The 65130-nt window shown below is 44.0% G+C and overlaps 1 protein-coding gene across 1 annotated transcript; it reads left to right on the forward strand.

The window, feature by feature from the left end:
* The first annotated feature begins 7226 nt into the window (after positions 1-7226).
* KDSR (3-ketodihydrosphingosine reductase) lies at positions 7227-53418 on the forward strand. The gene is made up of 10 exons (XM_006122887.4): positions 7227-7473; positions 14550-14639; positions 19102-19158; positions 24017-24082; positions 24200-24295; positions 26928-27119; positions 32381-32464; positions 45405-45488; positions 49341-49442; positions 49855-53418. The coding sequence occupies exons 1-10, from the start codon at positions 7363-7365 to the stop codon at positions 49972-49974; spliced, it is 1002 nt and encodes a 333-aa protein (XP_006122949.1). The 5' UTR covers positions 7227-7362; the 3' UTR covers positions 49975-53418.
* The last annotated feature ends 11712 nt before the right edge of the window (positions 53419-65130 follow it).

Genomic DNA, 65130 nt, shown 5'->3' on the forward strand with positions numbered 1-65130 from the left:
TGACTCATTTTCATTTTTGCAATTATTTTTGGCAAATTTGTTCAACACATGCCAAGCTCTTACTACGAGTTGGCAGAAGAGTGGGTGCTAACAGCAAAGAAGTAGATGTAGTAAATAAGGGAAGCCCTAGAGGATTCAAGGATACACATTTAATATAGCTGGGATATCACAACATATCCCATGATGATTTACTAGGATCTTCAGTTCAGAGATGTATAGTCCAAAGAACAAAAATGTTGGTTTCCACACCAGTCAGGTTTCTTAAATTAAATACAATTAGCCCTAAAGTAGTTTCAAAGTAGCTACATGTGAGGAAACTTGTTGTGATGTAACCACTGCATATCATGCAGACCAGTATCTTTTTTCATTGTTCACTCTCCTCCCTCCCAGTATACATCCTATCACAAGTGGAATATGATGTTCACTTTTGGAAAATAAACTGTTAGCATCCTGCCCTCATACTACTAAAGTCATATCATACCATCCCCGACTGTCAGCTAAGAGGGAGGGAAGAAGATACTTAAATAAAACCCAAGGATAAAGTTTCTAGCCCTACATGGTTGTGAAGGAAAGCTTCTACATGTAAAGGATCATAGGCATGAAGGAAAATAAAAACAAGCCAACATTTATTATCATTTTCTTTTTTAATCTTGTTATTTTGAAACAATTTTATGCTTTTTGATGCCTGCCATATGATTTTTGGATCACAGGACTGAGAATTCTGCCCTGACCTCTATCCCAGATGCATCTAGCTGTGTATTTTATTATTGGCTGCATTAATCTGTGTTGGCTGTTTCTGGTTGATATGGTATCTGCCTACCTCCTGCAACAGCGGAGACTGACTGTTCTTCTCAAGAAGGTGAAGAAGCAGAAAATCAACCTCCAGACTGCACAGTCAGTATATCTGAAGGTTTTCCCATCATTACAAGACTGATTCTATTGGAAGCCAAAATCCCATAGTAGGCCTGGGACCCAAGTTATGGGTAATCTTAATCTGCGGGACTGGAACCAGGAAACAAACATCATTATCATACCAGTTCTCGTGTGTGTCACACACTAGTAATTACAACAGAAAGGATGTTTAGACGGGGGAAGGAAGTTCATAGGCCCAGATCCTCAAAAGAATGTAGGCATCTAACTTGTTTTGAAATGTGAGGTTCAGTGCTTTGATACCTTTGACGATCTCACCCTTAATCTTTTTGAAAAACAGAACAAGGCTCAGATTCTCAAAGATATTGAAACATCTAATCCCACTCATTTCAATTAGGGATGTAAAGTCCTGGTTCATCAAGTAACTTGTTAAACATTATGTTTAAACAGTTAACCAATTAAATGGGGGGAGGGGATTCCAACCCAGCATGGGCAGGTTTGCTTCAGCCAGACCAGGCCCACCAGCTAACTGTAACTGGTAAGCATCACCCAGTACAGGTGATATTTACTGGTTAACCATTCACATCCCTAATTTCAATAGAAGTTAGATGCCTAAATATCTGTAAGGTTCTGGGCCTAAGAACTGCTGGCCAGCTCTGAGACCCCCAAAAAATGGTCACTCTCCACCTCCAGCCGACCAATAAAATGTCCTTCCGCAGACTATAGCTAATATTTTCGAGAACCATTTAAAAAAAATCCACAATATGTGTATTTTTATTTTATCTTTTTTCTTTCCCCAGTATTCTGCCACAGTTCAGTTTATGGGGTATGTGAATGGTAAAGCCCTCAAATAGGTCCCAAGCGGAGAAAAAACCCCAACCTCAGCACATCTTTTAACCACAGAAGGAAATACAAAAACTGTCCAGGAGGCAACCAGAGCTGATGTTGTTTCTTATTTTCTTACCCACAGTGAGCCTTGGCTAGATCCAGGTCACACCAAGGACTTTCACCACAATGCAGTCCACTGAAGGGGGAGAAGAGCTATTGCTCCAGTTATCTGGTCCCTGTTTGTTATAATTTGCTGGTCAGTGCCGTATTGAGGAATGGGAGATAGGCAGACATACTAGCACTATTTCTAGAGCAGTGGTTCCCAAACTTTTCGGCATCACGCCCCCTTTCTGATTTTTGAGAAACCCTCACATCCCCCCCAAAAAAGTAGCAGCAAAACTTGGGGTGGGATTGACTGGGTCGCCTCGTGCCCCTTCCCCCCCCCCCAGAATTTCTTCATGCCCCCCAGTTTGGGAACCCATGTTCTAGAATCTGCAACCTGCCTACCTGCACTTTTCCCTTCAGCTGGTGGATATGAAATTGCATCATAGACTTCTAGGGTTGGTAGAGGCCTCAGGAGGTCACCATATCCAACCCCCTGCCCAAGGCAGGACCAATCCTAACTAAATCATCACAGCCAGGGTTTTGTCAAGCTGGGACTTAAAAACCTTTAGGGATGGAGATTCTTCGACCTTCTTAGATAACCCATTCCAGTGCTTAACCACCCTCTTAGTAAAATAGTTTTTCCTAATATCCAACCTAGACCTCCTCCCACTGCAACTTGAGACCTTTGCTCCTCATTCTGTCATCTGTCACCACTGAGAACAGCCTCTCTCCATCTTCTTTGGAAGCCCCCTTCAGGAAGTTAAAGGCTGCTATCAAATCCCCCCTCACTCTTCTCTTCTGTAGACTAAATAAACCCAAATCCCTCAGCCTCTCCTCATAAGCCATGTGCCCCACCCCCTAATCATTTTTGTTGCCCTCTGCTGGACTTTCTCCAATGTGTCCACATCCTTTCTGTAATGGAGGGCCCAGAATTGGATGCAATATTCCAGATGTGGCCTCAGCAGTGTCAAATAAAGGGGCATAATCACTTCTCTAGATCTGCTGGCAATGCTCCTCCCTAATATGCCGTTAGCCTTCTTGGCTACAAGGGCACACTGTTGACTCATACCCAGCTTCTCTTCCTCTGTAAACCTCAGGTCTTTTTCTGCCAAACTGCTGCCTAGTCAGTCAGTCCCCAGAATGTAACAGTGCCTGGGATTTTTCCATCTCAAGTGCAGGACTCTGAACTTGTCGTTGTTTAACCTCACCAGATTTCTTTTGGCCCAATCCTCCAATGTGTCTAGGTAACTCTGGATGCTATCCCTATCCTCCAATATAACTACCTCTTCCCTTATCTTACTGTCATCTGTGAACTTGATGAGGGTGCACTCCATCCTCTCATCCAGGTCATTAATAAAGATATTGAACAAAACCGGACCCAAAACCAACCTCTGGGCACTCCACTTGACACCAACCACCAACCAGACATCAAGCCATTGATCACTACATGGGTTGATCTTCCCACAGGTATTGGTTGTATTTTGGGGATATTTTCTTACTAAGAAAGCGGTAAAAAGGACACTTTTAGTGGTAGCCATTTTGAGCGGAACATCATTTATATGCTACACCATCCCATTAAGTTACTTTGATACTAAATTACCAGCAGCCCTTGGTCACTACAAATAACACATCTTTTTCCATATTCTTCAACCTGTAACATAATTTGTTATTACTAGATTTTGGTTGAGATGTTAAATGCACAAAATTAAGGGCATATGCAATTATGGTTGTTACAACAGCTTTAATTAGGTCACGTTAATCTAGATATTATATATGTATGACCTTTTCCCTTGAAGTGTATGTGCTATACACACATTTCAGTTTATTCAGGCCGGGGATGATGATTACCTCATCAACTACATCCTCAAATTACCATACTACTACTAATTAATGTTATGCCTTTTCTTAAATGCATACCACACATCACACAGCAAATAACTGAATGTTTCTGGGGCTATGTCTACACTGCAGAGCTTTTCTGGGATACCACATCCAAAGAACACAACCAAGAAACACACGTCCAAGGAATAAGTCTGCTTTTTCAGAACAATTTCTGAAAAACTGGACATGTTCTTTCACCATCCCTGTAATCCTCATTCTATGAGAAAGAAGGGATGTGTCGAAAGAGGTTTTTCTGAAATTTGGCCCCATGTAGATGGGTCAAATTCCGGAAAAGCCTCTTCTGAAAGAAAAGCAGAAAAAGATACGCAAATTGAGGTTTGCAATTTGCGTATCTTTTTCAACTTTTCTTTGCAGTCTAGACATAGCCTGGGTCATATATACAAGAATTTTTGAGGAAGCCTGGAAGATTTACAAAACAGAGAAGAAACTAATATATAGTAAACTAATCTGATCATGGAGATATCTTTGACACTAGGTGTGATCAGATGTTGACCGAATGTGTACACCCATGCACACATACATACACACACACACACACACACACACACACATCGTTGCAGGGTATTTCTATAGTGCAATTATAAACCAATGGCTGGCTCATGCCAACTGACTCCAACTCACAGGGCGCAAGCTAAGATGCTGTTTATTCTGTATAGATGTTTGTCTGTGGCTGCAGCCCTACCTCTGGGAGCCTTCCACCTCTCAGGGTCCTAGGGTGTGTCTAGACTACATGCCTCCTTCGACGGAGGCATGTAGATTAGCCAGATCGGAAGAGGGAAATGAAGCCGCGATTAAAATAATCGCGGCTTCATTTAAATTTAAATGGCTGCCCCGATCTGCCGATCAGCTGTTTGTCGGCAGATCGGGGCAGTCTGGACGCGATGCCCCGACAAAGAAGCCTTTCTTCATCGGCACAGGTAAGCCTCGTGAAACCAGGTTTACCTGTGCCGATGAAGAAAGGCTTCTTTGTCGGGGCATCGCGTCCAGACTGCCCCGATCTGCCGACAAACAGCTGATCGGCAGATCGGGGCAGCCATTTAAATTTAAATGAAGCCGCGATTATTTTAATCGCGGCTTCATTTCCCTCTTCCGATCTGGCTAATCTACATGCCTCCGTCGAAGGAGGCATGTAGTCTAGACACACCCCTAGAGTCCAGGCAACAGCCCAATTCAAATATCTAAACCACAAACAGTCCCTTAGCCCAGGCATCATGAGCCTGAGCCAGTGGGTATTAATTGCAGTGTAGGAATAGGCGTAGTGGCTACATATAAATACCGAATAGATATATGGACAGAATTCAACCTGAGACCACTTGGGACTCTAGTTATAGTACCTTTATTTTTGTAGATGTTTCTGTTTAACACAGTACTGTATTTTCCCTATTTTTTCCCTTCTGCTGCTGACTGATTGCATACGGTTCCAAATGAGAAGTGCAGTTGACAGGTCAATTCATAATTCTGGTGTTTGTAACAGTCAGCTTTTACTGTGCCTCCCTATGACGGAACAATGGTATCTTTGGGCTGACCGTGTTAAATACTGTGGAGATGTCCAGAGAATGGATTTTTGTCCTCCATTAAATCATTAATTCCATCCATGTAGTGTCCAAACTATTTCCTGTTCTGAATCGAGATAGCAAAGGGGCCCAATGTTATATGTGGCTAGATGACCTTGGACAGCTTTTGGCTGGTCTCTCTGGGTACGTCTACACTGCAACGCTATTTTGAAATAACTAGCACTATTTCGAAATAACTTAGTCTGCGTCTACACAACAGGCAGTTATTTTGAAAGAGTATCAAAATAGTCAAGCTGGAGGACTTCTTACTCTGACTCTTGTAATCCTCATTGTATGAGGAATAAGGGAAGTCGGAGGAAGAGTGCTCTATTTCGAAATAAGTGCTGTGTAGACGCTCCCTATTTTGAAATAAGCTACGCAACTGACGTAGCTCAATTTGAATTGCTTATTTCAAGCTAAGGCCTGCTGTGTAGATGCACCCTGTTTCTCCCACATTCTCACTAAGCCTCCCTTACCATCAATCATTATTTACTTTACATTCCTACTGCTAAAATACTTATCATGTTGGTAGCCTCCCAACAAATATAATTCATCCTCCCTTGGTTCCTCAGATTTCTATTCAGAACAATTAAGCTAAAATCATTTTTCTTTTCTCACTTCATGCCAACTCCCACCCAAATCTCTGGAGTTCTGCGCAGATACAAAATGGCTACATCTACATTGCAGGCTTCTTGTGCAAGAACTGTTTTGTGCAAGAGTTCTTGCACAAGAGCGCGTCCACACAGCCATGTACTTTTGCGCAAGAGATGTGCTTTTGTGCAAGAGCGTCCATGACAGTGTGGACGCTCTCTTGTGCAAGAAAGCTCTGATGGCCATTTTAGCCATAGGAGTTTCTTGTGCAAAAAAACCCGTTGCCCATTCACACTGCCTTCTTACGCAAGAGCTCTTGCAGAAGAGGGCCTATTCCTCGTGGGGAGAGGTCTAACTCTTGCGCAAGAAGCCCTCTGTTCTGACGCTTTACTGTAAATGTACTTGCACAAGAACGCACATGCAGTGTAGATGCTCTGCAAGTTTGTGCGCAAGAACCGCCATCTTGTGCAACAAGCCTGCAATGTAGACGTAGCCCCTGAGTATCCTCATCCCATCTGCAAATATGATAGATATCTGTCGATTTACAGGGCCCTACAAATCTCATCAGTGGCATCCTACCTTTCACTGCATCAAATTCAGGCTCTTTGCCCTCCTCTTCAAAACTGTGCCTGGACCTTGCCAACATCTCAGCTCCAGTTCTCCTCCCACTCGCTACCTCTAGTCTCATTTTTCACACCCTTCTTCTTTTTCTGTCTTGGTTAATCCCTTTGGGGCTGCGTAACAACTATTATTAGTAATATAATCTGTGGGTGCTTCTTATTGAGAAGACCAGTCATTATTTCCTAGGCTGAGAAAACCCAAGGAGCCCATATGCTTAACCCCCTCCCCATTGGTTACAGCGGGGAGTAACCGTGGCCAGCAGCTCTCTGAGGGCCTATCCCATTGTTCTTTCTTGGTTGCCCACTTGCCACGGGCTCAAATCCCTGCGTCCCGCCCAGCGACGGGCGCGCGGCACCGGCTAATCAGAGCCCGGCGGTGCCCAAATTTCCTGCCAGGGCGGAGGAGGAGGGGGACACAAAGTACCAACCGCCAGCAGGGGGCGGGGCGGGGCGGGAGCCATGAGGGACGAGGCATCCGCAGGCGCAGCGGCGGCTTCTTCCCCGCGCGCGTCAGGCAGCCGTTAGACCGCTAGGGCCAAGCCGGCCAGGAGCGCGCGCAGGCTCCTCCTTCGCACACACCCCTCCCCTCGCCTCTAACGAACTGTGACCCAGGACGCACCGACAGGGGGCCAATCCCCGAGCACCTTCCGCCCTGCTGACCAATCCTAGGGCAGGCTCCCGCCCCACTTTGCTCCGACCCAATCCCCTCTCTGCTCAGCCTCCCCGCGGGCCAATCACGGAGCGGAGCCTCTGCCCGCCCTTTCCCCCCGCCCGCCCCTCCGTGTCAGTGGCAGCCTAGGGGCCGTGGCTGCAGCGGCCGCCGCTGCGGAGCAACCTGGCCCCTGGCGGTGTCGGTCGCGGCCCCCCCGGAGCAGCCCCGCCCGCCCCGAGCCATGCTGCTGCTGCTGGCGGCCGCCTGCGTCGTGGCCTTGGTGCTGCTGCTCTACATGGTGTCGCCGCTCATCAGCCCCAAGCCCCTCAAGCTGCCCGGCGCCCACGTCGTGGTGAGTGGGGGGAGGGGCGCCCGCCTGCCTCCGTCCTGCCCCTTCGCCCTGCGGGGCGGGCGGCCCCGGGGCCAGGCTGGGGTGGTGGCGAAATTGCCTCCTTGCCGTGGTTTATGGTGGGCGCGGGGAGGGGCACCTGGGAGGACATTGCTCTGTGTGTGTGTGTGTGTGTGTATGCGCGCGCACCCGTATGGTTTGTACCGGGGGTGTAGTGGGATGGTGTATAGGGTATATATGTGTGTGTGTGTGTGTGTGTGTGTATATATATATATATATGCACAAGGGAAGGGGGTGTATGGTGTGTATGATAAATTTGTATATGCATCTATAGTCATATGCTTAGTGTGAGAAATAAATAGGTGTGTGTATACCATGTACCTATATACTTGAACAAAGTGTGTGGGTTGGGAGTATAACACACATGAACATAGTATGAAATTATATGTATGTTTGTGTGTGTGACAGTTTGCTGTAAGAGCAAGATTCCTTGACCCTTAGTTGCCTGCCCTCCCTCCTCCCTTGATAGGGAGACCTAGCAAAAGAAGTTTGTTTCAGCCTCTGCCTTTGGCTTAAAAGGGATTGGAGGATCAGTTTAAAAATCACTCCCATGGTACAATTAGATGGTGGCGATGATGATAACCATATAACTGATTGTCCTGTTCAGTCAGCATTAAGTGATAGCATAGTTTAATTGGGGATGGAGGTAATCACATCTCTTACTCCAAGGGATTTATATTTGTTACCCTCATTGTAGTAGCTGAGTACTTAGGTATCTCTTAACTGTGGAGCTGCTATCTGTGCCCTAGATGATATTTGGGATGTTAGATTTAATCAACTAATGGACTAGTTGATGGATTTTCCATCCACTAGTTGATTAGTTGATAAGCAGGGGAGCTGCAGCGGGGTTAGCTTCCGGCCCAGGAGCTAATGCCGCTGCAGCTCTGCCCTGTAAATATATTACAGCTAAAGCGCAGCAGGGGGGACCCAGCGTGAGCTAGGGCAGCTGATTCCCAGCTCACACTGGGTCCCCCCTGCTGCACTTCTGATTTTTAAATGTATTAAGAACCGTCAGGCTCTTAATACATTTAAAAATCAGAGGCACAGTGTCTGGTACTGGACGCAAGCTGGGAATCAGCTGGTTCCTGGCTCGCGCCTGGTCCCCACTATCCTCCTGCCTTTCCTGCTCACCATGGGTGCTGGCGGGGGAGAACCAGCTTTTAAGCAGGTTCCCCCCAGCATCAGCACCTGCTCCCCACCCTTGCTGCCTCTGATAGAGGCAGTAAGGGGAGGAGGGGTAAGTGACTAGTCGCTTACATCCCTAGATGATAGACATCCCCAATGCACACAATACTATCTTAAATATGTCTAAGCCATGAGAGAGAGATTCTTTCTTTGTCAGCTGATGGTCACCTAGACATGACAGAAGGCATGCATCTGACTCACTAGAAATGTATACAACCTTCAGGATCTTATATTGCTAAATTGAATTTTAGTCTTTAATGACATTTATAACCCTGGATTTACTGGATATTTCATATTTATTGTTTCCAGTAGCATCTGCATAGAGGTACAGTTTGCACAAACACAAAAACACATATAGTCTTAAGATTTATTCTCGTCAAGTTAAATCAGAGTGTGGAGGAAAATGGATACAACATACAAATAAAGTGGTCAGGTAGCATGTCCTTCTTTTAAAAAAAATTAAAAATACCTCTCATCTCCATAAGCAGCTTGTTAGTATCATGGTAGGGTAGTGAGTTTTTAGAAGGTGTGAGGGAGTATGGTGGAAGCCTGTGCTCAGATAAATAGGGAATGTTGGGGAAAAGTTGGACCTTGATGGCAGGGATAGGAAGCTATAGGTTGCTTTAAATGCATAAAATAAACTATGTTCTTTTATAGGGAAGTTACAGTTTAATTACATTTGCCAGAGCATCCATGATTCTATAGATTTCTACGGGCATTTCGCTCAGCATCTCTTGAGGTCAAACCTTTAAATACAAGTGGACTAAAGCCACTGGGGGGTAGTTTGCATTGTATCTCTAATGGGCACAGTAGAGAACTCCTAGGCCTGGGAGCTACCTTTTCACCCTCACAATCTGGAGTATTCTGCAAACTTCCCTAGCCACCAGCCCTGGAGACCTGCCTAAGTTACAGCAGCAAACCCAATACTGAGGGATATAGTGCTACTTAAAATCTTTGCCCAGACTTCTCCAGTCCCTGCGAAATCCCCTCCTTGCCTCCTGTGGGCTAGGGCATACAATAAAGTCATCCAAAGGCAAACTAAACAGCTGTTTTCACATTGCTAGTAGCATAGAAGCCCCTCCCTAAGTACAGTCAGAGGTTTTTAAGGTTTCATTGTGCTTTTCTGATCCTCTCTCACAACATAAAGGGGCTATAACAAGGGTGAGATTCTTGCCCTATCACTGTACTTATGTTGATTGAGCTCGGTATAATATTGAACAGATAACTAGGATGTCCCTGAATTTTATAAAGCCACATAATAATTTTGTATTGCCATTTCTCATACATACAGTACCTACATCCTTAGGTTTATCTATTGTTGTTAAAGTATTTACCTTTTCTAAAAGCTACTCTTATGTTTCAGAATTCTTAAATGGGAAAAATCTAAGCCTTTTTAAAAAGAAAAAGCCCCACAAACTTTAAGTGACTCCATTTTAAAGTGTTCTTTTAATGAGTTTAGTCATACTTTTTCCAAAAACATAACACATTACTAAGTGGGATGACTAACAGAACTTTACAGCAAAACTTTCTAAGGCTAAGGATGTTAGGTATCATGTAATTGACTAATCGAATTGTCGGTGCATTTTTGCATCGACTATTCAATTAGTTGATAGAGGCAGCAAGAGGGAGGGAGCAGAGAGAGGTACTTCAAAGCGGCAGCACCACATGGAGCCCGGGGTCAGCTGCTCCATGCAGTACTGCCCCTTTGAAACACTGCAGCGGTGTTTCAGTGTGGCAGCACCACACTTAGCCCAGGTTAGCTGGGGAGTCCCCAGCTGATCCTGAGCTCCAAGCAGTGCTGCTACTTTGAAATGCCATGAGGAGCCTGCCGCTGGGCTCCCCATAGCATTCAAAGCGGCAGCAGCACACGGAGCAGCTGACCCTGGGCTCCGTGTGGCGCTGCCGCTTTGAAGTACCTCTCACTTCTCCCTCCCTCTTTCTGCCTCTATCTGATAAAGGCAGTGGAGAGGGAGGGGAAGTGGCTAGTCACCCATCCTTTTGACTATCTGATTAAGCATTTGCTTATCGGATAGTAGACTAGTCAAGTAGTCCTTAACATCCCTATTTTAAGGCATCTCCGTTTATAGGCATTTCAGTCTTGATAATGGCCATTTCAAATCTAAAATTAGGAAATGTAATGTGTACCATGTGGTACATTAGGTTAAAAAACCCTTTGGTGACTGTGTCATAAGGAGAAGGTTCTGGGATCCTGTTTATATTACCATTCCGCACACAGAAACATAGAACTTTTATACTGTTGTTATTAAAGGAATTGCATGACAAAAATAATTCATAAGATGTAACTGCATAATTAAAAATTAATTATTGAAGAACATTTGCTCCAGCATGATTTTGTGGATTCTAAAATTGTTCATGTAAATATTTTTTAACTGGTGTTTCATCATAAAGTATTATTTTTTTAACAGATACATTTGTAGACCTACCTGTGTTCAGGAAAATTTTTACTGTAATGGCTTAATTTAGAAATTAATTTTGGCTGGCTTGAACTGAACATAGTTTTCAAATTTATGAAGTTGTTTGGGAATCCTGGTCATGCTGTGGTGTTTAAATGCAATTTAATGTTAATCCATGTAAACTGCATTAATCGATCCGTACAGGAGTTTCCTGTTTTCATATTTCGCACAGAAATAAGGAATACTGTTGCAAATTAGACACCTTCACATGTCTTTTTCATAAATTACCAGAACAGAGCCCAGGAATTCTGACATTTAATTCCCTCCTGCTTCTGGGAATGAAACACAAGTTAGGGATAGCCTTTTTATAAAATCATGCAATTGTAGGTACTGGTAGAGGCAGGCGAGGAGGCCGTATGGTTTAACGGGTAGAGTGCCAGGTTGGATATCAGGAGACCTAACTGTTCAGCATCTTTTTGCTGCCTCAGCTCTGTGTTAAGTTTGGGAAAATGTGTTGCTACTGTTTGCTATAAGAACATGCATTTACAACTGATTGCAAGAAATGAAGAAATGTTTTATATATATGTTAAATTAGTTAGTAATGTCCTAAAGTGTTGTAAAATAGAGATGTAGTTTAAAATAGGGATGTAATTGCCTCATATGCATTATGGAGAAAGTAACTTTCTCTTGGAAGAGTTTTGAAATCCTTCTATGAAAAGAATGATGTAAGAGCCAGTTTTAATATTTCTTAATTTTAAGTCTTTTTGGAGAGGAGTGTGGTAGGAAAATGGCTTCTGCTTTAGTCGACAAAACAATCACAAAGTTATTTCCGTAATCCCTTTAAAACAAATTAAAAGAATCATGAAAAGGAAATTATACTAGCTATTTTGAAATATTAGACTTTTGTTAATTATATTGCTCAGCTACTGCATTTAAAAGTTAAATAATATTAAAGTATAAGAGCAGCTGAATTTTACTCAATTATTTAACTTATTGGATTTCTTGTTTTTAAAGTAGGAGAAAAATTTAGTTTTAAAATACCAATTTTTTTTAAAATTAGTAAAATACCCAAGTGATTTTTGACATCCATTTTCAATATGTCTAACCATAAGAGCCACCATACATATCTTACAATTTGAATGAAATAGAAAACAAATAGAAAAAACAAGCACAAAAGAGGAATGAATATTCAGTAGCTATATTCAATTTTATAATTTAGTTGAACTGACTGTTTAACAAAGAAGGTACTTTAAATCATGGGCTATAAATGTGAACTTTGGCTGTTTTTCAAGATTGTCTTCACTGGCAAAGTTGTGCTATGTTATTTTTACACAACTGATTTCTATTGCTACTACATATGTGCAACATTGGATTTAGTCTTTGACGCTGTAGTTAATACTACAGATTGAACCTCTCTAATCTGTTCCCTCGGGGCCTGACAGGTCCCAAACCATGAGAGGTCAATATTTTCTAGCAAAGTGTTTCTTAAACTGTATTCCGAGGTACGCTGGTGTGCTGCAGAGAACAACAGTTAAAAATGGCCACCCTTAAAGGGGCAGGCAAACCTTTTTCTGCTCAATAACTTTCCCCCCAACTTTTTTTTTTGGTGCAACCAAAAATACTCAGTGTTACTCATAAAAGATTTAAGAAACACTGCTCTAGCAGCGTTAACAACACTTTCACTGCTTACTGGGATCTAAGATGACAATTAAGGATAAATTAGAGCTATATTGCAGTACAGAACACTGAGAGCCAGGACTCATGGTTGTAAACAAACTTTCTGGGATTGTGGAAGACTCATCCACACCAATGATAAGTGAACATCCATATAACTAAAATCATGTTGGACCACAGATGTTGCCAAAGCAGAGAGTGCCAGACTAGAGAGGTTCACCCTGTATAGATTAAAGCAGTGGTCATCAATCAGTAGATCAGGATCTACTGATAGATCTTGGAGGTTTGGCTGGGAAGCTAAGTGCCAGCACTTCATCTGCCCCTCTCAACATTGCCGTGCTGCTCCTGCCCTCTGCCTTAGAGCTGTCCCACACCCCCGGAATCCTCCTGCTTGCTGTGCAGGGCACAGGAAGAAGAGGAAGGGGGGTGCAGATATCGGGGTACCCCACCCTATACCCCATCTCCACAGAGAAGATGGGGGCAGGGATGAAGAGAGTTTACTGGATGCTTTTGGGAGTGGTGCAGGAACCTGCCTTAATCCCCTGCATAACCACCCACCTGTGGTAAGTGGTGCCCAGCTGGAGCCTGAATTATGAACCCCAGCCCCAATCCTGAACCCTCAACACCTGCCCTAGCCCTGAGTCTCCCTGCACCTCCCAGAGCCTACACTCCTGAACCCCCTCCTGCACCTCAACTCTGTGCCCCAGGTACAGAATCCCTCCCACACTCCAAATCCTTTAGTCCAGGATCAGTGTCTACATCCCCTGCCCTGCACTCAAGCCCTCTGCCCCCGTCTTGATAAAAGTGGGTGAGGATAGGAGAGAGAGGATGGAGTGAGCATGGGCAGGGCTTTGGAGAAGGGGTGGGAAGGAGTTAGGGCAAGGTTGTTTGGGTTTGAAGTAGATCCTGGATTACACTTAAATTAAAGTGATCTCATGCTTAAAAGGGTTGGAGACCACTGGATTAAAGGTTTGGGGAATTCAGCATTCGCTTTGATTGGAACTTTGCTATGAAGTGTCTTGCTTTACTACAGAAATCTTTGTATGAGTTGTTTACAGAGCTCAGTATGTTACAATTGAGTTGGATAAATAAAATTTGCATGAAGTAGATAAGAACTTTAGGTCATATGGAAGTGACGTCTAGGGTTCGGACTAAAGATACATTCAGATTCCAGATCATGCGGCTCTTCACTCCTGAAAGTACGGTTCACAAAGCCTCCCGGTGGCTTGTGAAGCCACTCCTGCACCCGTACAGATGGCCCCCGGGTGCAGGGGAGGCATCCGGCACAGTGATTCAAAATGGTGTCGGCATGATCATGGAGCCTGATGTGGCCAAAAGTCTAACATTTTTAAAGGGTTAGGGTTTTTTTTTGTTTGTTTGTTTGTTTTTAACTCAACAACTCTGGCTGGTGCGGCTCTTCGCATTTTTTCCACCGCTGTTTCGGCTCGCTTCGTTTAATGGGTTGGCCACCCCCGTTCTAGATGAAAGGCTTCAGTAGGACAAACATTACACATTAATATCAAATTGTATATACGCTTACTGGGGGGGTGACATTCACTTTTCTACAATATATCTTTGCTAGGTTGTCATCATTGAGGTATATCAGAGAATGCTTAAGAATTCTGAGAATCCGGTTGTGATTGCAGGGCTAGGGAGATGAGTACGATGGATTATTGGTAAAGCTACAAGTAGTAATTAAATTATGGGTTTTTTTTTAAATTTAATTTAATTTTTTGTTTTTTTTAGGTAACTGGGGGTTCCAGTGGAATTGGAAAATGTGTTGCTATTGAATGCTATAAACAGGGTGCATTTATAACTCTGATTGCAAGAAATGAGGTAACTTTTTAATATGCATGTTTACAAACTAAATTATGTCTTAACATGTTTAAAATAGAGGTACAGTTTAAAATAGGGATGTGTTTAAAATAATGTAGGGTTGGCTGTAATTGTTCGTATTGTGTTTCTGAGGAATATTTTAATTGAAGTAATCTCCTACGTTTGTCACTGTCCGAACACAGTGAATGAAACACTGGCTTATTACTAAAACACATTCTGAACTTCTCTTCTCTTAGAAATGTAGTGACTTGAAAAGTTTATATTTACATAGGCTATTCTGTTTCCTGTAACTGTTACTTTCAAGAACACGTAACTTTTTTCCTCCTTAGCAGTTTTTCTTTCATTTGGAAAAGATTAGTTTCTACTGTCTTTATTTCTTAGGGAACACAAAATTTATGTTATCATAGGTTGTTCAGTTTAGTAGGGCCCTATGATATTTATGGCAATGAAAATGTGTCACAGTGAAATTTAGCCTGTTATGTAATTTTACCTTATATTTTAAAAGAACCCTATGCTATAGGGTAAAAGTACACCGTGTACTTTTGTATATCTCAAACTGGGCTCCCAATCCAAAAGGAGGTCACAAGGCTATTGTAGAGTTCATAGTATTGCCGCCCTTACTGCTGCTGTCTTCAGAGCTGGGCACTTGGCCAGCTGCTGCTGCTCTCCAGCCACCCACCTCTGAAAGCAGTGCCAAAGTAAGAGTGCTAATAGTCTTATGACCCCTCCTTTGGGTTAGGACCTGGAGTTCTAGAAATGCTGAATCTTAAGGGCTTTACATGTTTATATTTTTGCTGTTTTCAAATGCATGTTCATGTTTTGTTACAATGCTGAAATTTAAGATTTAAATATCTGAAACCATGAAATTAAAGATTTTTTTAAATACAGTGGATGTGAAATTTGTGACTCTAGGCAACTAATTTAGTAGTGATCATTAGTGATTGTATGCACACAGCCTTGGGAATAGCAATTATCTTATTTACTCTAATATTATACTGAAATTCAGTGGTGACACGATTACATAATTAAATGCATTTTAACATATTTAGTAGCAAACTTTTAGGTACTTGAAAACTGTTGTCTTGTCCCTTCTCAATCTTCTCTTTTGCAGACACACAAGCCCAACTTTTTAAATCTTCCCTCATAGGTCATATTTTCTAAACCTTAAATCTCCCCCCCCCCCCCCACTTCTTACCTGAAATGTGGTGCCCAGAAATGGACACACTTTCTCTAGTTGAGGCCTAATCAGTATGGAATATAGTGGAAGAATTGCTTCTTGTGTCCTGCTTACAACAATCCTGCTAATACATCCCAGAATGATGTTGTGTTGTTTTATGTTATATTGGCAACAGTGTTAGTACTGTTGACACATAATTAGCTTATGGTCCACTATGACCCCTTAGATTTCTCTCTTCATTACTCATTCCTAAGTATTAATTTCCTATTTTGTATGTGTGCAACTGATTATTCCTTCCTAAGTAGAGTACTTTGTATTTGTCCTTATTGAATTTAATCATGTTTACATCAGACCATTTCTCTTGTATGTCGAGAACATTTTGCATTTTCATCCTAGCCTCCAAAGCATTTGCAGTTCCTCCCAGCTTGGTGTCATTCACAAAGTGTACTCTCCATACCATTACTTAAATGATTTATGAAGATATTGAACAGGACCCAGAACTGAACCGTAGGAACTCAACTCATTATGCTCTTCCAGTATAATTGTGAAGTATTGATAATGGTTATCCTACCAATTACATACCCATCTAATAGTACCTCCATTTAGGTTGTATTTCCCTATTTTATTAATGAGGTCGTGCAAGACTGTATTAAACACCACTGAAGTCTATATTTACTACATCTGCCATTGCCTCCTCATCCACAAGGCTAGTTACCCTGTCAAAGAATGCTGTCAGATTGACTTTACATGATTTGTTCTTAACAGATCCATGCAGACTGTTACTTGTCATCTTATTATCTTCTAGATGTTTGCAAATTGATTTTCTTTCCGGATACAGAAGTTAAGTTGAGGGGTTTGTAATTCTCTGGATTGTTCTTTTTATAGACAGGCATTAAATTTGCCCTTTTCCATTCTTCTGGGAAGTTTCTCATCTTCCATGATTTTTCAAAGAAAATCACTAATGGCTCAGATAGCTCCTCAGTTAGCTCCTTGAGTATTCATGGATGCATTTCATTAGGCTCTTGTGACTTAAAGACATGTAACTTGTCCAAGTAGTTTTTAAATTTTTTCCTGTTTTAACGTCTGTCACATTTTCACTGGCATTCATAATGATAGCTGTCCAACCACTACCAATATTGTCTTGCTGAAAACCAAAACAACAAATCATTAAGTACTTCTGCTATTTCCACATTTTCTGTTACTGTTTTTCCCTCTTTATTTAGTAATGGGCCTACCCTGTCTTGGTCTTCCTCTTGCTTCTAATGTATTTGTAAATGTTTTCTTGTTACCTTTTATGTCTCTAGCTAGTTTGAGCTCATTTTGCGCCTTGGCCTTTTAATATTTGTTCCTTCGTAATTGTGTTATTTATTTATATTCATCCTTTGCAAGTTGGTTTAGTTTCCACTTTTAGTAAGACTCTCTTTGATTACAGTCTCCCAGCCTGAGTGGTCTCTTGCCATATATCACATCTTTCCTACATAGTGGAATGGTTTGCTTTTTGCCCTTCATAATGTCTCTCTGAAAAACTGACAATTGTCTTCAATTGTTTTTCCTCTTATTGTTCTCTCTCCTACCATTCTTTAGAATCATGAATTCTATCCTTTTTATGATCACTTTCACCCAAGCTGCCTTTCAAATTCTCACCCAGTTCATCCCTGTCAAAATCACAGCTAGAAAAACCTCTCTCCTAGTAGCTTCCTTCATCTTCTGAAATAAAAAACTGTTCTAGTACTGTACATTCCAAGAATTTGTTGGTTAATTTGTGCCCTGCTGTGTTATTTTTCCCAACAGATGATTGGATAATTGAAGTCCCCCCCCCCATAAATAAAGAATAGGTGTGAATCCTACAATTATAGTGTATCATATACTGCAGAATTGTCGGTCCTGTGCTACTGCCTTTCAAATTTATTGTCAACCAAGAGGTGGATTTCACAAATAACTACTTAGAATTCAGAAAACACTTTTTTGGGGCCACTAATAATTTTAAGATATAAACAAAAAAACAAAACAAACAAACAAACAAAAAAACCCTGAACCTGATTTAATGATATCTTTTCTCTTGATTTGGTTTATCTATTGCTATTGACGCTCATCTAATTTTTAACGCTTTTTTATTAAAAATTTTAACCAACTGTAAAAATTCTTCAGTTTTTCCATTGGGGAAAAAAATAGATATTTTCTGAACTGACAACTTTCAGATTTCAGATATTTCTCAATAAATTTGACAGGGGAAGGAGAAAAGAAATTGAGAAACTTGTAGCAAGCTTTGAAATTAAACATCAAAACAATTAGCATTTTTATAGGTTAGATCTAATTGTTTTAATTTACATATTTAAACACGTCTTTTGCATAATTTTGACCACTCTAATACATTTAAAATTACCCTCAAGTGAAAAAGTGAAATTTCAAACTCTTCTTATCAGTTTCCAATTTTGGAATAAATAATTGGTGGGTTTGGTATGTTGTTGTTCCACATGTTCTTTGGTAGGTTTTGAACAGTCATATAAATAAACAATAACCTATGAAGCAGTTAGGGATGTAAAAAGTTACCAGTTGCCTGGTAAGCATTAGGCTTACCGGAATGCTTACCGTCAGCTGTATGACCAACCACACCAGCAAGGAGTAGCCCTGTGTTGGGGCAGCAAACAGGGCCATGTCTGTGGTGGGCTGGGGGGACCTTGGCTGTGTGGAAGCGGCAGACAGGGCTATGCCTGAGTTGAGTCGGTGGGACCCCAACCCTGGCCAGGTAGGAGCAGCCCAAGCAGGGGACCCCAACCCTGGCCACGCTCGGCCAACAGAAAGGGCTCCAGCCACACCGGTGCAGACTGGCTGGAAAGGACTCTGGCTCTGGCTTCCATCCACCAGCCCTCCAAAAGTTAGTTAAATGATGTAATTTTAATTAATCCAGTTAACTATTTTAATGATTATTTACATCCCTAGAAGCAATAACATATACATTCCTAATCCTTTCATGTAATTAAAAATAACTAAGTGTACAATCTCAGCCTTAACATTATCATCATTGTAGAGGTTTTTTTTCTGATGTTAACCTCATAGCTAGGAGAAAGGAAAGTGTTTAAAAAAACCAAAAAACTTCAGTTTTGAAAGTTTAATGAAAATAGCAATTTTGAGATCATTTACATTTATCAATTGCAGAATTGTTTTTACCAAACTAAAATAACAGTCGTTAGCCTTCTGAAATGTTTTTAACTTCAGAGAAATATTGGAAAGTAGTAAATTCTCATGATTGCAGTGCCTTAACTGTGCTTTATATATAAACTTTAGAGCAAGCTGCTGCAGACAAAGAAGGAAATTGAAAAATACTCTGTTAATGATAAACAGGTAAGATGTTGCCTCCACTGTGTACTGAATACTAAGCGATTGTGCTGCATAACTGTAGAAAAGAAAAAAAGGACCCCTGAATCCTACTGTATGAGTTCGGTAGTCTTGCTTTTAAAATAATTATGTCCTGAAATAAAGTTTACAAATTAATATTTGGTGCATTTTACTTGCCTTAATGCAATACAAAATTCTGATTTCTCTGCTGCTGTTGATATTGCTAACATGAAATAATACTCAGACCTGCTTTCAAACTGTTATGTTAGTGAGGTCATCGGCTGCAATGTTGCGTGTGTGTGTGTGTGTGGATATGTATAATACAACTATAGTTGATGTCTTATATAAAACCCTGACTCGATACAGCTAATTTTAAAGGAGGAACTATTTTTTTAATCCTTTTCAAATTCTTCAATAATTAAGTCAAAATAAGAGCTATCATTGATTTGGGAACTCAAATAGTTTTCTGAACCCCGGAACTGAGAACAGGGAGACTGTCAGGCTAAGAGAGCTGCCTGATGGATTGCAGTGAGGAAGAGATGCAGTCCTGTGGCCTGGGCAAGAAGCTTGAGACCAGGAACGAAGAGGAGAGGGAGAAGGACTGGAATTGGAGGCTGGTTGATGGAGGGAAACTTGGAGGAGAGGAAGGGAGTGATTTGTTTGTAGCTGGGCAATGAAACTGAGACTGATAACAAGTGGGATAGTGATAAAGAGGAGAAGGGGAGACAAATCAAATAGAACTAGGATGCAGGAGGAGAGCTGGGACTAGTTTGGAACAAAGGAGACTAGGGAGAAACACCCAGCAGGGATTGGAGGTTAGAACTAGAAATGGTTTGGCAAATAGATTAGGACATGAAGGAAAAAATAGTACATAATCATATAATTAAAGATTATATCATAATCAGTGCTGGTCCTAGATCAGTGCCATGTGCCAGGAGCATCTTCAAAACACATACACGCACGTTAAACTTTTAATTTTTTTTTTTTTTGCATTTGTAGTAGGGATATAAAAGGCTACCCAGTGAGCATTAGCCTATTTGCATAATTACAGGGTAACCGGAAGTGCAGACCAGGGAGCAGCTTGCCTGCCCAAGGCACGGTGGGGCTGAAGCAGTACACTTCTGCTCAGGGTGCAATAGGGCCGGCAGGACCCCTCCCTGGAGCAGCCTCACTGAAGATTAATCGGTTAAACAATTAAAATTAAATTTAATCAGTTAACATTTTTCATGGGTACTTACATTCTTAATTTGTAGCCCATGTCTTGACTTTGATGCATGTTTTATTCCTAGCATATATTACAAATTAGCACCTTTAGGATCTGTAAATCTATATTTATTCATCTAATATACAGTACACTTCCAATAATGCGGCACCTTTAAGACCCAGTGGGTGCCAGATTATCAAATATGCTGGACCATCATCAGGGGGGGCTATGAGGGATCTGGGGTGGAGTGGGGGGGATGCACCCCTCGGCGCTGTGGGACCAACCCGGCAGCACCCCACCTGCTCTACCCCAGACTTCCCCAAGTCAGCCGCTACTGAAACTGACCAGCGGCTGAATCAGGGAAGCCTGGGTCAGAGCAGCTCCAATTGTCCGGCTGCCCGCAGCACTTCCGGGTTCCAGATGGTGCCGGACCATCAGGAGTGCCGGACCACTGGATGCTGGTCCACTGGAGTTTTACTGTACAAGCCCATAGAAAAAATTGCTTTTAGAAACTTTTTAATTTTTAAGAATAACTGAATTGTACTAATATCAAGAAACTGTACCGTTCACCAACACAGGGTGGAGTAATATTAAATAATGCTACAGTAGGTAACATTAGAATGTTAACCGAAGTCCTTTAGTTCTGTAGTGCTGCCTTTCAATTTTGGGAGCAACTGTGATTTATTTTTGGTTGAAGACCCTCAACAACCAGAGCCTACAAGGTGAAATATGGGGACCATGAAATACTAATTTTTTGGGGAGTTATTGGTTGACTAACTTTTCAGAGTAGTTTCTTTTAATGCTCTTTACTAGCTATATTTTTTTTTCCTGGCCCAAGATTCTTCTTCACTGTTTTCTGTCTCCCAGACTAGTTGTAGACTTCATGGACCCCAAAGAAAAGTGTTATCAGGGAGTATACAAATATAAAATTGTGTAATCCGATGCTGTTTCACATCCCTTTACTTGGGGGTTCCCTTTCTGTGGAGAACTGGGAAACTTTTTTTTATTTTTTTATTTTTAATGAAAAATAGGTTTCTTCTCTGGTCTTATGATGTTACCTGCTGAACTGGAAAGGGGTAAATCTTGGAACAGGAAAACCAATGCATTTGTGGTAAGGAGTGATGAGTAGAAACACCAAAAGTGTGAATAAACAATTAGGAACTAATAAATATGGTGGGAAGTGTGGTGAATCGCTGCACCAGTAAACGAGTCTTCAGAGATAGCATCCCCTGATGGAATTTGCATATACTATTTTTGACCAGGTTCTACAGGTCAAGCAAACACAAAAGTAAGAACTTATGTAAAATGACTGACTTTTAATATAGGCTGTGTTTACTCTACAAGCTAGGGATGTGATTACCCTGGTTGTGTGTATATACTTGTTCCAGCTCTCATTGAGCTAATGTGACTATAAATAAAAATGTAGCTGTGGTAGCAGAGGCCTGGCTGAATCTGGTTCCAGTCTGGCTTTTACTCAGCCACTACCTGTTGTGATGGGGTCAGGCCAGATGGCTACAAAAAAAGTAACAGCAAGTCTATTAGGAGTGATGGGAGGAAGACTCACTGCTGGAGAGCAGGAACTGTAGAGACACTGTCAGATACCTGGAAGGAACCCTACAGGTATAAAGGTGAGGAGAAGGGAGAGCCCTGCCCAAATAACATTCCCTTTTAGGCCCCAGAAATTGGAGGGTGATAAGTCCCTGGTAGCGTGGGAGGAGAGTGAGTTAAGAAATCTAGACTGTTGTCTCCACATCCAAAAAGGCTACCACAGATTAAGGGATTTTTTTTTCCCTTTTCCTCCCCGCTATGTCAATGATGAGAGTAGCTAAATTGGATTACATCTTGCCCCTGAAGTAAAAGGTTTAGACTCAGAGCTGAGAGCCACTGAGGTGAGCAGCTAGACCAGGAGTTGCTGTTTTCCTCAGATGGAGAAAGATAATTCTCAGTCTAGTGCTTACCAGAAGCGCAGGATCAAGTGTGAAATTAGGAGCTTCATCATACTGTGGTATTGTGGCCACACTGCTATTGATTATCAAGCTAGTGTGCATATGTGTGTGTGTAAGCAGGGAAATCGTACTCCTTGCTTGTAGTTCACACACAGCTATAGAAGAAGGGTCAGTTTTATGTTGAAATGATACTGCGACCAAGAGAGTTTTGAAGGGCTTTGAAATTTACCAGGGTCTCCATTCATAACATGGTGACACCTGTAAGACAGGTGTGCATGTAAGCTATTTGTTGTCTGTCAAGATACATTTTCTTTGTGATGCTTTCCTTCTGAATAAATACTTTGGTTTATAAAGGTTGGCTGGTCCCTGGTTAACCCTGTCATTGCTCCCATAGAGAACAGGATGACAGTGCTGAATAGAGATGTAAGCAACTAGTCAACTATCCCATTAGCTTTTGCTGGACTAGTCTCTGCCCACCTCCCATCAGAGGCAGCAAGGTGGGAGCTGGAGCTGGTAAAAGATGGTTTCCCCCCATATCCCACCCAGCACCATCTCTGTGGAAGTCAGGGTGGTAATGGGGACTGGGCACGAGCTGAGAATCGGCAGTTAATCCATTTAAAAGGCAGAGCTGCAGTGGGGTTAGCTCCCGGGCCGGGAGCTAACCCCACTGTGGCTCCCCGCTTATTGACTGATCGACTAGTTGATGAAAAATCTCTAGTGCTGAAGTAAACTCAGTAAAATTTAATATCCTGAGTACTAAAGTAAACTGAGACTTGCTAAAGTGATCAAAGTGAGCTGCAGGAGAAGGATTTAGGAGACCATAAATTCCTAATTTGGAGGGAGAGAAAGATGATGGCTAGAGGCATGACAGAAGTACCTTCAAGGAGACCACATGAGACCATTTCTCATCATAAATATTTGCCACAATTGTGTATGATTAACAAATTACTCATTGAAATGTTTTCCATGGAATCTTTTCCTGGCATCTGTCCCAGTTAAGAAGCATGCCAACATTGTGTGTGTGTGTGTGTGTGTGTGTGTGTGTGTGTGTGTGTGTGTGTGTGTGTGTGTGTGTGTGTGTGTGTGTGTGTGTGTGTGTGTGTGTGTGTGTGTTTTGATTTGGTTTTTTTGGTTTTTTTAAGAACAACCTTGTTCTACAAGCTTACTATCCCATTGATAAATGACTTGTAGAAAAGAAAAACATGTTTTTAGAGACTGCCCCATTAGCATGAAATTAAGTAAAAGAATGCTGTTTCTCTTGTGCTTTATATTGTATTTTTAAAATCAGTGTTAATCCTGAATTTCCAAAGAACTCCGTAAAACAAACCAGTGACTTTTGTGACTTGCAGAAACTACCTAAATGAGTTTGCTTGCAATTTTTAACATGTCAGTGAACCATATTATCAGTCCATTAAATCGACACTGCTGAAATTGAATTACACTGTTTGAAACCATTAGACTTGATTGTCCTCTCTTAGCAGGTTAACTCATAAGTGATTTTTCTCAGACTTAATGATTACACAGACAGTACTATTTATAAGTCTAATTGAAGCATTAATATCCTGCACTTCAGTAACTCCTTCTTATTGATTTTTGCCAAACCATATTTTGATTTTTCAGAAAAACATTTGACTTTTATAACATTTTAAAAGAGATAACATATTTATTCTGTTTGTTTCATTGTTAAATCTTTTGTTTCCTTTCTCTTTATTAGGTTGTGCTTTGTATATCTGTTGATGTGTCTAAAGACTATGGACATGTGGAAAATGTCCTTAAACAAGTAAGAAAATAGTGTTTGTTTTCAGTATTTTTTTTCCTTATGTGTAACACTTTGAGCTGCTGCAATGTACAAAAAATATTTTCCCTGTTACCAGTATGCATACTAACTTTTGTATAGGCTCAAGAAAAGTTGGGTCCCGTTGACATGCTTATAAACTGTGCAGGAACAGCAATTACGGGGAAATTTGAAGATCTTGAAGTGAGCTGTTTTGAAGTGAGTATGCGTGATTTTTTTTTTCTTCTAACAGATAATTCAGTATAATTTCTTACGAATGCCTAACTGTTTAAATCTAGAAAACTGTCTGTTCTGTGGTCTTGGATGCTGAAAATATATGTACTCAAGTCACAATTTGAAACTTTGAATGTTGATCGTTTTTGTTTTTATGTATAGATACATAGAGGGACAGGGAGACAGGTGGACAGTAGACACTAATTTGTGGTGGTTTTTAAGTATCTTCCTCCCCCAAAAAATGAAAACACACTTTGTGTGTGTGCTTTTTTTAAAACAAGGACAATTCCAATGAACTCCGTTAGGAGTTTGATAATTGAAGATCATTAGCTCTAAACAAGAAACATCCAATGAATGGAAATAATTACAAGCACGTTCTTCACATGATATAATAAATTTAAGAGATTTGAGAAATTTAGGACAGATTTATGGTCAGTTTTTTCACGAGGCATAAAGGATCTGACAACAAAGGGTTCTAGGCTACCGCGCTGTGCCAACAATCAGCTGATCAGCACAGTGCGGTGGCCATTTTGATGTAAATGAAGTGGCGATTATTTAAATCGCTGCTTCATTTCCCTTTGCCGAGTACACTCATCTACATGGCTCCGTGAACGGAGCCATTTAGTCTAGACACACCCTAGGGGACTGGTAGTGCAGATTATACAATGTAGTAGACAAAGATCTATGTTTAGGTTTTATTCAGAATTAATACATAAGTGATAGCATTTTAAACACTGTACGCTTGAAGAGTCCTAAGCTGTGTCTTCACCCTGCGGGAGGTAGAGGAGCAGGTGGTACACGTGGGAAGCAGCTTTCAGACTGGCTCCCCGCACATATTGGCTCTCGTGGCACCACCTCCCCCCCCGCATGCAAACATGGAACCACTAGAATTTCAAAAGGTCCCATGTTTACATAAATAGTCAATAGTTAATATCACTAAGTGTTGATCCTTGTCCCATTGTGGATTGTGAAGTGTGGCTCTCTGGCATCTCTTGAGTTACCATTTTTGTGTGGAACATGGACAATGGATTCACTTTAAGAAAACACAAGTTAAAATTTGAGCAACACCCTGATACTGCTCTAGCAGCTCTGGAGCTCGATGGCTAAGTGGGAGGATTTCATTCTTGATCCACATGGAGGTCTTCCCATGCAAAATTTGTAGGAGTCAGGATTTGGTCCTTTCTTTGAATATTAGCCCTCTAGCAGGTCAGAATATTGAATTATTCTACAGTTTAGTTGTTGCCTGATTGTAGTCTGGACACATGATCTGATCTTGTAAGAAATCTTGTGACTAGGGATGTTCAATTTAATTTTTTCAACAAATGGACTAGTCGATTAGTCGGCAAGTGGGGAAGCTGCAGCAAGGTTAGCTCCCAGCCCCTGGAGCTAACCCTGCTGCCGTTCTGCCTTTTAAAATATATTCAGAGCATGCAGGCTCTTATAACATTTTAAAAAGCTGAAGCACCGTGGAGGCGGAGGGACCCGATGCAAGGACATCTGATTCCCAGCTTGCGCCCGGTCCCCGCTACCCTCCCCTACCCTCGCATAGACAGTGCTGGGGAGAACCAGCTTTTCAATCAGCTCTCCCCAAGCACCGTCTCCTGTCCCCCTCCTGCCCCTCTTTGTGCCTCTAATAGAGGCAGCCAGGTGGGAAAGCGATTAGTCAAGTGACTAGTTGCTTACATCCCTACTTGTGACTCAAAAAGATTGGCTAAGTTTTGTTGTTGTTGTTGAAGTGTTAATTGAAGTAAAGTTAATTCTGTCTTTCTGGTCCCCATATATAATGCGTATTTTTTTTTCTGTACTCTAAAGTGAAACACTACAAAGATGTTTAAGCATAAGTTGTAAAATTATATTTAACATGATAATTCAGTATCTTCCACTGTCTTCTGTCAGTTAATTGCAATACCACTGTGCAGGAGGCACAATTCAGCATGTTTTTCTCTCCTTTTACTACCCTGCTAGTCATTGGATAATACCCAAAATCTAATGGTTTTTTTACCACAAACCACCTTCTTCCTACCTATCTTTGAAACAATTGAGCACTATCTAAAGTTTGTAGTAACTTTTATTCTTCATGATATATTTTCATATGCCTATATATCAGTGTTTCTTAAACTGTGTTCTGCAGCACTCCAGTGTCCCACAAAGCAGTCACCCCCCCCCCCTTTGGTGTTCCTCATTAAAAACAATTGTTTGGTGTTCCTTGGTCTTAAAAAGTTTAAGAAACACTGCTAGACATTATGTTCTTGACAGGTGAAAAATGCCTTCTCCATCTTCAGATTCCAGTAGTTGAAAGTTGCTAAGCATATTTTATTTACATGAAGCCCAGCATGTAGTCTGAAGACATTATTATATACACTAGATGGCATTGGGCTATATAGATACCTTTTTTTAAAGGTACATGTGTGTGTAGTCAAGTTTCTCCTCTCAAACATGTATAATACTCTAAACTTGGGATATAACTATCTTTCCTATACTAACTGACCCAACTAATTATAATCCTTTTATTATTGCTGTGTTATGACTGATATAAATAGTATTGATTGCTGAAAAATGTTGAGCAATACAAATTGTGCATCTCTACAATTCAAATATGATATTGATGTTTGCACAGAGGTTAATGGCAGTCAACTATCTGGGTAGTGTTTACCCCAGCTATGCAGTAATTGCTACCATGAAGGAACGAAGAATGGGAAGGATTGTGTTTGTATCATCTCAGGCTGGACAACTGGGATTATTTGGTTACACAGCTTATTCTCCAACAAAGTTTGCTCTTCGAGGATTTGCTGAAGCCCTGCAAATGGAGGTATGATTGATTATTTCTCAGCTACTTGTTGCATCTCTTGCATTCTTATGTACAGTTTGAGCTACCGTTGTACTAAAATGTTTCTGCACATTAAGCCCAATTAAGAAGATGGCAGCCTTTATCTATCTGTTAGAGTGCATTTGTCTGTCTGAGTCCATCTGTCTGCATCTGTTTGTTCAAGAACTCCTCCTAAACTGTAAGAGCTAAGACTACCAAATTTGGTATGCAGTTTCCTCTTATCCTAATTTAAACCAAGGTCAAGGTTTGGTTGTGCCTGAAAAATGAGAAGTGCCAGGAATGGGACTGTTTTCCATAACATGGAAAGGGAGGAGGCAAAGAGGGGGGGAAACACAAAAGGGAGGGGCACAGAGAGGAGGAATGCAATACAGAGTGTGTCCACGGAGGCAGCTGCAGCTCCAAGAAAGTGGCCAGTGGGGCCCCACTGTCTTGCCTGTCTCCAGACCAGGTAAATAGCCCCCCTGCTCCAAACCAGGAGCCCCACTCTAGCCCCTATGGAGAGCCTGCCAGCCACAGGGTGTATGTGGCCTCTGGAGCTGGGAGCAGCCCCCACAGCCTGGCCCCTCCCCAGACAGCCTGCAGGCTATGTTGGGAAGGAGGGTGCTGGAGGCTGACAACAGCCTCTGGACCCTCGCAGCCTCCCCTCCCCAACAGCCTGCAGGCCACTTGGGGGGCACTGGAGAGGGAAGCAGTCTCTGGAGACTGGCTGCTCCCCAGACTGCTAGCAGACTGAGAGCGAGGGGTAACCCCCGGAGCCTATTCCTCTCCCTCGACAACCTGTAGGCTGCGGGGGGCCAATTGGGGGTTGCACTACCCACTCCCCTGGGAGGAGTCGCCGCCAGAGCAGCACCACCCTTATTGCCATGGGAGGCCTTGGTAGGCCCCCCCACCTCCCAGTTCTGTCCTGAGCCCCCTGCCTGGAGCCCTGCACCTCCCATTTGCCTTTATTTTCTCTTCCTGTGCCTTGAGCCCCCCCCCCCAAACCGCTCAGCCCTAAGCCACCCATCTCTTGACCCTCCTCACCCCTGAACTCTCACTCATTTTTGAAAAATCCAATAATTAAAATAAAATAAATTAAAATAAAATAAAAATTTACTACAAAAAAATTGTTCAGGTCTGAAGTAACTCTGGGTACATCTGCTAGTAGATTATATAAATGAAACTTGACTGGTTCTAATAGATTATATACACCCTGTTAAAAGTGCAGTTCCAATCTGAAAGGGATTAGGAAAAAACAAAGTCATGTTTGTCTATACATTTTATATGAAATATATTTAGTTTATAATTAAAGATTTTTCTAACTGTTAGGCCTGTTTTCACAGTCAAGCTTTGTGCATTCTTAATGACAAATAGTTGCATACTACATGAAGCCTTCAGCAACAGCTGTGTAACCCCCTTATTGTTTATAAAGTTGCACAAATATAACTGAATTAAGCTCAGTAAATAATTCTGATGCTTGAGAAGGCTTTAGAATCAGCTCTTTTAGTTACAATAGAAGGATAAAACAGTGAAAATCATTTTAAACTTAAGTAAGATGCCATAATTCTGAATAATACACACACGCAGCCCCCTCCCCCCCCCCCCCCCCATCTGTTGTTTAAAAACGTGACTTTTTTTTCTCGATTCTAAGAGCAGAGCAGTACAGGCAGTCCCCGGGTTACGTACAAGATAGGGACTGTAGGTTTGTTCTTAAGTTGAATCTGTATGTAAGTCGGAACTGGTGTCCAGATTCAGCCACTGCTGAAACTGACCGCCAGTTCTGACTTACATACAGAATCAACTTAAGAACCCCAAGCTTCCCCAAGTCAGCTGCTGCTGAAACTGATCAGCAACTGATTCCAGGAAGCCCGGGGCAGAGCAACTCTGCCTCGGGCTTCCAGTAGTCAGCGCTGGTCAGTTTCAGCAGCAGCTAAATCAGGACGCCTGGGGCAGAGCAGCTGGGGTGCTGCTGGGTTGGACCAGTAGCGCCCAAAGCGGCGCTGCGGGACCAACCGGCAGCACCCCAGCTGCTCTGCCACAGGCGTCCGGAGAAAAGCCTAGTCTGCTGGGGGGGGGGCCGGGGGCATACTAGCTGCGCCCCCCCCAACCCCAGCAGACCAGGAAGACACGGGCGGCGGACCGAGACACACCGCGGTCACGCTGCCTGGGTCCTCCGCGGCTTTGCTCTCCGTCTCCCTGGTCTGCTGGAGACCAGCAGACCAGGGGGACGGGGAGCAAAGCCTCTGAGGACGCCGGCAGCGGGACAGCCGCGGGGCGTCTGGGCTGTCCCGCTGCCGGCTTCCCCTGCGGCTTTGCAAAGCCTCGGGGAAGCCGACAGCGGAGCAGTCCAGGCGGCTTGGGCTGCCTCGCTGCCCGAGCCCCCCCGCAGCTTTGCAAAGCCGCGGGAAAGCCGGCGGTGGAGCAGTCCAGGCGCGCCTGGGCTGCCCCACTGCCCGAGCCCCTCCGTGGCTTTGCTCTGCGTCTCCCTGGTCTGCAGACCAGGAAGACGCAGAGCAAAGCCCCAGAGTACACGGGCGGCAGGACCGCGAGGTCCCGCAGTCCGTGTACTCTGGGGCAGCCCCGTTCGTAACTGCGGATCCGACATAAGTCGGATCCGCGTAAGTCGGGGACTGCCTGTACTTAAGTAAACTTACAGACTTTCAGGTCAGAAGGGACTGTCGTGACCTCTTACACATTGCAGGGCACTCCTGTAACAAAACAAAAAAACCCACTAACCTCTGAGTTACTGAAATCCTCAAATTGTGGTTTAATGCAGGGGTCAACAACCTTTTCAAACCAAAGAGCCAAACTACATCAAAATTCAGAACAAGTGGTCAATAAAGAGCTATATAAGAAAGTCCATTTGCATGACTGAAAATATACAATTTAATATTATCAGTAATTGACATAATGATCAATAATAGCATAAGTGAAACATTGTACTCACAGACTTCATTTAATGGGACTTCTGCTATTGCATCATTTTGCACATTTCTTTTGAAGTTTACATCATAACTGGTCAAATCCAGCTTTATGCACTGTTCAGGTTGTCTTCCATCAGTGTTATGGCTGGGGATGTGGGAGTGCAGGATTCTGGGTTTGGGTGTATGGGGGGCTCGAGGCAGGAGGGTTTGGGCGTGTGATGGGCACGGGCTTGGGGTGCAGGAGTGTTATGATGGGGCTTCAGGTGTGGGGGTGCAGGAGTCTGGGTTGAAGTGCATGAGGGGCTCAGGGCAGGGGGTTCAGGTGTATGATAGGCTTAAGGATGAAGTGTGGGGTGGTGCAGGCATGTCACAATGTTGCGGCCAGATGGGGGCTGAGTCCCAATTGGGGACTTTTTGGCCAGGCCTTTTTAAATAAAGTAAAATACTATGTCCAACACAAAAGGTTTCAACATTGTCTTTCTTTTGTGCGTCACTGACCCACAGAAAAATCTGTTGGAGACCACAAAATTAAGAAGACTCTTCTCCCCCCACCCCCCCCAAAAAAAAACCCCTCCAAAAATCTCCAACCCTCACTGATCTGACACCCAACTGAGATGTCTCACTCCCTTGGCTCTCCAAGTGTGTGTGTGGGGACACACCTGTCAGTGAGTGGGATAGGCATTGAGGTGCAGGATCTGGGTGGGAAGTAAGATGCAGGAGCAGGCTTGGAGTAGGATGTCTGGCCAAGGGGGAGAGTGCAGGAGCAAGCTTGGGGGAAGTGTCTGGCCAGGGGTAGAGGGCAGGAGCAGGGTGTGGGTGGGTGTCTGGGCTGGGGGTTGGTGTCTGGCCAGGAAGGAGGGGACAGGAGCAGGCTGGGGGTGCAGGATCTTGGTGCAGAGGGAAGGGGATGCAGGGTCAAGGCCGCACTTACTTTTCCCCCCAGTGTCATTGTAAGAGATGCAAGTCATTCCCAAGTGACAGCCAGCCATTGTTCCACAAGAGAGAGAGAATAAGTTAGTGGCCCAAGGGCAAGTGTGAAATGGAGGCCATGCCTCACCAGGCACACAGGGAGTCCAGCCAGCAGGTTCGGGCACAGATGGGATCCAGGAAGAAGGTGCTCAGGCTGATGACAGACTCCAGTGGCCTCCCAGGGCTCTTCGGCGGGTGCAAGTGCACGACATGAGGCGGGGGCATAGGAGTGCGCGGAGCAGTGGGGACACTGCCATAGCAACGGGGTCCTTTGCGGGCAAGATGGCGACCAAGTCTGCTTTTGCACCCAGCACTGCTATCAGGATTCCTGTCTTAGACATGGCTTCCGGCTACTCTGTTGGCCAGATTCTGACCAATAGAGCAGCAAGAAAAGTCTCCAGACAGTGCGTATGTTGTAGCTTTGTTCCTCCGGCTGGGGGAGGAAGAGAAGGAGCATGTGCAAGGAGCCATTTGTGGCTGCGGCTTTTTCCATGATTGCACCGCGAGACTCTGGGCTTTTGCCACCTTCTCCCTCTCCAATGCAGGAAGCTGGTGCTGTCTCCATCTTGCAAGGGGCTGGATCACCAGCACAGGCTCCCCATTGCGGGGGAGGGAAGAAGAGAGGGGGAGCTGAGCTCAAGCTGTGAGCCATATTTGACTCCTGAGTGAGCCATAGGTTTCCAACCCCTGGGTTAAAGACTTAAGGTTACAGAGAATTTACCATTTATACTTTTTTAAATCTGTAAATGACCCATGTGGAGATGAATATAAAATAAAATGCACATGGGAGGCTGCTCCAGCCCAGCTTGGTCCACTGGGTGGAGGACACTCCAATATAGTCAGGCGAGACCAGTATAGACCAGTGAGAGTGGGCGGGCTGGAGTGTGGTCCTCCTGCGCCCTTCCCAACCCCCCCCACACACACACACACGCAGCAGCCCACTGCTGTTTTAAGTGGTTAACCAGTTAAACATAACATTTAATCAGTTAACTGATTAAAAGGGATTTTACATCCCTAATGGCTATTGGGGCTATGTGCATCCCTATGCTGTGCATCCCTTGTGTTGTGACTTTTCATACGTTCAATTTTTTAAACTTAGAATACAGGTTTCTCCTTTCTACACTTGGAATTAAGACATGTAAAAAACAGTTACCAGTTAATTGTTCTTCAAATTTTCTGCTGTCCTGTTATGCTTCCTTGTTAAAATTATAGGCCTGATCCTGCTGGTTGCAAGGCTGTGTACAGGTTTTCAGAATTTTTTTAATCCTGCTTGAAATATCTTCTTATCACAATAGAATGTTAGTATGAATATATTAAACTTAACAATATGTTCCTCATATTAAGAGACCCAATTGTTTTCCCAAAACACAGGTAAAGCCTTATAACATCTATGTCACAGTTGCCTATCCTCCAGATACTGACACACCTGGCTTTGCAGAAGAAAGCAAAACAAAGGTAATTTAATTCATAAAGAATCTTGCATACATGTCCAGCATTTGTCTCTTCTGAAATAATAAATATTGTCTGCTGTGTTCATTAATGTTGTATAATATAGGTTTAAAAAAAAAATCCTAAACGTCATTAGATAATGATAAACATTTGATAGTTAAAGTTCAGTACCAGCAGGAATATTCAGAATCAATTTACTTGTAAAAAAATCGTGTTCTCAGGTCAGAGGTCTGAGTTCAATGGAAAAAAAAGTATTTAAATATAACAGTCTACAATACATTTAAAAAATGTTCCTTACAAAGTCTTGCTGAAAATGCTGTAGAAGTGGGACCAGTGTCAACAGTTGTAAATCAATCTACTTTGCTTCAATGCTGTTTTAACAGAAACAAAAGTCTTACTTAGCTGCTTAATATTTAAAGTGTAAAACGTATTTGACTAATATGGGCCAAACTTTGCTCTATTACCCTCATCTTTGAACTAAGTAGTTTTCAAGGGTGTAACTAAGGGCAGATTTTGGTGACTTTTTTTCACCAGTCATGCAATTTGAATAGACCTCCATGATTACCTCTGTGTCAGCCCTTGGCCCACTTTCACATACACACACTCAGACAGGTCATTGGCTTAGATGAATTGTTTATTGTCTGCAACCTGTTCATGACTTTGAAAAATTCCCATTATAAAATCTTAACCTTAGCCATAATGTAAGATGGAAACTTTTTCTCTTAGTATTACATACCTTAATGTAATTCTTCTATATTTCTTTCCTCCAGTGTGTCTGCCAGGAGGCTTTTGTTTAAAATAAATAAAAATTCCCTAACTATTCTGATATACAGTGAACCCTCGCTACTTCGCGGTTCGACCATCGCGGATTCACGACTTCGCGGACTTTTTTCATTACATTATGTATATACGTGAATCCGCGATGGTCGAACCGCGAAGTAGCGGTTACCAAAACTTTAAAAAGCCTCGGGGGAAGCCGGCGGGGGGGCATCCCAGGCGCGCCTGGGCTGCTCCCCCGCCGGAGCCCCTCCGCGGCTTTCAAAGCCTCCGGGGAAGCCGGCGGGGGGGCATCCCAGGCGCGCCTGGGCTGCTCCCCCGCCGGAGCCCCTCCGCGGCTTTCAAAGCCTCCGGGGAAGCCGGCGGGGGGGCATCCCAGGCGCGCCTGGGCTGCTCCCCCGCCGGAGCCCCTCCGCGGCTTTCAAAGCCTCGGGGGAAGCCGGCGGGGGGGCATCCCAGGCGCGCCTGGGCCGCTCCCCCGCCGGAGCCCCTCCGCGGCTTTCAAAGCCTCGGGGGAAGCCGGCGGGGGGGCATCCCAGGCGCGCCTGGGCCGCTCCCCCGCCGGAGCCCCTCCGCGGCTTTCAAAGCCTCCGGGGAAGCCGGCGGGGGGGCATCCCAGGCGCGCCTGGGCCGCTCCCCCGCCGGAGCCCCTCCGCGGCTTTCAAAAGCTTTGAAAGCCGCGGAGGGGCTCCGGCGGGGGAGCAGCCCAGGCGCGCCTGGGATGCCCCCCCGCCGGCTTCCCCCGAGGCTTTGAAAGCCGCGGAGGGGCTCCGGCGGGGGAGCGGCCCAGGCGCGCCTGGGATGCCCCCCCGCCGGCTTCCCCCGAGGCTTTGAAAGCCGCGGAGGGGCTCCGGCGGGGGAGCGGCCCAGGCGCGCCTGGGCTGCCCCCCCGCCGGCTTCCCCCGAGGCTTTGAAAGCCGCGGGGGAGCAGCCCAGGCGCGCCTGGGATGCCCCCCCGCCGGCTTCCCCCGAGGCTTTGAAAGCCGCGGAGGGGCTCCGGCGGGGGAGCAGCCCAGGCGCGCCTGGGATGCCCCCCCGCCGGCTTCCCCCGAGGCTTTGAAAGCCGCGGAGGGGCTCCGGCGGGGGAGCGGCCCAGGCGCGCCTGGGATGCCCCCCCGCCGGCTTCCCCCGAGGCTTTGAAAGCCGCGGAGGGGCTCCGGCGGGGGAGCGGCCCAGGCGCGCCTGGGCTGCCCCCCCGCCGGCTTCCCCCGAGGCTTTGAAAGCCGCGGAGGGGCTCCGGCGGGGGAGCGGCCCAGGCGCGCCTGGGATGCCCCCCCGCCGGCTTCCCCCGAGGCTTTGAAAGCCGCGGAGGGGCTCCGGCGGGGGAGCGGCCCAGGCGCGCCTGGGATGCCCCCCCGCCGGCTTCCCCCGAGGCTTTGAAAGCCGCGGAGGGGCTCCGGCGGGGGAGCGGCCCAGGCGCGCCTGGGATGCCCCCCCGCCGGCTTCCCCCGAGGCTTTGAAAGCCGCGGAGGGGCTCCGGCGGGGGAGCGGCCCAGGCGCGCCTGGGCTGCCCCCCCGCCGGCTTCCCCCGAGGCTTTGAAAGCCGCGGAGGGGCTCCGGCGGGGGAGCGGCCCAGGCGCGCCTGGGCTGCCCCCCCGCCGGCTTCCCCCGAGGCTTTGAAAGCCGCGGAGGGGCTCCGGCGGGGGAGCGGCCCAGGCGCGCCTGGGCTGCCCCCCCGCCGGCTTCCCCCGAGGCTTTGAAAGCCGCGGAGGGGCTCCGGCGGGGGAGCGGCCCAGGCGCGCCTGGGATGCCCCCCCGCCGGCTTCCCCCGAGGCTTTGAAAGCCGCGGAGGGGCTCCGGCGGGGGAGCGGCCCAGGCGCGCCTGGGATGCCCCCCCGCCGGCTTCCCCCGAGGCTTTGAAAGCCGCGGAGGGGCTCCGGCGGGGGAGCGGCCCAGGCGCGCCTGGGCTGCCCCCCCGCCGGCTTCCCCCGAGGCTTTGAAAGCCGCGGAGGGGCTCCGGCGGGGGAGCGGCCCAGGCGCGCCTGGGCTGCCCCCCCGCCGGCTTCCCCCGAGGCTTTGAAAGCCGCGGAGGGGCTCCGGCGGGGGAGCGGCCCAGGCGCGCCTGGGATGCCCCCCCGCCGGCTTCCCCCGAGGCTTTGAAAGCCGCGGAGGGGCTCCGGCGGGGGAGCGGCCCAGGCGCGCCTGGGCTGCCCCCCCGCCGGCTTCCCCCGAGGCTTTGAAAGCCGCGGAGGGGCTCCGGCGGGGGAGCGGCCCAGGCGCGCCTGGGCTGCCCCCCCGCCGGCTTCCCCCGAGGCTTTGAAAGCCGCGGAGGGGCTCCGGCGGGGGAGCGGCCCAGGCGCGCCTGGGCTGCCCCCCCGCCGGCTTCCCCCGAGGCTTTGAAAGCCGCGGAGGGGCTCCGGCGGGGGAGCGGCCCAGGCGCGCCTGGGCTGCCCCCCCGCCGGCTTCCCCCGAGGCTTTGAAAGCCGCGGAGGGGCTCCGGCGGGGGAGCGGCCCAGGCGCGCCTGGGATGCCCCCCCGCCGGCTTCCCCCGAGGCTTTGAAAGCCGCGGAGGAGCTCCGGCGGGGGAGCGGCCCAGGCGCGCCTGGGATGCCCCCCCGCCGGCTTCCCCCGAGGCTTTGAAAGCCGCGGAGGGGCTCCGGCGGGGGAGCGGCCCAGGCGCGCCTGGGATGCCCCCCCGCCGGCTTCCCCCGAGGCTTTGAAAGCCGCGGAGGGGCTCCGGTGGGGGAGCAGCCCAGGCGCGCCTGGGATGCCCCCCTGCCGGCTTCCCCCGAGGCTTTGAAAGCCGCGGAGGGGCTCCGGTGGGGGAGCAGCCCAGGCGCGCCTGGGATGCCCCCCCGCCGGCTTCCCCCGAGGCTTTGAAAGCCGCGGAGGGGCTCCGGCGGGGGAGCAGCCCAGGCGCGCCTGGGATGCCCCCCCGCCGGCTTCCCCGGAGGCTTTGAAAGCCGCGGAGGGGCTCCGGCGGGGGAGCAGCCCAGGCGCGCCTGGGATGCCCCCCGCCGGCTTCCCCGGAGGCTTTGAAAGCCGCGGAGGGGCTCCGGCGGGGGAGCAGCCCAGGCGCGCCTGGGATGCCCCCCGGCCGGCTTCCCCCGAGGCTTTGAGGATCCTACTTCGCGGATTTTCATCTATCGCGGTCGGGTTTGGAACCTATCTACCGCGATAAACGAGGGTTCACTGTAGATTAAGTTGTGCCTCCTTACCAGACCTTCAAGAGCAGATCACCAAAACCAAAAGCTTAACTTTTTAAAGAGCTACATGGCTAGGGTTCATGTTGAAGTTTTAAACTGAATACAGGCAGTCCCCGGGTTACGTACAAGATAGGGACTGTAGGTTTGTTCTTAAGTTGAATTTGTATGTAAGTCAGAACTGGTATATATTGTACCCCAGATGTCTCCGATTCAGCCGCTGTTGAAACTGACCAGGAGCAGCTGAATCGGACACGCCTGGGGCAGAGCAGCTGGAGTGCTGCTGGGTTGGTCTGGTAGCGCCGACCCTTGGCGCGGCGGGACCAACCCAGCAGCACCCCAACTGCTCTTGGGGACGCCTGGGGCAGAGCAGCTGGGGTGCTGCTGGGTTGGTCCCGCAGCGCCGCTCGTTGGCGCTACGGGACCAACCTGGCAGCACCCCAGCTGCTCTACCCCAGGTGTCCCCAAGTCGGCTGCTGCTGAAACTGATCAGCGTCGAGAAAAGCCTGGTCTGCTAAGGGGGGGCACTAGCTGCCCCTCCCCCCCCCCCCCCCCCCCCCCAGCAGACCAGGGAGATGTGGAGCGGCGGAGGACGCGGAGCGGCGAGAAGCCGCTCCGCATCTTCCTGGTCTCTATCACAAAGAGGCAGCAAGGGGTGGAAGCAGAAGGGGTGCTTTTAAGCCAGCTCCCCCCAGCTCCGTGGGACGGGGCAGAGGTGAAGCAGGGGCACTTCCTCTTAAAAATGTACAAGAGCCCCAGCGGGGACTCTTGTATATTTCAAAGTTGGAACACTGCACGGAGCCTGTGGCCAGCGATGAGTCCCCCACTCACCCCAGACTCCATGTGGGAACTTTTGCTTTGAAATGTACAAGATCCCCAACAGGTGGAACATTTCAAAGGTGGAACATGCTAGTCCTGATTGAATAATAGATGGAAATCCCATCGACTATTGGATTAGTTAATTAATTGATATATTTAACATCCCTAATGCCGAATTAGATATCTAATTTACAACAATATTTATGTACATTGGAAAGTCATTTAGTTTTGTAAATTCTTGGGTCCCTTCTAGTTTTATACCTCTTATCTCTCTTGTGACTGATCCCATTTCAAGCAAGGAATTATAAGACAAATACCTTTTATTATTCAATAAGTAGTTTGTGTTTAGAATAGACTTCTTTGGTTTTTATGATTCATTTGGTAAACAGGCTTTCTGAGGGGTGTATTAAAGGAAAAAATCTAGTCCTAAATTTAATTTTATTTAAGCAAACTTTAGTGACTTCATCTTACTATTTGTTTTTTTTTGTTTGTTTTTTTACAGCTAGCTTTTCCCCTTTGCTTAAGGATCTTGCTTATTAATATTTGATAACTTAATTCTGTTGTTCGCTTCTCTCGTTCATTATTCATGGACTAATGCCCCCCACTTGCGCAGGCAGTTCAGTATTGTTGACAGTGGTTCCAGGACTAAGCTTAACTCATTAGCAGTTCAGGCCACCATGTTTTCTGTCTCCAATGATGGAACATGTTGGTGGTTAAAATTCTCTTGACCATTTTGTTTTAAAATCTTTAATTCATGTGTGTGAAGTTGCATCATATAAACCTCTTCCTCCTTCTCCTTTTCCTCCTCCCTTGGAGCTGGTAAATAGCACTGTGGTGGTTTCAACCATATTGGATCTGCCACTGCAGCACCTCCCTTCTGATGCCTCTATCCCTCTAAGGCATGGTAGAGCTGTTCTGCAAACACTGGATTCATATTTAACCAATGTTTCCTATGTGAGGCAGTTAGGAGCTCTACATAGGGTGAATTGTGCACTGCCTGTTCCCAGCCAGCTTACCCTTGCACTGCCAGGGGATAGGCTGAGTCAGGAAAGGTTTGGGGATGAAAAAATTGCTGTTGACATGAAAAAATCTCCAAAACTGAAAACTCACCAAACCTGATCACCCTTTGTCAACATATGGCCACTTTCTTAGCTCCCCTACTGACGGAAGGAGGAAAGCAATGTGGGTAAGCATCTTAAAGTGTCTGGTGTCACCTCTAGTTGCTAAGCACTGTGGGAACACACAACATAGCACTAGGCATTTTGGGAACATGAAAAACATCCTGTTAGCCACCTCTTTGCTTCCCAACACTCCTGGGGCTTCTGGCTTGCTTTTGCGCCACTTGAATGAGTTCTTGCTGCAACCTCTAGCATCTGCTGTGAGAAATCTTGGATCCCAGACTTCTCTCTCATGTTGTATTTAGTGTGTTTAGAACATCACGCACTGCAGGAAAGCTCCTTATGCACTTAATAACAGAGGACAAAGACTTGGATGTGGACAACAATGTGAGGTGCCAGGGACAGCAGTGAAGTGGGATTGAATTGTGCTATCTCAGAGCAGCTGTGCACAGTAGTGTGTCACTTTTGGGCTAGGGAAGCCAGCACTAAGTGGTGGGATTGCATTGTCATGCACAGGGCTCGACAAATAATGTAATCTACTTGCCCGTGGCGAGTAGATTACACCCCGGAAGAGCTGGCGCAGAATGATCTGTGCATGCGCAGAGCCGCGCGGCAGGCGAGCGGGGCTCACCATCGCTTGGTGAGCCCTAGTTATGCAGGTGTGCAATGAAGACCAATGGCTACAGAACTTTTGGATGCAGGAAGCAATCTTCCTGGAGCTGTGTGCTGTATTGGCACCTGAACTGCCGCACAAGGATTCCTGAATGAGAGCTGCTTTCTCGGTAGAGACGTGTGTTGCAATTGTTTTGTGGAAGCTGGCTACTGTTCAGTTGCACATCATTTTGGAGTGGGGAAGTAGACCATCTGGGCAGCATTTATGCAAGTGTGCAGAGCTATAAATCACATTTTGTTGCATAAGACTGCGACTCTGAAAATGTAGATGACATAGTGGCTGGCTTTGCTGAAATGAGCTTTCCAAACTCTGGCAGGGCAATCAAGAGCACGAATTCCCATTATAGCACCACCCACACCTTGTTTCAGAGTATAGTACATCAGTCATAAGGAGTACTTCTCCCTGGTGTATCAGGCACTTGTGGATCGCTGTGGGCATTTCAGAGACATAAATGCAGGGTGGTCTTGAAAGATGTGATGCCAGCATCTTCAGGAACAGTGGTCTATCCAAAAAGCTGCATGCTGGGACTTTCCAGATCAGAAAATTAGAGGGGGATATGGAAATGCCCACAGAGATCCTAGGTAATACAGCTTACCCCTTACAGTGCCCTGGCTCATGAAGCCTTATATGGGACACCTGAACAGCAGTAAGGAGTGGTTCCAACAACAAGCTAAACTGATGCCACATGGTTGTTGAATGTAACTTGGGCAGCTTGAAAGGGAGATGGAGCTCTGTCTATGGCAGTCTGGACCTTTTAGAGGATCACATCCCCAAGGTGGTGGCTACATGCTGCTGCTTACATAATTTGTGTATGAATAAGGGTGAGATGTTTGCCTGTGGCTGGAACAATGAGACCTAGTGCCTGAACATATAACTTGAATATCCAGACACTCGTGCTGTCGGCCACAGGGTGGCCATCAATATCAGAGAGGCTCTGAAGAACCAATTTGACAATGAGGGGTGCTGACACTTCTGTGTGTTGGGGTTGCTTCCCTGCCTCCTATCACTGATTATCCTGAGCAAGGCATTCCCATAATACCCAAGGGATATTGCAGGTCTTCATAGGGGCCAGAGTGATTGGTGAGGGTTGTGTCACACATGATAGACTCATGGAAACCTACAGCACATTTATCTTTGATATCTTGTTATTGGAAAGGTGTTAACGTCCAGTTGTTGGTCACTACTACTTTGACAGGGAGTGAAGTATGCTGGGAAAAAACATTATCTGACTGTGAAAATGAGCGTAGAGGGAAGGTTGCTGTGAAAAGAATTCTGCATGTGCTGATAGGGAGGCCTTTGGTTCTGTTCATGCCGCATCTTGATAAGACACTTCAGCATCTCATTTTGGTCTTTCATGAGCTTTAGCATATGCTCAGTGGCTTCTGTTCTGACTTGCATCTCCTTAGCTCTTCTTTGCACCCTTTTTCTGAAGGAAAATAATCATCATGTGCTGAAGAAACTCCTTTGGGAGAAATCTCCTCCAACTATCAGGAGATAAATCCCCAGAGATGCAGGCACACTCAAAGCCCCATGAGAGGGTTAGTTTATCATCCCACAGAGGCTCTCGAGCACCATGGGTTTCCCCAGCATGATCACTGCCTGCAATGTCCCGGGGCACCCGTTCCCTGGTGCCGACTACTTTCAGCACCGTGGAGAAGCGAAAACTGACTTCAGCTAAGAGAGCTGAGTTGAAACCGAAACGGCAGCCTACCCCCTCAGCAGCTGCCAATGTGGCTAGCCAACCGGCACCGACAAAACAGGAAATGCCGCCGCTGGCATCCACGGAGGCATCCCAGCACTGATCAAACAAGCCAGTTCCCAATAGCTGGAATTAAAACTCTCCAGCACCAGAGCATAAGAAAGTGGCTAATAAGACATGCCATTTACAAAAAGACCCACAATCGGGCACACTCGGGCACACTATCTCCACCAGTGCAGGGAGTAGCTTCACCATGCTCTCCAATGTTACCTCATTCTAGCCCGTATAGACAAAGTGGAGAAATTTTTTTCTTATTCTCCCACACCGTTGTCACCACAAACTGAACATGGCAGTGGACGAGGGAGGAGATTTTCATCACACCACTCATCCCCAACGGGCTCAGTGGCTTCATGGCACTCCACCTGGCACCATCCCTTTCAACAACCCCCTCAACTTGCATGGTTTAACCCCCCATGGCTATATCCATCGCAACAGCTTCCACCTCAGTGGCCTCTCTGGGAGCCATGGCACCAATATTGCCCCCGCTCCTCCCATCACCATTCCCCACAAGGTACACGAGCCTCTACACCAGTGCATACCGCTACACAGTCTCTGGCTACCAGGGCACATTTGTCATAGTCTCGTCCCCCTTCTTTGGTAATAACCCAGGCAGATACCACACATGATGATAAGTTACCTCAGTCGGATTCAGAGAGCTCTTCACAGTCACATGGGTCTTCTGCTGCTCCAGATGAGGCAGTTTTCCAAGTATCACCCTCTCCACCAACAGATGACCTGAAACAATTCCAAGAATTATTCAAATGAGTGGCTCAGTCTCAGGACATCGCACTCCAAGAAGTGCAAATCACACAATACAAATTACTCAAAATACTCCAACCAGATACATCCTCAAAGATAGCATTATCCATCAACGAGGCTATCATGGAAGCATGGAACTACTCTGGCAGACACTAGCCTCTATCTCCCCCAACCAGACAGCAGATAGAAAATGCTTTGTTCCTGCAAAAGGGATGGATTTTCTCTTCATATTCCCATCCAAACTCCTTGGTCGTGGACTCTGTTCATCACAGGTCAAAATGCCCTCAATACAAGTCTACGCCTGAAAAGAAAGAGCACAAACAACTGGATCTCTTTGGTCAGAAAGTATACTCCCTCTGTCACCCTTCAGATCAGAATATCAACTTGCACTGCCTTTCTGGCTAACTATGATTATGTAAATTACTCCAGTTTACAAGATCTCTTACAGGACCTTCATGAAAACAAAAGACCTCAACTCCAACCCATCATCAAAGAGGGCCAATCCAGAGCAAAAACAGCTCTCCAGGCTGCAGTGGATTTGGTGGATAAAGCAGCTAGGATCACAACTACAGCAGTAGTAATGCACAGAGTGTCATGGTTACAATCATCGGGAGTCCCTCCATCTTTGTCTGTAATTCTTTTGGATCTCCCCTTTCGATAATAACCAACTATTTGCTACAATGTGTTACTCAAAGATTCCTGTACCACATTTGCATACTTTAGACATGTACACCCCACCTAATAAGACGCAGATACACCCCATACCAAAGACCAAGAGACTTAAACTATCACAGGCAACATCAGAGGCCATATGACAACAGGCCCAAGCAACGTCCCAACAGAAGGAGGCATCAACACAACCAGTCTTCCAATACTCTGCCCACTTCAAACAGCAGATTTGAAGTTTTGATCGGGGGTCTGAGTGACCACTCCAAAGATTCAGGGCCTTCAAACACAATCTTCCATCACCAAGACCCTTTTACCAACAGTGGGCCTTTATTACTACAGACAAATGGGTTCTCAAGATCATCAAATTGGGCTACACAATTCCTTTTACATCTAACCCCCCTATACAACCTCCTATCCAGTCCCCCTCATGAGCCCCTGTTACAAGCAGAGATACAAAAGCTGCTCAGCCTAGGGGCAGTAGAACCAATTCCCACAGAATATCGGGGAGGTGGGTTCTATTCCAACTGTTTTCTAACTACCAAGAAAACAGGCAGCTGGAGGCCAATTTTAGATCTCAGAAATCTCAACAAGTTTGTCCGCAACAGCAAATTCAGAATGGTGACTCTTGCAACTGTTATACCAGCACTGGACAAAGGGGACTAGTTCTCAGCCCTCAACCTTCAGAACATATATTTTCACACAACCATACATCCTGCCTACAGGAAATTCCTGAGGTTCATGATATGACAAGAATGCTACCAAAATCAAGTCCTTCCTTTTGGTCTTTCCATGGCCCCTTGAGTATTTTCCAAGACTAGCCATGGTCACGGCCTTCCTCAGGAGGTAGAGCATCATTATTTTTCCTTACTTCGATGACTGCCTAATCAAGAGGCCCACACATCAACAAACAATAGCCATTATAAACGCTAACAGGGTATGTCTACACTAGCCCCTTAGTTCGAACTAGGGAGGCTAATGTAGGCATTCGAAATTGCAAGTGAAGCCTGGGATTTAAATGGAATGAGGTGTAACAGTTAATTCGAACTAAGGACTTTCATAAGGACAAGGTAGTCCTCCAACTTCACCCTAGGTTCCTGCCAAAGGTGCCCTCTGCTTTCCACTGTAACAAACCTAGTAATTTTACCTCTTTTTTTTTTCCCAAACCTCACGCCAACCAGAGGCCACGCTCCATACTCTGGATTTACAGAGGGCCATTGCATTCTACCTGGAAAGAATCAAGCAAATTAGGAAAACCAACAAGTTATTCATATCAACCACCGAACAATCCCGGGGACACCCCTTCTCCTCCCAGAGGATCTTAAAATGGATAATTCAATGCATAAGAATAGTATATTCAACCTTTGGTTAAAAAAAACACCTGCACAACTTTGTGCACATTCGACCAGGGCCATGGCAGCATCAACAGCCTATGTACAGGGCATCTTCCTGTTCAATATGTGCAAATCGGCCAACTGGTGGTCTACTCATACGTTCACTGCTCACTATGTTCTGGACTCCTACGTGTCCAGAGGAACTGTATTCAGACATACCATCCTGACCACGGGCCAAAAGGACAATTCACTGTCCGAAGCTCCCACCTCCAGTAGATAAACTGCTTGTAGTCGCCTAAGGTGGAGCACCCACAGGGACACTTCTTGAAGAAGAGAGGGTTACTCACCCTCTGCAGTAACTAACATTCTTCGAGATAGGTGTCCCTGTGGGTGCTCCACCACCAACTCTTCCTCTCCTCTGCTTTGGTACTATTTCCATACTTTTCTGGGGGCAGAGAAGGAACTGAGGCGATCGTACCTCACGCATGCACATTAGCCACCTAGTGCGTGTAGCATTTTGGCGCATGTGTGAGCTAGCTGTCAAAGCCATTGCTAGTAAAATCTTCCAGCCAGGTGCACTGTGGTGCCAAAACACCTAAGGTGGAGCACTCACAGGGTCCCCCATCTTGAAGAATGTCAGTTACTGTACAGAGTGAGTAACCCTCTCGTATCCAGGAATTTGCAGGGCTCTAAAGATTCTCTTATAATGGAAATGCACAGTGGAGCAGAGTTCAGCTTGTGTGTATGATCTTAACATAGATATTTCCTTACTCTTTAAGTTTTGACTGTGCAACCTCAATGTTACACTAAAGTAGTTTCTGTATTTAACTTACATGGAGTTGCATTGTAACTTCCAGTCTTCGCTATTGAAACTTCAACAGAAGTTCTCACAGTATTGTGCTTGAGATATAAAATTGCCCACCTGCCCAAGAGCTAAGCATGCCACATTGGTTTGTTTCTGTTCTTGTAACAGGTCTATTAAATCAAATGTGATCTAAATGATAGATGCCAAGTTGCCTCAAAGGCATTAATGTAGCATCTCAGCTGCTTCATTTGAGAAGTGCAGAACTTCATGTGAATTTCCGATATCCCCTCGAAAGGTTAGGAGATGCAAAAGTGGATTTTTGAAGGATACTGTGTACAGAAAATTGCACTTTTAATTATTTCTTGTTTTGTACATCTTAAAGTATTTTCTTGTTAATGGAAAGCAGTTTAAATTTCCAATATATGCTACAGATGTTTGATAATTCTAATATTTCATTTAAGACTACAATACTTGAGGAATTATTATTTTAAATATTCTGTTATGGTAAAATATTACAAGTAACCAAAAGCAAACAGAGCGTTGACACCTTTTATGAAGTTGTCCTTTATTTGATGAGATGGTGCCTTTACCTTTATAAAAGGAGAAAATGTATCTGACAGTCTATGTGGTGTCTTTTGTTAACAGTATTGGTACAGTGAATCTAAATTGCTGCCAGTTCACTTAGGATATGTCTACTCAGCAACATTATTTTGAAATAACTAGTGTTATTTCAAAGTAACTTAGTCCATGTCTACATAGCAGTCAATTGTTTTGAAATAAATGTTGAAATACTGTCAAGCTGGAGAACTTCTTACTCCGACTTCTGTAACCCTCATTGTATGAGGAATAAGGGAAGTCAGAGAAAGAGTGCTCTGTAAGTGCTGTGTAGACACTTACAATTTTGAAATAAGCTACACAATTGACCTAACTCGAAATAAGCTATGCAAATTAAGCTAAGCCCTGCTGTGTAGACACACCACTAAAACCTGAGGCAGGTAAATTACACAACACAAAGAACGGTAACTGAGCTTTTATCTTGTGAGAGTTGTCAGAATAATGATATTTATAATCATACTTCTATATTTTTTTAAAGCCTTTAGAGACTAAACTAATATCCGAAACTTCATCTGTTTGCCAAGCAGAACAGGTTGCCAGAGTTCTTGTTAAAGATGCCATAGTAAGTATATTTTTAATAAGGTCTTGAGGGGAGACATGGGATGGGAAATGGTTGCATGAAGTACTTGCTTAAGATACAAATAAGAATAATGTAATATAAAACATTTTTCCTACATGGAATGTTACTTTTATTTTTGTACCAGAATGTCATTTAGCATTTCTTTATTTCCCTTTTATCACTAGTCCCTAAATACCTTTAATTTAATCCCTTGGAAATAACATGTGTTTGGCAGTTCTGCTCACAAAACATAATGCAGTAATGTCATAGGACACAAACAAAAATTGTGAATGTTTTAAAACATTATAAATATGTTTTCCATGCATCAGATGGCTGGTAAAAAAAATAACTTGCCTGATGAGCCAAGGAAGCCTTCATTTTTCGGATTACAATCAAATTAAGATCAAATGGCACTGAAGTAACTGTACAGAAATTCACAGTATTCTAGTGTGATCGAGTATTTCATTTGTGAGTAATCACAGTGCAGAAAATCCCACTGGTTGTAGCAATGGAGACATCTATGTTTTTAGCATCTGTTTCTAGCATCAGTATTTCTGATCTTCTTCAGAGACTTGTGCTACAGGATCTTCATTCTTAGAGCATAAAGAGAAATGACATTAAGAGAAGTGCCTTAAACCTATTTCCTGGAAAGAAGTCATGAGAATAAAGCATCATCATCTTTGCTTGCAGCCAGATACTATCAAATTGTGTTTCAGTTCTTAATATATTCAACTGACAACTATAACCCCAGTAGTAGAATTTATAGTTCCAGAAAGGGAGAGGTTATCCCTTTCTTACTTTAAAAACTTGATCTAAAAGTGCACCAAATATGTGTGTGAAGTTTTTTTGAGTCTTCACCAACATGCCTTAGCTATTTCCAGATAACAACATGAAAAAAATAAACCCTATGGCCAAGATAATTCAGTGCAGAACACTGTTTCAGAATGTCTAGGTATGTCAAAAAAATAAATAAAAAGGAAAAGAGTCAAATTATTATGGTATCTTTCTGTTACTTTCATAAAGGTTATCCAGGCTAACAATATAAGAATAAAATATTTATTTTCCAGTATTTTCACAGTGAGTCTGCCTGAGCATTAAATTATTTGCTTTAGTTAACGGTACAGTAATATTCTTGGAGACCATTTCACTATTTGTTCAGTGAGATCTTCTTGTTCTTGAAACAAAATACAGGACTATGTAGCACTTTAAAGACTAACAAGATGGTTTATTAGATGATGAGCTTTCGTGGGCCAGACCCACTTCCTCAGATCTGAGGAAGTGGGTCTGGCCCACGAAAGCTCATCATCTAATAAACCATCTTGTTAGTCTTTAAAGTGCTACATAGTCCTGTATTTTGTTTCAGCTACACCAGACTAACACGGCTACATTTTGTTCTTGGTAGTTAAATACCATTTTTCATAATATGCCATATATAAAAACAAATCATACCAATTAAAGACCGCTGGATGGACAGGTCTACTTTTACTTACTTGAAAATGTTGTATCTTAACTAATATTAAATCTCCTTCCACATGCTTAATTTCAAATTTTTAGAGTAGAGCCTCAGGCTTATGAACTGCAGTAATTTTTTTGAGGAACACCAAGGATTTTTTGTTGAGCACGTGTGCACACACACACACACACACACACACACACACACACACACACACACACGTACGTGTGTGGGGGGCAGTTATTGAGCCAAAAAAAAGTCATCTGCCCCTTTAAGGGTAGTCATTTTGAACTCTGTAGTTCTCTGTGGCATACCTCCGACTGCCTTGTGGCACACCAGTGTGCCTCAGAACACAGTTTTAGAAACACTGTGCTAGATGGTAGGTGCACAGTTATGCTTGCATATGTATGAAAAAGATGGCTGTCACCCTTCGTCATTAACCCCTGGATTTGTTCAGCTTTCCATGTGCACTTTGATTTTGAACATCTTTATTCAGGTGCTTAAGCACACTACAACTTGTTTTAGGTTGCTACCAGACCCATCCCGGGGTGAGGGGGGGGGCATAGGGCCCGAGGCAACCCGCCCAAGACCTCACAGAATCATAGAATACTAAAACTGGAAGGGATCTTAAGAGGTCATCAAGTCCAGTCCCCGGCCCTCAGGGCAGGACCAAGCACAAGCTAGATCATCCCTGCTAGATGTCTAGCCAACCTGCTCTTAAATATCTCTAGTGATGGAGATTCCACAACCTCCCTAAGCAATTTATTCCAGTGTTTAACTATCCTATCAGTTAGGAAACTTTTCCTACTGTCCAACCTAAACTTCCCTTACTGCAATTTAAGCCCATTGCTTCTTGTCCTATGATCAGAGGCCAAGGTGAACAATTTTTCTCCCTCTTCCTTGTAACACCCTTTTAGATACTTAAAAACTGCTATGTCCCCTCCCCTCTCAGTCTTCTCTCTTCTGAACTAAACAAGCCCAAATATTTTAGTCTTCCCTCATAGGTCGTTTTCTAGACCTCACACCATCACTTCTTCCCTTCCCCCAAGTTCTGCCCCTGGTCCACCCGCACTAGGCCTCTTCCTGCCCCCTCCCTTGCCCATTGCATCCCTTCCCCAAAGTCCCATCTCTATAGAGATGTGATCTGGGGGATCTGGCATGGAGTGGCAGCAGGAAATTGGGGCCTCCCACACTCACTGTGGTGGCAGGAACTGTGGGAATTAAAGGAACCCAGCAACTTGTTAGGCTCATCTCTCAGCCAGCTCTAGCCCCAGTCCACTCCATTCTGTTCCCCCAATCCCACATCACTTGGGAGATGAGAGCAGGCTGGGGCCAGGCCCAGAGTGTTCCGCTTCTCACCCGCATGGTGAAGCAGAGTGCCCTAGCTGGAAGAGGGCAGAACAGGGTGCTGCGTCTGCTGTGGTGAGTGTGGGTGGGCCCAGTGCAGATGCCCTGAACTGTCCTACAGACAGGACCGCTCTGGGCACAACCATCCAACATGACGTGAAGGTAAAAACTGTTGCCTATTTTGACACACAGGCTATGTCTAGACTGCATTCCTCTCTCAAAAGAGGAATGCAAATGAAGTAGATTGAAATTCAAATGAAGCACGGATTTACAAATCTTGCACTTCATTTGCATAATCGTGTGTGAGTGCTTTTTCGAAACCCTTCCCCCCCCCCCCACACACACAGTTTTTACAGGGTTCTTTCGGGGGGGGGGAAACCCTTTTTCGAAAGAACTCATACTCCTGGGTTCTTTCGAAAAAGGGTTTTTTCCCAAAAGGACCCAGTCTGCAATTATGCAAATGAAGCGTGAGATTTGTAAATCCGCACTTCATTTGAATTTTCTATCTGCTTCATTTTCATTTCTCTTTCGATAGAGAAATGCAGTCTAGACAAGCCCATACAGTGTAGGTGAAGGAATATCTGGTGTCTAACCCCACTTGAAATGAAATACCAAATGAACAGCATCTAGCTTCAGGAGGCTAACCTTGATAAGGAACAAAATAGTGTTTCGTTCTCTTTGGATTCTAGCATTACAGAGTCTCCTGATTGTAGAAGAATTTAGTACTGACCTTGAAGCCTGTTTATAAATGATCAGTGTTCCTTTATAATTTTTCTGCACTCTCTAGGCAAAAACCTGCATGCTATCGGTAGCTGAGCAATATCTCTAACACATCTTTAAATACTGATTTTTTTAATTTTGTTTTAATTCTTACATTTCTTTTGTATTAGTGTTACTTTACAGTACTTGTCCCTGTTGAGTTAATGGAATGGATATACAGCAAGAACCATAAACTAACCAATCTGTTTGGTTATATTACTTTTAAAACAATTATCAGAGAATTTTGCATTTGGTAATCTTTTTTTTTTTGTTTTTTAATTTCCCCTCTTTCCCAGCAAGGAAACTTTAACAGTTTTATGGGCTCAGATGGTTATATGCTATCAATACTGACCAGTGGAATGTCACCAGTCACTTCTATTACTGAAGCTCTTCAGCAGGTAAGATCTGGAGATACTGTAATTTTTAACCATATTTATTAAAAGATTTAGTCATACTTTACATTTTCAAATACTCTACACACCATGATCCTTCACCGCTGTTAGATAAGTGAATATTGTACAAATATGAAATTTGTGGCACAGATATGTTGACTCATTTATCCAGGGCTTCAGGGTGAGTTGTAGGCAAAGCTGAAATTAGTAATCCTATGCCCTAGGTTTTGAGTTTGTTAATGAGTCTCCAGCTTTTATATGAAAATGATCATTTTCATTTACAATTTTATTCATTGCTTTTATATTGCTTACCTTCATGATGCTGTGTGTGCATATTAAGTAACAACAAACATATTGTATAGCATGCAATAAAAAGCATATTGAAATAACTGAAAGTTCTTTCTCTCTGTGCTTGCAGGTTGTTTGCATGGGCATTTTTCGCATCATCGGTTTGTTTTACCTAGGAAGTTTTGACAGCATAGTTCGTCGCTGCATGATACAAAGGGAAAAATCTGAAAATACAGATAAAACTAAATAATCTTTACTCACTGAATCAGAAGAATGTTAATTTTGGACAGCTTGCTGTGACATAGGACTCAGTTTCTCATCTGAAGACTTTGATTTAAATGCTCTATATGACAGATGAGTTCCTTTGAAATGCAAGTAAAAGAGAAAACAAAAGTACAATCCCAGGAAATGCCAAAACTATGCAAAAGTGTGAATGAAGACCAATTTTTTCAATGGTTTAAATTGAAGAGATGTTTGTGAATCTAGAGACAATAAGTGTGAGAGTAAAATCTCAAAAGTGGGTTATTTGCTGGTAATTCTGGACAAATACTTAAGTTTTCTTTCTTTGATGGTATATTTAGAGGCAAGGATAAAGATAAGTACCATCACACATTGAACCTAAGAAGTTTGAACTCTCCTTGAAGAGGGAGTATAGGTTCCTAACAGATTTCCACAACCATATTTTAACCTTGAATATTCTGATTACTGATTTACCGACAATGGGAAAAGTAAACAGACTGATTCATGGTGTTCATCATGCACTACAGTGATGGCTATGGGAGCCTTACGTGGGAGTACTCAGATGATCCGAAGCTGCTCAGTGTGGGAGTAGTTGAGGTATGCTTTCGTAACTGCATACCCTTCTAAAGGGAGATGAAGAACCCAGTTCTCCACTGAGAAATGCCAGGAAATATTTTTCTGATCTTTGGAAATACCTTCTAAATAAATCAGACTATTTGAACAAGAAGTAATTAAAGTCTAACTTCAAATTGATGTATAATGTTCTAATTTATCTCCTTTATTTGTCAGTTGAGCTGAGGAGAGAAAGGTAGCTTATGTTGCCATTATGCACACTTTTAAACTGCAAATGATGAGCCAAACAAATAGTTTATAGAATCAGTTGTAATTAAAATGTTAATTTAAAATGCTAGGCTCTTCCAGTAGCAGGAATGTAGCTTTCAGGAGGGTCAAAATGGTATTCCAGGTTAATTTATCCCTCGATGTAAATATACTTGTTGGGATGACACGGTCTGGTTTAAAAATACACTCCACACTCTTGGTTTTTATTGGATGAACATAGAAATTAAGGGCACTTCACATCTATGCCAAACTACACTGAACTTAGTGTTTTCTAACAATTAAGTTTCTAACACTGAAAATTCATAACAATGATAGCATAAAGAGAATGATCTATTGTTCAGTTGGACTTCTACAGTAAGTGCCTATGAGTTGTCTTTTTTGTTTGTTTCCAAAAACTGCATCTTTCATATTTGTTACATGTCTACTTTTTCAGATGTCAGGCTTTCCTGTTCTCAATCAATATTTTGAAAGAGTTTAAAACTTAGCTGGTAACATTTGTCATTCTCACTTTCTCCACAGGAATAGATTTTAATCAAATATTGGGTGAAATTGATACTGTTTTTTAGTGCTCTGTATCTCTCATGTACTGAATGGTTTAATGTGTGTGACACTAAAAGTTGTAATTTTTTTTTTACCTTACATTATTAATTGGATAAACTTCTAAAATGTATCTCATTATTGATACTATTTATACACATGCATATTCAGGGCAATTAGTTAATTTAGCTTATTGGATTTTTTGCAGTAGCATAGTGCTGCAGTGTTTGCTCTGTAAATCCTATAGGGGAATGTTCATACTGACAGCCTACTGACAGTTTCTCATTAAGAGACTGAATGTTTGTATTGGGCTTTACAATAATACTCTTCACAAAGTCTAAGATAGGGGGCCAACTTACCAGAGTGTCTCTTTAAATATGTAAACAATTGCATGCCTCAAATTATAAGAGTGAATAGATTTGAGGATAGTGGGTGTCCTTACAATTCCAAACTGCTGAGTTTCACAGCAGAAGCTATTTTGCGTATACATTAGTTACTGTGCTGTTTTATAATGGATTGTGTATTATGAAGCATTTAAACTAAAATCCAGTCATTGTTTGCTTTGTTTACTGAAGTCATTACAGCCATGCTCTCCAGACCTGATATAGCTTGATAGTGTGTATAGTATACCAATCCTTAATATAAATAAAGAATAAGATGAAAATAAAAGTGTACAAACCAGCTACCAAGTCAATGAGTTGCTATTTCTGTCAACATGCTAAAAATAACATTGATTTTCTGACTTAAATTTTGGTCTTCAGGCTTTGACATCAAAAGCAACTTGAGATTTTGGGTATTCAGTACTTATTGAGTTACCTGAACTGAAAATTGTGCCCTGTTTATCATCAGTTGGGTAGCCTGTCATTAGCCACTTGAAAATGCTGGTTGAAGATTCCAAATTAAGGATGGTGCTTGCTCTTACATTTTAAGTTTTGTGTTTTGATAATACTACTGAATTAATTTAACTGTGTCCAAATCCTACAAAGAGATGTGCATGTGCTTCACTTTGTAGGTTGTAAGTACTTCCATTTGGCTATGGCCTTAAAACATAGGTTGACAGAGGTGTGAAAAATCCACACCCCCCGAATATTTGCAGTGATGATGACCTAACTCCTAAAGTGTAAGAATCTAAGAATGTTTCCATTGATCTAGCTATAATCATTTGGGGAGGTGGAGTTCCTACATCAATGAAAGAAACCTTCCATCACTGTAGTCTGCATCTGCACTATGGGGTTACAACAGCATAGGTTATACCACAGTTAAGTAAGGTTTGCATATTGGACACTATATCTGTTTTAGTAGTGTGAACCAGGTAAGTAAAGAATTTGATCTTTACATGTCATAGTTTTGTTGGTGCAAGCTAGTGCATTTAGTTAACTGACAGACTTTCATATACATTATGATTTTGCAGTTCATTACTTTCATTAACAAACAATTTGGAAATAATCAAAACAAAGTGGTTCCAATAAGGCATTAGCATAAAGCTGTAAACATTGGGAAAGAACTAAAAACAAAAATACTTTGTAATCTTGTGGGGAAAAAATGACTGACAGTTTACAGATTGTCAGCTAAATTTAATAAAGATACTTGCATCTATTTTTTTCAGTAATGCCACAGATCTCTGAAGAATTTAAAACAAAATACTATTTACCACTCTTGTCAAATTGACAATATGTAATTGATGTTATAAACACTCTCAAATGTTATGCCTTTTCTTGAATGATCTTAAATATTCCATTTAAGTTTTGATAGTTGAGACAAAAATTTTCTCTTCTGGTTCATCTAGTTTCTAGTTACTGCTTTAAAGTTAGACTTATTAGACATTATACTTATTACCTAAAATTCTGGTGTATGTACAGTTTAAGTAGGTTTAATATTTACTAAGGAAAGAAGGAAATATGTAGTTACATGTAAGTTTGCTGTGAAACATTCTAGGCACTTTTAAATGGTAACATTGTGTATGGATGGCTTTTTTTACACAACCTATCCTTCCTTGAGTTTATTGCTTCAAAAGCTTTTGTGCCAGAACTGTAAGTTTTCATGTTTTGTATTTCTCAAAATAAATGGAGGAACAAGAGTGCTTACTCTGAAGTTCAAAATTTAAATCCCTTCATATACCCCTCTCCCTCTTAGCCTATGGCTTACAGGTTTTTGTATAAGTTGTTAGTGTTGCACTCACCATTCATCAGTGTTGTAAAGCATTCAGTAATCCTGATCTTATATGGAAATCAGTTGTGGGAGCATGAGAGTGCTCATTAACTTCATTGAAACTTGGCACATATGCAGAGGATTATGCTAGCTAGCAGATCCCGGTGTGGGATCAGCATCATAGTTTGATGAGTATTTAATGCAACTTGCAAATCCTGACAGGGAAGGTTTGCTTTCTTCCTAAGTGAAAGCTTTCAGAATCAAGGTTTGTAGTTATGGTTTTTATCTTGATCTATATTAAATCAGATTGTAGAATGTGATCCTCACAGGCTAAGATTGCCCGAGGTGATCTCTAAGAGAAATATCCCCTGCTTTCTCTACAAAAAGTAAGCCTTCTTTTGTGTACTCTTGAAATAAATTCAAAATTAGAGAAGTTGCTTTCCAAAGAAAACTCCTGTGAAATCAGAGTGCCATCTGCAACTGAAGGAGGAGGCTTGGCTACTAGACACCCAAAGAAAACCTGGTTTGGGGAAGAATATTCTAACAAAAGGTAAATTGCTTGGCAGAGTGTTAAATCCACAAGGATGGATTATTTTTATAGAAAATATTTGGGAATTAAGTCCAAAACTCTTTCCTTCCAACTCTATCAGAACAACAGGAGCAGGAAATCTCTGCTGTTGGCACTGAGTAGTAGTAGGCCAAAGTAAAATTGGATTTAAAAAAGATGAGCAATGGTAATTAAAGGGTTTTCTTTGGTAATCCCATTGGGTTTAACTGGCAGAGAGCAAATGAAACTGACATTGTTCTACCCTCTCCCAAGTTTAGCAATGGCAAGAGATTTCATAGTGGGGCTGTACTGCTATCACCAGAAAGGCCATCATGAGAAAAACTGGAGAAGTGACTGAAGGCTCTATTTTTTTTTCTAGGAAACACTATAAACTTATAAAGATCTCTTTGCCTATATCAGGTGTGGGCAAATATTTTGGCCTGAGGGTCACATCTCAGTATGGAAAGTGTATGATGAGCCATAAATGCTAACAACATTGAGGGCTGAGATGCAAGAGGGGGTGAAGGTTCTTGCTGGGGACGCAGGCTCTGGGGTAAGGCTGAGGGTTTGGAGTGCAGGAAGGTGTGCCAGGCTGGGATCAAAGATTTTAGGGGAGAGGGCTGAGGCAAGAGCTTGAGGCTTGGGTGTAGGCTCTTGGCCATGCTTACCTTCAAGCAGCTCCAGATATTTCTCTCTCCCTCCCGTCTCCATCACAAAGGTGCAGCCTGGAAGCTCTGAGCACTGCCCCATCTTCAGGCATTGTCCCTTCAGTTCCCATTGGTTGCAGTTTCCTAGCCAATGAGAGCTGCAGAGTCAGCGCTTGAGGGCAGGGCAGTGTGCAGAGCTCCCTGGTTGCCCATGCTTCCACTGCACATGTGGAGCGATGTACGTTCCCAAACCTGCTCTCCAGCTGGAGCTTGAAGACTGGAGTAAAATGTCTGATGGGCCAGATGCAGCCCATGGCCATAGGTATTTTAAGGTAGCTAAATAAAAAAAGGTCTTGAAAGGATCCATGATTGTTTACTACTGGGAATTTCATTCTGGCCTTTTAGATACTATTTTATATTTAGGGAGAAAAATCCTGAAATTGATACTAGCATAACATAAGACCAGCCATACTGGATCAGACCAAAGGTCCATCTATCCCTGTATCCTGTCTTCGGATAGTGGCCAATGCCAGATGCCCCAAAGGGAATTAATAGAACAGGTAATCAAGTGATCCATCCCTTGTTGCCCATTCCCAGCTTCTGACAAACAGAAGCTAGGGACACCATTCCTACCTATCCTGGGTAATAGCCATTGATGGACCTATCCATGAGTTTATCTATAGGTTGGACCTCCAAAAACCGGGGCTCTCTGGTCCAGCATGTTCCTGGACCCGGGAGTCCTGGCTGGGAGCCCCAGTGGCAAGAGGGCTCATGGTGTGGAGCCTGGCAGGGCTGGGATTGGAATAAGGGCTAGAGCCCCGGTAGTGCAGCCTGGGCTGCAGCAGCCCCAGTAGCAGAGCTGGGGCTGGGGTTGTGGCAGCCCCAATAGTGGCGCTGGGAACACAGCAGCCCCAGTAGCAGGGCCACAGCAGCCTGACACGGGGGTGACTGGGGCCAGCAGCAGGGAGAGGGTGGTGGGCTGGAAGTGCTGGTAGCAGGGGGCTTCTGTGATCCAGCGAATTCCCTTGTTCAGGACCGAGCTGTCCCAAGAGTGCTGGATCAGAGAGGTCCAATCTGTACTTCATTTTTTTAAAACCCATTTTAGTCTTGGCCTTCACAACATTCTTTGGCAGGACGTTCCACAGATTGACTGGGTGTTGTGTGAAGAAATGCTTCCTTTTGTTTGTTTTAAACTTGCTTCTTATTAATTTAATCTGGTAACAGTTGTGGTGTTATGGGAACAATTAAATTTTCCTTATTTACTTTTTCCACGCCAGTCATGATTTTATAGACCTCTATCATATTCCTACTTGGTTGTCTTTCCAAGCTGAAAAATCCAAGTCTTAATTCCGTACCCCTAATCATTTTTTTAGATAAGACACCCACATCTGCACGCAGCATTCAAGATGTGGGCATACTATGGATTTACATAGAGGCAAGATGATACAGTAAAATCCCAACTATAATGTGCATCTACCTTTTAAACATGAGAATTCCAGCATAAACTGAACTATCTATAATGTGCACCCCAACTTTGCCGTATTTTGTCTTGCCTTTTTGTATTGTCGGGTAATCACGCGTGAGCACACGAGTATACAGTGTGCGGTGTTTCCATGCTCTCTTTGGGATGCCATGAGTTATCAGCGATCTTACACGACTGCTGAAAAACTTAGTTGTTCGCTATGCTGAAGCTCATGGCAACAGAGCTGTCAGCTGTGAATTTGATGGCATAGCAGAGTCTAACATTCAGCTTTGGAGACAGCAGAAAGAGCGCCTGCAAGCTCTTCCTCGGATGAAGATGGCTGAGCGAGGTAAAAGCGCTGCATCTCCTGAGTTGGGGGCCAGGCTGGTTGAATGGATTGCTGAGCATAGACAGCAAGGTGGTGGTGTTAGCATTAAGGAGGTTAGAATGAGGCCTTTGACAATTGCCAGAACGTGCGCTAACACAGCCAGGTTTAAAGCTTCGCATGGCTGGGGCAATCGGTTCATGAATCGCCATGGCCTGTCAGTCCGACCCTGAACAACAATCGCACAGAAGCTACCAATGGACTCAGACACTAAGGTACTACAGTTCCAAAAGTTTATCCTAAAACTACGCAAGCAGCAACGCTACAACCTTTCATTAATTGGTAACGCAGATCAGACACCATTACATTTCAATAATCCCTACAACAGAACGCTTGAAGTGAAAGGTGCCAAGACCAGATCCATTGCTACCACAGGCCATGAAAAGTCTAGGTTTACCATAATACTTGCTTGCATGGCCGATGGAACGAAGCTGCCTCTTTATATTGTGTTCAAGCACAAGACAATGCCAAAGAATGTTATATTCCTGAACACCGTTTATGTTCGTGTTCACCGTAAAGGCTGGATTGACGAAGCTTTAATGCTTGATTGGCTACAGATGGTTTGGGCGAAGCGGCCAGGAGGACTTATGAGAAAGCGGTCTCTAATAGTTTTGGATGCGTTTCGGTGTCATCGTATGCCATCCGTCAAGAAAAGGCTTCAGCAGGACAAAACAGACTTGTCAATTATTCCTGATGGAATGACCAAAATGTTGCAGCCACTTGACATGACAGTTAACAGGCCAATGAAAGATGCACTATGCAGGAAATGGAACGCCTGGTTGTTGGAAGGTGAACATACATTTACTGCAGGTGGACGTATGCGAACACCAACGCTGCAAGATGTTACCCTGTGGATAGCGGATGTCTAGATTGAACTTGAGCCCTCTATCATAAGGAAGGGGTTTCTGAAATGCAGCATCTCTAATGGATGGCAATGAGGATGATGCCCCGTGGATGGATCCAAGCGACGATGAATTGTCCGAGGGCAAATTATTGGTATGCAAAGATGACAATTATTTGTATTACCTGGATGAAGATGTCGAGGGCTATACCCCGGAAGATATTGCTCGTCTGTTTGAGGAAGATTCTAACAAATGTGAATTTGAGGGCTTCGAAGATGAGTAGAAGATCAATTAACATACGGTATTTGCTTGTTTGTGCTGCAGTGTTGATTTCATTTGTTTAACTTACCTTTTTGAAACTCTGTATATAGTTGCTTGTCGATGCTAATAAAAATCACCTTAACCTCTGGTGTCCAGCGATTAATTAAGTGCCACAGAACCGCCAAATGAAAACTTTGGGGGGAAAAAAACTCCTATGGATAATGCACACCCCAACTTTGACATTAAAAAAAATGGGGAAAAAAGTGTGCACTATACTCGCAACTTTACGGTACTGTACTCAGTTTTATTCTCTATCCCTTTTAAAATTATTCCTAATATTGTTTGCTTTCTTTTGTCTGCTGTTAAAAAAAGATGTTTTTAGCGAACTATTCACAATGATTCCATGATCTTTCTCTGGAGTGGTAACAACTAAGTTAGTCCCTATCATTTTATATGTATAGTTTGATTGTTTGTTTTCCAATGTGCATTACTTTGTATTTATCAACATTAACATTCATCTGTCATTTTGACTGTCTGTAGTACGGGGATTTTCTGGGATACTGCCACCACAATCAGGGAACGCATGTATCTTCTGCTTTTTTTTGCATAAAAGCAGATGTACTCTTTTGGAAGCCCTGTCTTCCTCCTTCCACAAGGAAGAAAGGTTCTTCCGAAATTTGGCCCAGTGTAGATGGGCCAAATTTTGGAAAAGCCTCTTCTGAAAATACTATCGCAAAAAGGTATGCAAATTGCACAGCGCAATTTGTGTAACTTTTTCTGATAAAACCTTGTAGTCTAGACATAGCCTTTGTTGCCTAGTCACCTAGTTTTGTGAGATGCTTTTGAAGCTCTTCAGTCTGCTTTGAACTTAAATTCTTGAGCAGTTTATCACCTACAAATTTTGTCACCTCTCTGTTTACCTCTTTTGATCATTTATGAATATGTTGAATAGGATTGGTCCAGTAGGGACCGTGGTGGGACACCACTGGTTACTTCTCTCCATTCTGAAAACTGTTTATTACTACTCTTTGTTTCCTGTCTTTCAACCAGTTATCAATGCATGAGTGGACCTTCCCTCTTATCCCATGACAGCTTACTTTGCTTAAGACCCTTTGGTGAGGGACCTTATCAAAGGCTTTCTGGAAATCTAAATTATTACCAACTGACTCTTCTTTTCCATGTGCTTTTTGAACCCCTCAGAATTGGTGAGGCATGATTTTACTTTACAGAAACCATGTTGTCTTCCCCCAACAAATTATATTCATCTAGGTATGTAATAATTCTGTTCTTTGCCATCATTTCAATCAATTTGCCTAGTACTGAAGTTAGACTTTCCAGTCTATAATTGCCAGGATCACCTCGAGAGCCCTTTTTAAAATTTGGCATCACATTACCTATCATCTAGTCATTTGGCTTAGAGATGATTTAAAGGATAGTTTCTAAACCTCAGGTGGTAGTTTCATAATTTCACATTTGAGTTCTTTCAGAACTCTTGGGTGAATGCCATCTGGTCCTGGTGACTTATTACTGTTTATCAGTTTGTTCCAAAATCTCCTCTATTGACACCTTAATCTGAGACACTTCCTCAGATTTGTCATTTTATAAAAAATGCCTCAAGTTTGGAAATTTTCCTCACATCCTCAGCAGTGAAGACAGGTGCAAAAAGTCATTTTGTTTCTCCGCAATGACCTTATCGTCCTTGAGTGCTCCTTTAGCATCTCAGTTGTTCAATGGCACTACTGATTGCTAGCTCTGCAATGCCAAGATACTAGAACTGGATAGAATGAACTGAGACTTTTGTATTTTGAGACTTTGAATTTTATAGTAGGGAAAATTTCCTTGTTTTTAAACCTTTGAAGTTTTGATTGTGAGGCTAATTCTATGTTGTGATGTAAAAACCATAACAGGTTCTGATTTAAAACCATGCATAAAGATAATTAATAATTTTGGAATTTCTATACAAATAAAAACAAAGTAGTAGAGATGAGGATAATATGGGTTGCTTATACTGGTGTTATGGTTAATATTTAAATACATTAATTCTCAGAACAAATCCACTAGGATTATATCAAATGGAAAAGACTTAATAGCATAAGTGAGAATAAGAACTGAATGGATTTAAGAGATCTGCTCTTGATAACTTGTCTCCAACAGAGATGTATCCTGATGTTACAAGAAATGTGGGAGAGCTGGTTAAACTAGGCATATTGTTCTTCATAGCTCTCTAAACGAAAGGGAATGTCTAATAACTAGACACATCCCCTTTGTTTTAGAAAGAACTGAAAAATAAAATATTCTTTATACCCCACACATGTTCTTTTAAGCAAGAGTAGAAGGGCGATTACAATGACCTCATTGTATCCCAAAATCTAGGGCAAAATATATTTTATATTTATGCAACTTTGATAACTACGTCGTCAAATGAGGGATTTTAATTGTTAAACCCTACGTTATCTGATGGGAATGTTAAAATGGTGCTAATAAAAGCTAACAAGCCATTTAATTTAGAGTTGGTGCAATATAGGGAGACTATCTAATATATTAAAATAGATTAAATTGTGTTTACCACCAATATAGGATTCGTATGTAGATAATATTCCACTCTGCTCACATGCAAGATTGTGGTCAAAACTTTCAACCTTGCCTGTTTGACGTTAGAGTCTTAATTCCATACCTAAGCATTTAAATCTGTGGCATGACTCCAAGACCTACACATGTACAAATTCCATTGTCACAGGCATTGCTGATACTCATGACCCTTTGAAAATCAGCCCATGTATATTTAAGAGCCTAATTTTAGGCAGATAGCCCACACAAACTAACAATTTTCAACCTACTACATGCACTGAAGAGTTAATTTCTTGGTGCAAGAACCCTAACTGGTGGTGAATATTGAAAATGAAATAGACCAATACCTACAAGTATTTCAGAATACAGAAGGAAAGTTGTGATGGATAGAAGTAGTGCTGGTCAATACCCAATGACTAAAGGGTTAAACTCACCCCACTAGTAGAGGGGTTGGCAGGGGGCCAGAAGAACCAATGGGAGACAGTGCTGAAATTTGAATTGCATATCAATACCTTGCCGCCGCCTCTTTGTGTGAAAAATTCTTAGTTAAGGCCTGGAGGGAGCAGATGCAGTAATCAGAATTACCATGCCTATAAAAAATATTGGACACGAGAGTGAACTGGGCCTTGAAGTACAGATCAGCACGGATCGTGAATAGAGGGAAAACATGTATTTAATCACAGTCCAGTTATTTTTCTTTTGTTTTGCTGTTTGGTAAACCGTCTCTGTTTAAAATCCATGTGCTTTCCCCACTCCCATTCACTATTTAAGCTGTGCCCAGAGATATTTCTTCCTCTGTTTTTTAATCGGCCCTTTACTTAGTTCTTCTTTGAGTTATGTCCCCGTGAGTGCTTCACTGTTGGTGACAGGTTACCAAGAGCCACGGATCGGAGCCTTACAAAGCATTTTCCCTCATTGGGCTCCACATGTGCAGGAGGCATCTCATGACACTCCTGCCCAAGTGTTCTATTTGCATAACCCGACCCCTCTCTTTCAGTTCCTCCTTAACTGCCCTTGGCAGCGGACAAAGCTTCAACACACTCTGACTGATTACTTCAGAGAGTATTAGTGTTAGAAATTCATGTAAATAGTTTCCCTCATTCAATTTTACCTCATTTAAAAAAAATTGTCTTCTCTTCAGGAGATTTGAACTTGGCTTAGCCACTCAGAGGTAGCGCAAACCAGGCTCTTTCCTGGTTCTCTCCTCTTCTTTTAAAAAAAATAAAGAAAAAAAGGAAGAGAGAAAAAGTAACACTGCAGACAATATGTCTGGCTCTTCCAGCTTCAAGAAATGTGATGCATGCCGGGACCCATGCCACTATTAGATGGCCATTCCCTATGTATTCGATGATTGGGAGAAGCCCACATACCACAGAAGTGTGATCATTGCTGCAGCCTGAAGGCTTGAACAAGAAAGGATAGAGAGCTCTGCCTTGGAATAATATTATTTGACAAGGCTATGCAGCTTGCTGAGGCACAAAATGCCTTCCAACCTCAGGAAGACTTACCAAAAAAAAAGAGCTGCTTCCCTACTCCTCAGAAAAGCCTTGCCAACTCGCTCTCTTCCTCCATCCTCCTTCCCAACAGTAGGGGAGAAAGGCCAGGCATCTCAGGCACCTCTGCTATCAAAATGGCGGCAGAGCTCCCACATTGGCACTGGTGCACACTTCCTCAGTGCCAACAGAAGCCCAGGGGCACTCCACACTTGCGATGCCACATAAGAACCCAGCACTGCAAAAAGACCCAGTGCCGCAGGCAAAAGCGGCACCAGTTTCAATATTGCCGCTGTCCATTCCAGCCGTGCCAGTGATTGAGACACACAGTTGACGCGGGCAGCAGCGGGAAGGCCACAATCAGTACCTGACAGCCAGGGCAAACATCATAATTTGCACCCTGCCTCTACAGGTCTATCACCTGCAGTATCTCCAGCCTGCTACTCTCCTTGCATAATTAGATCTCCAGTACTCTCTCAGTGGAGTCTTTTACCTGATGATGACCAGATGAGTGCATTCTCATTGCAACACGCATACCGATGGGGTCATGGGCACACAACTACAGAGTCAGGCCTTATCAACCCCCTTGGTACACACACTAGGCTTATCTCCCTCCACCTTACCCACCACAGTGGGCGCCCTGGGAATATTGGGACCTGTACAGACAGCAGTCCTCAACCAACTCTATACCAGCAAAAAGATGTTTGCCTCCAACTGATCCCTTCCCCCACCTGAAGACTCGGAGGAGGAGGAAGGACAGATAGATGACAGAGATCCAGATTCTCATGCACTGGGCACATCTCCAACAGATAACTCTTCATCACTGCCAGATGATGCAGTCATACCATCTGACATGCTCAATGGATGATCTTAAACCATTTCAAGAGTTATTCAAAAGAGTGGCAGCAAGCCAACAACTCTTCAAGAAGTGCAAGAAAAATAGCACCGCTTATTGAAGAATTTACACCTGATGTTGCAGGGGAAGATTGCCTTGCCCATAGATGAGGCAATTATGGAGATCTCAGATTAACTCTGGAAAATGCCTGCATCTATCCATGCCATCTATAAAAAGGCGGAGAGGAAATACTTTGTGCCCCCGAAAGATATGGAATTTTTATTCACACACCCCCAACCAAATTCCTTGGATGTAGAATCGACCTAGCAGAGATCCAAACTACCACAGTATAGGACGAGTAATCAAGACAAAGAGCACAAGAAGTTAGATCTCTTTGGCAGAAAGATTTATTCTTCCTCCACACTGCAACTGAGAATTGCAAGTTACTCTGCTATTTTGGCAAATAATTATTTTGATAACTATTCAAAATTGGATGATCTCATTGAACACCTCCCTCAATCAAAGAAACCTATCCTGAGGTGATAGTCCATGAGGGCCATACGATTGCCCACACCGCCTTACAAACAGCATTGCACATTGCCGATGCTGCAGCTAGGACAATGGCCACACAGTGGTTATGTGGAGGGCATCCTGGTTACAGGCCTCAGGTGTTCCCTGTGAACTTCAGACCGAAGTGGAGGACCTCCCATTCGACAAATTATTTACAGCTAAAACAGATGAGGTACTGCTAAAACAGATGAGGTACTGCAAGAACAGTAGCAAGAACCACGATCTGTACCATCCGCATGTATATTCTTCCTTATCGGTACAAGCGTCTGCATGCCTTCCTAATATACTTCCCAATACATTGGGAGTCCATAACATCGGACTGCTGGGTGCTGGAAATAATATGTACGGGATACGCTATCCCCTTTACCTCTACCCCATGTCCCACTCCTTATCCTGCCCCTCTTCAGGGACCCTTCAAATGAGAGCCTTCTAAAATAGATGGATCACCTCCTGATGCTTGGAGCCATAGAGAGGGTACCCAAGGACTTTAATGGAAGAGGGTTCTATTCCAAATACTTCCTGACTCAGGAAAAAACAGGGGGTTGGAGACCGATATTCGACCGTCACAAACTGAAGAAATTCAGAAAGCACCGTTTCAAGATGATCACACTAACCACAATCATTCCAGCATTGGATCAAGGGGACTGGTTGTAGCCCTCAACCTACAGGACACCTAATTTCACATCACCGTTATCCAGCACACAGGCATTACCTCCGCTTCACACTGGGGGGCAGATCATTATCAGTACAAGTACCATACAGCCTTTCATTGGCTCCTCAAGTATTTTCAGAAGTATTAGCAGTAGCCACTGCATACTTCCAACAACAACACGTGATCATTTTTCCATATCTCGATGTCTGTTTGATAAAAGGAATGTCACACAAGAAGCCACCTCCATGATAAACAAGACCAAAGACCTTCTCAGCCGTCTTTGCCTTCTTATTAACAAACAAAAATCGATGTTGGAGTCGGTCCAGGATATAGAGTTAATTGGCGTTCGACTAAGTCTCAGCCCACTCATATTTACCTCTACAACTGTTCATAATTATACAGGATCTCATAAGCATGATATCCATGAGCATTTCCACCAGGATACTTACCTGCCTTCAGTTGATTGGCCATATGACTGCAACTACTTATGTGGTCTGTCGTACCCATTTGTACTTCCAATACTTTCAACTCTGGATAGCATCCATGTACACACTATACCACCATTGTCAACACGAGAGTTACTATACCCCCTAGATGTTCTCTTATCCCTGTGTTGGTGGATGTCAGCAGACAATCTTCTGGCAGGGGTTCTAGTATGCCAAGGCCCTCCGTTTATGGAATTGGTGTGTCCACAATCATGTTAGACTCATAGCATCATACCTACCAGGGGCCATCATCACCACTAAGGACTCTTAGAGCCGCAACTATTCCACAATCCAGGAATGGGAGCTGCATCGGGAAGTCATGAACTCAATTTTCTCCTGATGAGAACCACCCATATACCTTTTTGATTCCCCTCTCCCCTCCTCCCCAGAACACCAAATACCCCCATTCTGCTCCCAAGTGGGATTCAGCAGACTCCCTCAGGGATGCATTTCTAATTCAATGGAGGGCCCCTCTACATTACACCTTCCCTACCCCCCCCATACTGCTTATTCCTAGAGTCCTACACAGGATCCACACAGACGAGGTTTGTGTTATTGTAATAGTTCCGTCTTGGTCACGCCAAACCTGGTTTCCATACCTGCACAGACTATCACAGTTGAACCTTCCTACCTGTTGCCACACCAACGTGACCTTCTCTCTCAGAATCACAGGACGATGCTGCATCCCCAGTTGTACTCTCTGCATTTTCAAGGATGGCTCTTTTCTGGCTCAGGGAATTAGAGACTCGATGTTCTCAAGTGTTCTCCATAGTAGGAGACCTTCCACATGAAAGACTTACCTACAAAAATGGGCACGTTTCTCTTAACAGTGCCAGAGCTCACTGATAGACCCTTGCACGTCTCCATTGAACATCATTCTGGAATACATATTAC

The sequence above is a fragment of the Pelodiscus sinensis genome, chromosome 2 (genome assembly GCF_049634645.1).
Source record: "Pelodiscus sinensis isolate JC-2024 chromosome 2, ASM4963464v1, whole genome shotgun sequence".
NCBI lineage: Eukaryota > Metazoa > Chordata > Testudines > Trionychidae > Pelodiscus > Pelodiscus sinensis.

What these genes read in the sequence shown, in the direction of transcription:
- KDSR (XM_006122887.4), top strand. Translation starts at nt 7,363, where the DNA reads ATGCTGCTGCTGCTGGCGGCCGCCTGCGTCGTGGCCTTGGTGCTGCTG. An exon ending in CTGAAGCCCTGCAAATGGAG is followed by an intron (nt 27,120 to 32,380) that starts GTATGATTGATT and finishes CCCAAAACACAG; the next exon opens with GTAAAGCCTTATAACATCTA. An exon ending in TTACTGAAGCTCTTCAGCAG is followed by an intron (nt 49,443 to 49,854) that starts GTAAGATCTGGA and finishes CTGTGCTTGCAG; the next exon opens with GTTGTTTGCATGGGCATTTT.